We start from the raw sequence: 72,089 nt of genomic DNA on the forward strand, positions 1-72,089 counted from the left end.
GAGGCAAAAAAAGTCAGATATCTCTTCCTCATATCTCCTTGGATACCCCTATGAGTCAATAATAACCAATCCTGTAAGAAATATTAAATGATCATTTTTTCTTGTCAAATACTATAAAACAAATGCTGTTTTTCCTTCAACCCTGAACACTCCTGAGCCTTTTAAACTTTCTTCCTCCATTCCCAATGTCCCATTCTAAAGGCCCACTTCTCTTCAAGTATTAGACATGTTCTTCCAGACAGATGGAACCAATTTCCTTTCCTTTTTTAAAAAAGAAAATGGAATATCTATACATCCAGTGACCTCCTCTTCTCTCTGCCTTCTTCACTGTTCATAATTCTTTTCCAAACTAGGTAACTGTGCATAAACTGTGAAGCTGGACCTCAGTTCATCCAAACAACCACTTTCTTTCCTTTGGTCATGGATAATAGTGTTAACAGGGATAAAAACTACAGCTTACTCTCCAGGTATGCTTGCTCTTCCACTTCTGGGAGCATTTACTTTCCTGATTATAAGTTGCATTGTTAAGATGCTTTAGTGGGAGTGGTGGTGTCTTTCTTTGTGTTCTCAAGACCACTTCCAACAGACTCCAGCTCTTTCTATGAATCTAAATATGCATGAGGTAATATAGGCACCATGCATATCTTTGAGTTGTGGCCTGATAGTGGATCTGGATATTACATTCAAGTCTGGCACAGGTGAGTTTCTCAAGATGACAAGAGAAGCAGTGCAGGATACTCAACCTCCTGGGCCTCGATCCATCTTCACATCTGCAACAGTATTTGTCTACACTGCTGCCTTTGTACACAGCTTCTGTTTACAGTATCTTTTATTCGTTCACATTCAATGATACTAAATGATCATAAAATGCAAATAAAATTGTAGTAGGAGCTGTGGGCTGTGTTCCTGCCACCCTGCTCCCAGCCGCCTGGCTAGCTTATACCCTGAAATAACAACACACAAATTGTATTCTTTTAAACACTGCTTGGCCCATTTCTATTAATGTGTGTAGCACCCCAAGGTGTGCTTACTGGGAAGATTCTAGCCTATGTCCATCCTGGGTCTGAGCTTCATCTCATCTGCCCGGGAGAGGGGAGCATGGCATCTGTCTGAGGCATCTTACCTCACTTCCTCTTCCTCCCAGCATTCTGTTCTGTTTACCGTTGGAGCATCCATCTTTAGCCTTTAGGCCCATAGTATCCAGTAGACATTTTTATGAAGCGGGAAATTTTAAAGACAGTTTAGTCATTTTTTGTTGTGTCCTGTAGAATGTCTCACAGACTCTTTTATGAGTCAGGAACCCCAAAAGACCATCTCATCTTTAGGCAAGTTTAGTAGTCCTCTCTCTGTGGGTTTTTTGTGTCTAGTTTATGTAACAGTCCAGGCAAGAACAGTTTTTTGTCCAAATGACTATTTAGCCCCATAAGTATCTTTTTTGATGTTTATCTTTTTTTTTGAAGTAGCTGGTGTTATATCATATCTCCCTTTAAATGTAAAAGAATATGGGCGCAGTTTTTTTTAAAACTGTTTTTTGTTGAATGGGGGCGCTGTTATTTGGGTCTTTTATGATGTAACCTGTGTGTCAGGTTTATCTCAGTTGGCAGTTGAGTAAAGTAATTTTTTGAGGGTGTTTACAGCAACCTTTTAGGAGGGCGTGGTCTTTCATACCATATTGGGATAGAAGTAATTTATAGAGTTTCATCTTCTGTGAAAACAAAAGAAGACTCTTTCCAAAGTATCATATTCTTAGACCCAAATTTTGAAGTCATACCCTCATGATATTTGTTTTGGTTTTATTTGGCAGCCCATATAATGAAACGTTTCTCTGTATTTAGTTCCTTTATAGTTAAAAATTTTAAAGAAAACACATTGTACATAATCTAGACTCTATGTGAATTTTTTATTCTTATGTGGCTTATTTTTATTTTATCATTTTATTTTGTTTTTTCAAGACTTTATCCTTTTTTTAACATGTACATTTATCCAACATTGTGATTTATAAAGGTCTTTTATGTTTGAAATTTGTTTTATTGTGAATTTGTAATTTTTTTACTATTTAGGAGCATTTTGTTTTGTGCCTTTAAATCATTTTGTGCTTAATAATATAAGCTGTGACATTTTTGGGTCAAAAACAGGTACTGTAGGCTTGCCCGCCCAGTCCAACATGACTGAATCCGTTGTGACTCTGAGCTGCAGGGTGAAGGGCTGTTTTGGATGTTGGCTTTACTTTAATTTTAAAATGGAGGATGTACCACTTTTTACTAGCTTTGGGGCCGCCAGGTAGGAGCCGCATTTAGCACTTTAACTTTGAGACTGAGTGTGTGGCACAGAAACTCTTTTTATCCAAGTTACAGCCAAATCTGACATGCAAAGTACTGTGCAGTCTGAAAACATGTTTCTGTATGGCGGCAGGAATTTGTCATGCTCTTCTGCCTGCCTAAGCCTGATTTTGCCATCTGCCCAGGTGCAGGCGGGGAGCGCTGAGCCATTGACACGGTCTCAGAACACTCTCCTTTTGATCCCAAACGGGAACATAAAATCCAGTCCCATAAAAGCCATTGAAATGTTTTAAAGCCAGAGTTTATGTTGGTAGCACAGCCCCAGGAAGGCACGCTTTAAAATGACGCAGCTTTTTTTGTTGCTGTTGTTGAATCAGGAAATCTCTCTATGGCATGCCACCAACAAAGAGTAAAACTCTGTGTTAAACTCTGTTTTTTTTTTTTTGTTTGTTTAAAATTAAGCTCTCTCAGGTTTTTAAGTGGATTTAGCCCATTACATCTGGACGCCATAAAACAGACATCAAGATTATGATTGATTTACTAATCCAAGTACCTCCCATTGAACCTATTGTTTAAAGGGAATCCCTTGGAGTTGGCATTGTTCTCTTAAATATAGAAATATCAGCCTGTGCATGGTGCATTTTGCTAACAGAAAATGATTCTGGAAAGCTCTATGCCTGAATACACTCCTGTTTCCACATTATCATGTCTCATGTAGTTAATATATAACTAACCCCTAAGCGGGCCCTCGAACCTGCTTCATTTCCTAATTCACGGTCTAGGACCCATCTTGTACCCTGCACCATCTCCTCTTTTTGCAACTCCTGCTTACTGCATCACTGCTGTACCTTCAAGGTCTGTCCCATTTCAGCCTTTCCCTGGTTCTCAGCTATTGGACTGTATCAGCCTTGGGCAAATGTATTCTTCAAGGCCCCTTCTGCGCAAGTTCAGCCCATAACATCTATCAGAGTAGGGTGTCTAATGTCAGAAGATACAACAGGCAGCATTTTGATAAAGTATCTCTTGAACACATTAACACATTTGCCTGAAAACCACACATGACGTCTTAGCGTATTGCCTGGTTCTGCCCTCTGCCTGCCAGCTACAGACCCTGTGTTGGTATTTGATCTGCATTCTAGGCCATGCTGTGTCATCTCCTGTACCATTTATCAAGGGCTGCTTCACTGCATGAACCCCCTTTCACACACAGCATCCTGAACAAGTGCCTCCTCTTCTAAAACAAAGACAGATCTAATCATCCTTGATCCATTAAAGGCAACAGATTGTTCATATTGTCAGACTCATTGTCTCTGTTCAGGGTTTGTCATCCTCAGCTCCTGGTGGGTCCCAAGCTCTCCTGTGTTGACTGCCCATGTGCTGTCCCTGTCCACATTCATCAGGAAATGCATCAGTTATGGCTCCACTAGGACACCTCACCATGCTCCCTGTAGTTTTCCTTTCATGCGTCTGAAATATAAGTGTGAAACCCACAGCAGCACTGATACAGTGAACAACTGTGCAAGTGATGGCTGCTCTGGGACTTACAGGAGTGTGCTGAGTCTCTCTGGAGTTTCTGCAGGACAGGTGCCCATGTGCGGTAACCCTAACATACATGGGGGCCATGGCTGACTGAGTCCTCCAATTTGTGAGGAATCAGCAGCTGCTCGCTCTCCTGTGGATCTGAAAGAGGTCTTTGCACACAGGCCTGAGTGTTTTACCATCTACTTTATATTCCATGGGAGAAAGTAATTCACTTCACCCTGGCTTGCTCTTTCAGGAGCCCACACTGAACCAACCACTAGGAGGAGTTAGTGAGAACTCATTTGCTTGACTAGCACCTCTTCTTCTATGGGGTCCAGATGATGAGATAATGAGACAGCCCATACAGAAGACCCTGGTCTGAGAAGAAAGTGTGCTGTGCCTGCCATTGCTTGGACTCCTCTCATCTTCATTTTTCCATCTCAATGTACAGGTACGGACAGGCCCAAGAGTCATGGGGAGAACTTCTAAACTTAGTCAGTCCCTTCTGGTTCAGATCCCCAAAATGCTATACCTCAACTCTGCTGTTCACTGTGGTTTCTGCTTTCGCAGGTTCCTTTTCTCGGACTATATTGACAGAAACACCCTCCTCCTCTGTGCCTCTTGGATCAACAGCCAGACTCACCTGCGCCCTGAGGAGTGGCATCGGCATTGGCGATAAGAACATTTACTGGTACCAGCAGATGCAGGAGAGCCCTCCCAGGGTTTTCCTGTGCTACTGCAAAGACTCAAACAAGTCACTGGGGCCTAGAATCCCCATTACATTCTCTGGATCCAGAGAAGTCTCAAAAAAATGTTGCAAATTTGCACATCTCTGAACTATAGATGAAGAATGAAGCTCAGCACTGCTGTGTTATCTGGGAAAGTAGTGTTTCCCACAGTGATACAGGCAGATGCGGAAGTAGCCATCAATAGACGCTTCTGCTAAGAAAACAAATCAGTTCTGGTAGAGTGCATGTAACGGCCACAGGGAAGGGAGCAAGGAGGCTCCGCCAACGTCGCCTGCCACAGCACCAGTTCTGAACAGTGCAGAGGCCCATGGTATTGGTTTGGATCACCCAGAAAGATGCCCCCACCACATGGAGGGCAACTGCGTGCAAGCATCCAGAAGGGCAACTATCACGAGGCACACGAGATGTACTGAATGCTCTTCTTCAGATACATGTCCAGAAACAAGCATTCAAAATCCTGAGATCTCAGGTACTCAGGAGTATTTCTATTCTTTGGTCATGGCCAGCAGAGCAGTCCAGGCTGACCTGACCCTGCCGATCCTCAAATCCCTGGGGAAGGTAACAGTGTATATAGTTGATGAACTGTTAGAGAATTGTAGAGTCAGCTACAGTGTTCACTTTGAGGGATCTAAATTCGCAAGAGTAAGTAGTGCTGGTGGCCAGAGCTCTGAAGTGGTCCAGTGGAGGATCTGGGAAACTAGGCCATCCCGGCTTCCACCAGCCCCTCATGCTGTGGGTCTGCAATACTACTGTAAGTCTCAGTATTACTTCCTGCCCTCCACTGAGGGCAAGGGCTGTACCAACATGACGGACAGGTACTCCACTACACAAGGCTTCAGAAGCGGGTGGGTGAGTTCGTGGCCCAGGCTGTGTACAACTGTTTCTCTGTTTGAAAAACAAGAAAGGTACCCAGGTGGTCTTTACAAGGTGCGCACAGAAGGTCCCTTCCATCAAGGGGACCTTCTTTCAATCCTTGCTCAACTTCATCTGATTTCTGCTGCTGGCTGTGGACAAGCTGACTGTGTTCACAGTGAGCACCACCTGCTTCCCTACATGGGGACCCCATGTACAAAGTGTACCTGGACAGGGGAGCTGCCAAAGCAGACCTCCTCCAGAGAGGGCAACCTGGGAACAAGCTGAGCAGCCTTGTGGACTCCTCAGAGCAGGAGGATGGGGACAAGTGCTCGGATGGCAGAAGCCTCATCAGCCTGCACGGAAGCTGCCTGGCAAGAATGGAGATGCCCATGACCACCACCACTGGGATGGACTCAGTGCCAGGACGGCATGAGGCCCCTTACACAGTAGGTTCCTGTTCAGGGGCTGGAGGGGCCTCCTGTGCAGAGTCTGTCCCTATTTATTATGGAGTCCAGGGCTGTGTGGTAAGGACCAAGAACAAAGCCCAGCTTCTGCTGCCCACCGATGTTCCTCATATCTCCCACAATAAAGCACAAGTCCTGCTGCAGCACCCTGTGCCGTCCTTGTCTCTGGTTCCTTGTGGAGGGCTCTAGTGGGACAGGCAGCCTGGTATCAGTAACTTGTATCCCTCCATTCTTGCAGCTTCGGCCCGACGCTCACCCCACAGGACTCCGGAGTAGGCAGCGATGAGGGTCTTCATGCTGAAGTCGGTGCACATCACGGCCATGCAGAAAGCCGCCTCACGCCGAGCCCCTGGCCCATGCCCCGGCCGCCAGGGCCAGAGCTTGGGGAGCTTGGGAGCAGCGCCCAGGCCGAGGCAGGCAGCCGCTACCACCCCAGTTAAGCCTAGAAGTCAGCGAAGCGCGGCCACGGCCTAGCCTTGTGATTTTTAAAAACATGATTTCTTGAGATTATACTTGCATCACTTTCCCTTACCCTTAATTCATCCTCCCATGTACCCTGCCTTGTTCTCTTTCAAACCATGGCCTCTTTTCTCACTCCTGCACACATTCATTTATGTACATATATATTTCTACGTACATAAACACAACCTGCTCAGACTATATAATCTTTCTTGTATGCATGTTTTTAGGTTTGACCATTGGTTTTGGGTCGCCAATAATAAGTGTGTGCTCCTCATGAGGAAGACTATTTCTCCTTCACTCATCATTCTTTGGTTGAGGTGTTTTCCTTTAGGGTTGTGTCTTTGGGTTTTTTGCTAGCCCATACATGTTGTTGAGACATTATGGGGAAATGCTTCTGTTATTACTTGACGGCACAGTCTCACAGCAAACTCCCTGATTCTCTGTACTCCCTGACTCTCTGTCCCTTACAATCTTTCCACCTCTTCTTACTCAGCTTTCACTGGGGTGTGGGAGTGTGGACTACACAACCCTGTGGTTTGATTGATTGTGGTTTTGTGTAGTGGTCTCCATCTGTTGCAAAGGGAAGTTCATTGATGAAGGATGATGACTATACTTATCAGTGAGTATAAATTCATGTTTATAGTTGTTACAGATTATTCTGGTTTAGTGGCTGTACAGTTTCCTATAATAACCATAATTTCTCTAGGATTGAGTAGTTAGGTAGTTTTCCCCTACAAGGTATGGTATTCCTTTTGATGTATGGGTCTTAAAATCAATTGGAAAGCTTGTGGTTAGCACTAAGGTATGTTTGTCAATAGTGAGTTTGTAGGGTTATCATACCCTGCTGGTTATTGTTGAGGGTTCATAGGTATCAAGCTGGGTTAAGATTGTGTAGGTTGTCTCCTCCCTGTGAAGCTTGCATGACCATGGAAGTTAGACTGCAGAAAGGGAATGTTCAAGTCAGTTCAGTTAACAGGTCTCATGGATCTTTTTCTGAAGAGTTTGGTGTCTTCATCAATAGGGAATTACACTCTGGGTGGGAACAAAGGGCAACATCACTAGGCTGTATGTTTTAAGAGTCTCTTGAGAGCTCTGACCAACAACTCAAATACAGCTTCTCATATCTGGCACCGGTGCCTTAGTTAGGTGGCCTTTGGTTCTCAGGGCAGGACTGCCTTTGCATATGATAAAATCTCACTAACACTATCTCTATACATACTGACTAACACATATATTTGTGTGTGTGTGTGTGTGTGTGTGTGTGTGTGTGTGTATGTTTAGGTAAAGAGTTAATAGTATGATTCTTTGTGGATTTTTGAAACGTTCTTATGGTTGATTAACCAACCTCCCTCCTTCTCCACTTCTCCCCTTCTCTAAGAACCCCATGTTTCACATCTCTGCTACTAGATATCTAGTATTCTATTTTCCTTTGCCCTCCTCTCTGTATTTATCTCCCTCTTCCCCTCTAATCAGCAGTCCTTTCCATTTCTCCTTTATGGTCACTCTTACCCTGACATTACCCTCTCTTTGGCTCCCCAACAACCTTCTTGTGAAGGAGACATCCACCCTATCCTGGTAATTAGCTCTATTTTATTTAACAGAACATGTACTCACATGTGAAAGTTTGGACATAGGAGCCTCCAATAAGAGAAAACATGTAATATATTTTTTTCTGTGTCTGGGTTACCACACTCAGGAAGTTTCATCCATTTACCTGCAAAGGGGATGATGTCAGTTTTCATTATAGCTGAGTAGTATTCCATAGAGCACATGGATTACATTTTCATATCCATTTGTCCATTGTAGGACCCTTGGTTGTTGTCATTTTCTAGCTCTATGAATAGGGCAGCAATGAGCATGCCTGAAAAAACATCTGCAGAGTGGATGGTTGAGTTCTTTGGGCATATGCCATGGAGTGGTATAGCTGGGTCATCTGGTGGATATTTTTTTTATTTTTTGAGGATTCTCCTCAGTGATTTCCAAGTGACCAAACCCATTTAGAATCCCAACAGCAGTGGTTATGTATTTAGTTCTTGGCACTACCATCTTTGTTCTCTATCTTAGTTTGGCCCATTAAGCACTACATACAGCATTTGACCACTTTTCAATAGTCCCAAAGTCTTCCACATCAAAAAAGTAAAACAACCAACCAACCAGACCAAACTAAAAGTATTACCAGCTTAGGTCTGTCAGCAACTATTAATACCCCACTCTCTGTTACCAACTTCAGTATTATTTATTTTTCTATTGCTGTGATAAGACCAAGGTAACTCATAGAAGAAAGAATTGGTGGCAGCTGAGGTGACTGAGGAAAGCCTTGGTGGCTAGGCCTGGGCCTGCTCCCTCAGCATTTTAGGACCTGAGGGGGCCACATGGGCCTGAAGATGATGATGGGAGCCGAGGCATGGAGGAGCAGAGAGAGTCTGGCTCCAAATCACTGAATAGAAACTCTTAGGGGTTGGAGCTGTTGGAAAAGCCAAGCCTGCCCTGGTGATACAGCTAATTCAGAAACAATTTGTAGAGAGCAGGCCTGAGGCAGCAAACTCCACAAGAGCAGGACTAAACCAGCAACCTGGGTTGGAGTAGACCTGAGACAGTAAACTCCACAAGAGCAGGTATAGGGGAGCAACCACTGAATGAGTGGAGCAGGGCCAGAGACCTCTGCAAGTTTGAGCATGAATCTGGGACCTTCAAGGGAGTATACCTGATCCAAGACCCTTGCTGATCCAAACATGAGACTAGGACCTCCAAGGAACTAGGCCTGAGCCAGGACCTCCGTGGGTCTGGCCGTGAGTCTAGGACCTCCAAGGGAGGAGGCAGAAACCAGAGACCTCTTCAGGTCCAGGCATAAGTCTGGGACATCTGAGGCAGTGGGCCTGATCCAGGATCTCTACTCCAAGGTAGTAGGCCTGAGCCAGGTCCTCTGTAAGTTCAGGTGCACATGGGTCTGGACCTCTATGGGAATAGATCAGAGCTAGAGACCTTTGCAGGACCAACCCCAAGCCAGGGACTTCTGCAGGAGCAGACCCAGACCAAGGACACTTACAAAAACAGGTCTAAGCCAACAACCTAGGCCAGAGCAGTCCTGAGTGAGTGAACTCCAATGGGCATGACTGAGCCATTGACCTCCACTGGAGTGAACCTGGAAAGGCTGAACTCCACAGGAGCAGGACTGAGCCACAAACCTTGACCAGAGCAGGCCTGAGGCAGTGAATTCTACAGGAACAGGACTGAGCCAGAGACCTAGCTAAGAGCAGGCCTGGGACAGCAAAGAACTCTACAAGAGCAAACTCCACGGGAGTGGTGCAAACCTCGGGAGCACTTAGCAACCTCAAGGAACACAGAGTGACCAATGAGTAACTGGAACTATAGCACTGGCTGCACCATGAGGAACAACCATCTGAGCCTTGGATCCATTGGAACCTGGAAGATTAATCACCAGAGTCACAGACAGCCCCAACAACACCAATTAGAGGAAAAGATGAGTAGACAAGGTAAGAACACAGGCAACACAACAAAGAACAACACGACACCAGTAAAATCTAGTGACCCTACAACAAGACTTGAACAACCAAGTATCAATGAAGCAGAAGAAAATGACCTAAAAAAATAACTTCAGGAGAATATTTATGATGCTTAAAGAGGAAATGAGAAATTCCCTCAAAGAAATGGAGGAAAAGACAAACAAAAAATTGGAAAGCATCAACAAATCCCTTAAAGAAAACCAAGAAAAACATCTGAAAGGAGCTACTCAAGACTTGAAAACTGAAATAGAGATAATAAAATGAAAAAAGAATGAAAAAATAGACTTCAAACTAAAATAAATAACTTATAGAAGCAGAAATCGTGAGAAAACGATCCAGAACCGCAAATGCAAGCATAAACAGCAGAATACAAGAGATGGAAGAATCTCAAGTGCTGAAGATACAATAGAGAAAATAGACTCATCAGTCAAAGAAAACACTAAATCTAACAAAAGCTTAGCCCAATATATCCAGGAAATGTGGGACACCATGAAAAGACCAAACCTAAGAACAATAGGTATAGAAGGAGAAGTTCAACTCAAAAAGCACATAAAATATATTCAACAAAATCATACTAGAAAACTTTTCCAACCTAAAGAAAGGCATGCCTATAAAGATAGAAGAAATTTACAGAAAACCAAATAGACTGAACCAAAAATCTTTCACAGCATAATAGTCAAAACACAAAACATACAGAATGAAGAAAGAATATTAAGAGCTATAGAGGAAAAGGCCAAGTAACATATAAAGGCAAACCCATCAGAATAATACCTAACTCTGAAAACCAGAAGGTTCTGGACAGATATTATGCAGACATTAAGAGACCACAGATGTCAGTAAGACTACTCTACCTAGTGAAACTTTCAATCACCATAGATGAAGAAAACAAATATTCCATAACATAACCAGGTTTAAACAATATGCATCCACACATCAAGTCCTACAAAAAGCTCATGAAGGAAAACTCCAACCCAAGGGAGTTAGCTGCGACCATAAAAACACAGGCAATAGATAATCCCATTCCAACAAATCCCAAAGAAGGGGAACACACACTACCACCAAAATAAGAGGAATTAACAATCACTGGTCATTAATATCTCTTAATATCAGTGGACTCGATTCACTTATAAAAAGACACAGGCTAACGGAATGGGTACGAAAACAGGAGTTGACCTGTGGCATACAAGAAACACACTTCAACTTCAAATACAGATATTACCTCAGAATAAAGGGTTAGGAAAAGATCTTCTAGTCAAATGGACGTAGGAAACAAGTGGACGTAGATATCCTAATATCTAACAAAATAGACTTCAAACTAAAATTTATCAAAATAGATAGGAAAAATATTTCGTATTCATCACAGGAAAACATCAAAGTGAAGTCTCAATTATGAACATATTTGCCCCACATACAAGGGCAGCCACATTTGTAAAAGAAACATCACTAAAGCTTAAATCTCACATCAAACCCCACATACTAATAGTGGGAGACTTCAACACCCACTCTCAACAATGGACAGGTCTGTAGACAGAAAACTAACAGAGAAATAAGGGAACTAACAGATGTCATGACTCAAATGTACTTAACAGACATCTATAGAACCTTCCAACCAAACACAAAAGAATATACCCTCTTCTCGGCACCTTATGGAAATGTCTCTAAAATAGACCACTTACTTGGCCACCAAACAAATCTGAACAGATATATAGAAATTGGAATAACCACCTGTATCTTATCAGATCACCATAATGTAAAGTTAAAATTCAATAAAACAAATTACAAAAAGTCTGTAAACACTTGGAAACTGAATAATGCTCATCTAAAATATCACTAGGTCAAGGAAGAATAAAGAAAGAAACTAAAGACTTCCCAGAATACAATGAAAATTAATGCACAACATACCCAAATTTATGACACAGTATGGAAACAGTACTAAGAGGAAAGCTCATAGCACTAAATACATACATAAAGAATTTGGAGAAATCTCATACCAGTGACATAACATCACACCTGAAACATCTAGAACAAAAAGAAATAAGTGCACCCAGGATGAGTAGATGACAAAAAATAATCAAACTGAGGACTGAAATCAATAAAACAGAAAAGAAACAAAAAGTTGGTTCTTCAAGAAAATACAAACAATGGGCAAATCCTTATCCAAACCAGCCAAAAGGCAGAGGGAGAATATCCAAATGAACAAACTCAGAAATGAAAAGGGAACATGACAAGAGATACTGAGGATATCCGAGAATCATCAGGTCATACTTCAAAAACATGTACACCAAAAATTGGAAAATTTAAAAGAAATTGACATTTTTGTGGATAGGTGCCATATACCAAAATTAAATCAAGATCAAATAAACAATTTAAGCAGACTGATAACTCTTAATGAAGTAGAGGCAGTCATTAAAGTCTCCCAACCAAAAGAGTTCAGGACCAAACGGATTCAGTGTAGAATTCTCCCAGAATTGCAAAGAAAAGCTAGTACCAATACTCCTCAAAATATTCCACACAATAGAAACAGAAGGAACATTGTCAAACTTCTCTTATGAAGCAACAGTTATGGGGATACCCAAACCACAGAAAGGTACAACAAAGAAAGAGAATTACATACTAAATCAAACACCTGATTTTTGACAAAGAAGCAAAAAATATCAAATGGAAAAAAAGAAAGCATATTTAACAAGTGGTGCTGGTGTAACTGGATATCAACATGGAGAAGAATAAAAATACACCCATATCTATCACCATGCACAAAACTCAAGTACAAATGGATCAAAAACCTCAACAAAAAGCTAGCCACACTGAACCTTAGAGAAGAGAAAGTGGGAAGTACACTTTTGCACGCTGGCATAGGAGATCACTTCCTAAATATAACCCCGGTAGCACAGACACTGAGAGAAACGATTAATAAATGGGACCTCCTGAAACTGAAAAGCTTCTGTAAAGCAAAGGACATGATCAACAAGACAAAACGACAACCTACAGAATGGGAAAAGATCTTCACTAACCCCACATCAGACAAAGGTCTGATCTCCAAAATATACAAAGAACTCAGGAAATTGGTCATTAAAGGAACACAGAATCCAACTAAAAAATGGAGTACAGACCTAAACAGAGAACTCTTAACAGAGGAATCTAAAATGGCTGAAAGACACTTCAGGAAATGTTCAACATCCTTAGTCATCAGAGAAATGCAAATGAAAACAACTCTGAGATTCCATCTTATACCTGTAAGAATGGCCAAGATCAAAAAGTTGATGACAACTTATGCTGGAGAGGTTGTGGGGTAAAGAGAACACTCCAGCATTGCCGTTGGGAATGCAAGCTGGTACAGCCCCTTTGGATGTCAGTATGGTGATTTCTCACATAATTATCCCTAAGATAACAGTAATACACTTTTGGGTATATATCCAAAGGATGCCCAGTTGTGCCACAAGGACATGTGCTCAACTACGTTCATAGCAGCATTGTCATAGCCAGAACCAGGAAACAACCTAAATGCCCCTCGATCAAAGAATGGATAAGTAAAATGTGTTACATTTACTCAACAGAAAAAAAATGACATCTTGAATTTTGCAGGAAAATGGATGGAGTTAGGAAAACTCATTTTGAATGACGTAACCAAGACCCAGAAAGACAATTATCATATGTACTCACTCATAAGTGCTTTTTAAACATAAAGCAAAGAAAACCATCCCACAAATCACAATCACAGGGAACCTAGACAACAATGAGGACCCTAAGAGAAACATACATAGATCTAATCTACATGAGAAATAGAAAAATACAAGATCTTCTGAGTAAATTGGGAGCATGGGGACCTTGGAGAAGGTTGAAGGAGAGGTGAGAGGCAGGGAGGGAAGGAGAGAAAAAATACAGAGCTCAACCAACAAAAATCAATTTAAAAAATAGAATTAAAGACCCTGATATTATTTTTATTCTTTCACATTTTCTTCTTTTTCTCTTTATTTTACATTCCAATCACAGTCCGAACTCCCACCCTTCCTCCTGCACCCCCTCGTCTCATCCAGCCCACTCCCCATCCACTCCTACCAATGAGTAAGGGATCCCACGAGGAGCCAACAAAGTCTGGTACATCCAGATGTGGCAGTACCATGCCGCTTCATCCTACATTAAGGCTCACAATGGCACGCACCATAGGGAATGGGCTCCAACAAGCTAACTCATGTGTCAGGAATAGATCATGTGAAGACCCTGATATTAATGCACATACCTATGAAAATCTGATTTTTGACAAAGAAGACAAAATTGTACAATGGAAAAAAGAAAGCATCTTCAACAAATGGTGCTGGCATAACTGGATGTCAACATGTAGAAGAATGCAAATAGAACCATATTTATTGTCATGCACAGTACTCAAGTCCACATGAATCAAAGACCTCAGCATAAATCTAGTTACATGGAACTTAAATGAAGAGAAAGTGGGAAGTAGCCTTGAACACATGGGCACAGGAGACCACTTCTTAGATAAAACACCAGTAGCACAGACACCGAGAGCAAGAATCAATAAATAGGACCTTCTGGAACTGAGAAGCTTCTGTAAGGCAAAGGACATGGTAAGTAAGATAAAATGCAGCCTACAGAATTGGAAAAGGTCTTCACCAACCCCATGTCCAACAGAGGGATGATCTCCAAAATATATAAAGAACTCAAGAAATGAGACATCAAAATACCAAATAATCCAATTAAAAAATGCGGTTCAGATCTAAACAGAGAATTCTCAACAGAAAAATCTCAAATGGTAAAAAGACATTTAAGGAACTGCTCCATCTCCTCAGCCATCATGGAAATGCAAACCTAAATGACTCTGAAATACCATCTTATACCTGTCAGAATGGCTAAGATTCAAAACACTGATGGCAGCTTACGTTGGAAAATATGTGGTGTAAGGGGGACACTCCTTCATTTCCGGTGGGAGTGCAAGTTTATACAATCACTTTGGAAACCATTGTAGTGCTTTCTCAGAAGACGGAGAATCAATCTACATCAAGACCCAGCATGACCACTCCTGGGTATATATATAGCCAAAGGAAACACAATCATACCACAAAGACATTTGCTCAACTATGTTCATAGCAGCAATATTTGTAGTTTTATGATTTTTTATTCTTTTAATTTTTATATTCCAACCACATTTCCCCTTCCCACACCTTCTCCTGTCCCCCTTGACTTCCCTAAGCCCAGTCCATATATATGCACTCTTCCCAAAGTGTAAGGGATCCTGGGGGGAGTCAACAAAGCATGGACCTTTAAGTTCAGGGAGGACCAAGACCCTCCCCCTGCATTAAGGCTGAGCAAGGCATCCCACCATAAAGAATGGGCACCGACAAGCTACCTCATGCACCAGGTATAGATCCTGGTCCTATTTTCAGGGGCTCCTCAGGTAGACCACATTACATAACTGTCTCCCACATGCAGGGACCTAGTTTGGTCCCTTGGAGGCTCCACTGCTGTCAGTCTAGAGCTCACATGTTCCAAAAATCTCAGTTCAGCTGTCTCTGTAGATTTTCTCTCTATGATCCTGACATCCTTTCTCATATATTCCTTCCTCCCTCTCTGGACTGGATTCCCAGAGCTCAGCCTGGTGTTTGGTCGTGAATCTCTGCATCTGACGCTGTCAATCACAGGATGGCAAGTGAATGGAACTAGAAAAAAAAACCTGACTGAGGTAACCCAGGCTCAGAACGACGAACACAGTATTACTCACTCATAATAGGATACTAGCTAAAAAGTAAAGGAGAACCAGACTACAATCCAAAGCTCCAGAGAAGCTAGGTGACAAGGAGGACCCTACCAGGGATGAATGGATCACCCTGGGAAGATGAGATCTTCTGGAGGCATGGGGAGTGGTAAAGGAGAAAGGATGGGGCATGAGAACATGAGGGAATGGGATGGTCAAGTTGGGGAATGGACAAAGTGGGAAAGAAACGAAAGGGATATCTTGGTATAAAGAGACATTGTGGGTTTAGGGAGAAACATGCTGATAGGGAAATTCCCAGGAATCCAAAGGATGATCCCAGCCAAGACTCCTAGCAATAGTGGAGAGGGCGCCACAACTGGCCTTCCCCTGTAATCAGATTGGTGAATACCACAACTGTCAACAAAGACCCATCATGAAGTAACTGATGGAACCAGAATCAGCATTATTCATAATAACCAGAACATGGAAACAACCCAGATGCCCCTCAAAGAATGGATAAAAAAATGTAATACCTTTACATAATGGAGTATTTCTCAGAAGTAAAAAGGAAAACAATGACATCTTAAAATTTGTGCCAAATGGATGAAACTAGAAGAAACAATCCTGAGTGAGGTAACCCAGATCCAGAAAGACAAACTCAGCATGACCTTATTTATAAGTGGATATAGACGTAAAACACAGAATAGTCAGGTTACAATCCACAACCCAGCGAAGGTAGGTAAAGAGGGGGTCCTTAATAGGAACATACATGAAGGGAAACAGTTAAGATCTCCAGGGTAAACTGAGGAAGGGAGTAGAAGAGAAGTGATGGGGGATAGGAACATGAGGGCTCCAGATGGCCAAGTTGGGGAAGAGACAGAGAGGGAGAGCAATTAAAGAGATATATTGATAGAAGGAGACATGACGGGGTTAGGGAGAAACCAGGTGCTAGGGAAATTCCCATGAATCTACAAGCACCCCAGCTAAGACTCCTAGCAATAGTGGAGAGGGTGCCTGAACTGACATTTCCCTATAATCAGATTAGTGACTGCCCCAAATGTCATCATAGAACGTATATCCAGTAACTGATTGAAGCCGATGTAGTGATCCAGAGCCAAGCACTGTGCTGAGCTCCTGGAGCTTAGCTGAAGAGAGGGAGGAGGGATCATGTGAGCCAGGAGGGATCAAGATCATGATTGGAAAAACCACAGAGACAGTTGACTCAAGCTAGTGGGAGATCATGGGCACTAGATTGACAGATGGGGAGCCTTCATGGGATGAAAGTAGGCCCTCTGAAAGTGTGTGACACTTATATGGCTTGACCCGTTTGGGGCCCCTGGTAGCGGGTCCAGGACTTATCATTATGGAAGTCTCTCAGAAAATTGGGAATCAGCCTACCTCAAGACCCAGCATTACCACTCTTGGACATATACCCAAAGGTATGATCAATTATACTACATAGACACTTGCTCAACTATGTTCACAGCAATATTATTCATAATAGCCAGAACCTGGAAACAATCTAGATGCCCCTCAACCAAACAATATATAAAGAAAATATGGTACATTTAACAATGGAGTATTATTCAGATGTAAAAGCAATGACATCTTACAATTTGCAGGCAAATGGACAGATCTAGAAAAAAATCATCTTGTGTAAGGTAACCTAGACCCAGAAAGGCAAATACAATATGAGCTCACACGTAATGGCTTTGTGGGAGCCTAGGCAGTTTGGATGCTCACCTTACTAGGCCTGGAGGGAGGTGAGTGGTTTGGACTTCCCACAGGGCAGGGAACCCTGATTGCTCTTTGGGCTGACGAGGGAGGGGGCCTTGACTGGGGGAGGGGGAGGGAAATGGGAGGCAGTGGCAGGAAGGAGGCAGAAATCATAAATAAATAAATAAATGAAAAAAAATCCAAAAAAAATATGAGCTCACTCATGTAGCAGTGGATACTGCTACATGTAAAGCAGGCAATAAAAAGAACAATTTACAGCTCAAGAGAAGCTAGGTAACAAGCAGGGCCCTAAGAGAGATGCATGGATCACACTGGGAAGGGGAATAGATGACATCTCCTGGGTACACTGGAGGTGGAGGCAGTAGAAGGGAGGTGATGGGCATGAGAACATGAGGTAAAGGGGTAGTTGAGTGGGGAAGGGATGAAGTGGGAGAACAGGGAAGATGCCTTGATGGAGGAGCCACTATGGAGTCAGGGAGAAAACTGCTGCTAGGGAAATTCGGAGGAACCCACAGGATGACCCCAGCTGAGACTCCTCGCAATAGAGGAGAGGGCGAACTGGCCTTTCCCTGTAATCAGTTTGGCGAATACCCAACTGTCATCATAGAACCCTCATCGAGTAACTGATGGAAGCAAATGCAGAGATCCACAGCCAAGCACTGGCAGTCCAGTCAAAGAGAGAGAGGAGGGATTATATGAACAAGGCGAGGTCAAGATCATGATGGGGAACTCCATAGAGACAGCTGACCTGAGCTCATGAGAGCTCACAGACTCTAGACAGACATGGGAAGCCTGCATGGGATGAAACTAGGCCCTGTGCATATGGGCAACAGTTGTCTTTGTCTGTTTGAGGGGTCCCTGGCAGTAGAACATGAATCTAACCCTGGTATATGAGCTGGCTCTTTGGAGCTAATTCTCTATGGTAGGATGCCTTGCTCAGCCTTGATACAAGAGTGAGGGTTTTTGTCCTGACTCAACTTGATGTGCTAGGCATTGCTGACTCCCTATAGGAGGCGTTACTCTTTCTGAGGAGTGAATAGGGGTGGGTCAGAGAAAGGTAAGGGTATTGGGAGGGAGGGAGGAAGGAAGCTAGAACTGTGACTGGTATTGATATAAATCAAAATTTAAAAGAAAAAATCTATTATGCTGAACATTAAACTAAAATAATTATGTAGTAGTTGATGGTATCATCTTAAAATTTATGTTTATTAAAACGACTTCCATATACTTATTTAAACCAGAGAAACGAATTTTGTGTTTCTTGATTAGTTAACTGATTGTTTGGTAATCTATTTTCAAGGAAAAAAAACAGTATTATCGTGTTATAGAGTAACTGTATTTCCAGTACATAAATTACACAATATCATGTATTCTCTTCTGGAAAGTCATTTGTACCACTGGACACACAGTAGCATACGCATTGAGTACAAGTTTCTGAAGACTCAGAAGGACAGGGTCATACCTCCAGTGCAATGTTGAGTAAGATTAAATGATGAGGTTCATCCAGTATGTGACCACAAAGACACTCACCAGAGCCAGGATAGTCCAGGTGGCTCTTTGCTCTGGGGAGTGTCTTACAGAGAGGCTGCTTCTGTGGAGATGCAGTGATCGCCTATGATGCCAGAACAACAGAAACACCATGTATGCACTAGAGAACATCATGAGACCCACAAAAAAGACATCCCTGGAAAATGTCAAAATGAAAAACAGTCCCCTCCTGATGGGGGTACTTGGAGATATTGAGCAGTATTCACTGATCACAAGTAGATTTGTCTGGCTTGTGTTGGAATAAGCTACAGTGACCAAGATGACATTGCTACTAAAAGACAAGTTGAGGAACCAGAACAACAAGAAAATATACATGATGTAATTTGTAAGTGTATGTTTGGTTTTTTCCACCCAGTCAGTGCTTGGGCTGATGATGGTAGCACACTCAGGAAGCAGGTGATACAGATGGAGAGGCCCCTCATCTCCCTGCTCAGGTAAAACAATGCCTTGCATTTGAAGTCATTCTGTAAATTCAGTGACTCAAACATGTTTGGAGACCAAAAATCTAGTGCAGTGAGCAGCATCACAATATGAACAAGGGCCAATTGACATGTGATCAGCTCCGTGGGCTTAAGTCTGCAGTCTTGAAGGACCATGAAGACATGCAGCAAAAGAAGGAAGGTGCTGGCTGAAATTCCGATGCAAATTTGAAAATAATAAATGTTCTTAATGATGACATGAGTGTATATCTTATTCATCTTCATTCTGTATCTAAAAAGAAATGTGGGGAGAGAAAGAAAGGTTAAAAAAAAGACACAATGCTACAATTAAGATGATGTGGGAATCCCCTACATATGCTATGATATGTTTTGTTTCCATTGGTTGATAAAGAAGCTGCTTAGCCTATGGCAGGCAGAATAGAGACAGGTTGGAAAACTAAACTGAATACATAGAGAGAGTAGGAGGTGTCAAAGAGATGGCATGTAGCTGCCAAAGGAGAAAGACTCCAGAATCTTACTGGTAGGCCACAGCCTTGTAGTATACATAGATAAAAAGAAATGGGTTCATTTCAGATATAAGAGCTAGCTAGGAATATATCTAAGTCATTGGCAAAACAACGTTGTAATTAATATAGTTATTGTGTGAGTATTTGGGTCAGGGTGGCCAAGAAACAAAAGTGAAAACTCCACTTACAAAATGGCACCCAGTTCAGGAATGTACATCAACATTAAAGAAAGCTTTTTAAAAAGGGCATCTAGACCTACAAAAACAGAAGTCAATTGGAGCTTGTTGGTCGTTGCATTCTTTTTCAGATTGGCTCTGTCTGCTGGCAGTGAACAGAGGCATGGCTCCTTTAAGAGAAGGCTTCCAGACTCAGCCTTAGCAGAAAAAAATTGCATGGCTTCTTTAAGAAACTGCTTCATGGTCCATGCTCATAGCACAAATGGCTCTGGTTCTTTTGGGAGGTCTGATTGAATGGGGTTTGTGGGCAGCATGATGCAAGTTATTTGGTGGTGGCATGGGCCAACTGCTTCCTAGAGTTGGGGTGGTAAGCATGCCTCCCAGAGCTGGCAGTGAACATCTGTCATGTTGAAAAGCTGAGAAGGGTAAAACAGCAGCCGAAGAGGCTGCTCTGCTCCTAGCCATGCCTGCTTAACAGTTTACAACATCGATCAGAAAATGACTGCAGATATACAATATGATTTAGATGAATAAGATCTCTGAATGGGTCACAGTGTTAGATAAATGTACATGGATTTAGGAGAGTGAGAAGAAAAGTCATAAATTAAAAGAGTAAAGATAATGAAATATATATTAAGGAGTGATAGAATAAAAAAGTCCCAGAAAGAAGGAAAATACATAAAGAGTCTGGATTATGTATATAATTGTGTTTTCTTTTAACTTTTTACTGTTAATGGACTAACTGCAGAGAGACATGTGATTGTGAGGGCTGCTGAGTTAAGCCGACATAAAGGTGTCTTGACTGCAAAATGTGAGTCCAAGGACATGCTACTTTGGAAAAGAGGGTTTGCTTTTGTTTCCACAGAAGATGGGAACCTGTGAATTCCTTCCAGGATAATATGGTTTAATGGAACAAGAGCCCCTGAAAGGTGTCTGGAACCCTAAAAATACTTTGCCCAACAAATAGCAGGAAACACTTTAGAGAAAACTATGCCCAAATTCCCAAAATGATGTTTATAAATTGATGGGGAAAGCTCTCTTAACCAATCACCTTCAAGAAGTGGAGCCTAATTAAGGTATGCCTACCTGGAACCCAGGAAGAAAAATTGGAATGGGCCAGGTGTGTGCTCTTTCTGGGTGATTCCCACTGGACACAGCTGAACTCAGACTTTCCATTCTTGTGGCGTGAGTTTCCCCTTATAACAATTAAAAATATAATTGTTTATCTTTAAGCTGGAACGGTTATTTCCCAAATTGAGCTAGCCTCTAGAATAAATAACTGTTTTATTACAAAAGGTTGGTTATAAATGATTATAAATGATATAGAGATGAATACTTTGCGTTGGTATGGATCTTGGTCTATTGATACAAATTTAGGGTCAATTTTGTTACACTGTGTATAGGAATTTCTGCTCTAGTTTAAGGTATTGTGTTTGTGCAGGTCATTTTAAAATGTATAATTTAAAATTAAAGATTAATAGCTAATTATAATAGTCAAACTGTAGCCATATTAGTTAGGTTTTCTAGATATACAGAGGTACATTTCCATTAGATAACCTTGAACAGTTCAAAAACCTACAGAATATGGCATTTCAAAGGTTTTAAGAACTTTACTTGACAACTAGACATGTCTGCTTCTGGCAGCACCAATTACTTCGAGAGAATGATGGGCATTGAAGAAGCTCCTTATGGAGTTTGCTAGACTTTTGGGCAAGAACCTGCTCTTGCCTGAACTGCTTGATGGTATGATGTATAAACTGGACATGCAGGGCCCACAGAAAAATGACTGCTGAACTTGCCTAAAGAAGGTGAGACAGTACTTTAGGGTCCCTACTTCATGAAAGAATCTGCCAGATATTCTGTAGAACACAGAAGAAAGTGACTGACAAACTGCCAATATATGCAAAACATTCTTTCAAATTTCTTGCTTCATGAAAAAGTCTGTCAGATACTATGGGCCTATAGGCTGAAGATGGATGCCCCAAAGTTACAGAACAGCTTTGGGTGACTGTTTAATTAGGTAATATCTTTCTAGGGTCTCTGATGGAGTTGAAGACAAATAGTTTTCCTTAGCTACAATAAAAGATAAATTATATATAAATCTTTAGCCTCACAAAAAGTATTGAGACTGCAAGTCTTGCTTGATACCTGTTTTGTTATATGTAATTTTAGTATGTAAAAGTTGAAACCTTCCTTTTTATTTAGACAATATGGGGAGATGATGTGAGTTTCCCCTCTGAATGCTGTGAATGTCTTTTATTACCATTGGTTAATAAAGAAGCTGCTTTGGCCTATGGCAGGACAGAATAGAGCTAGGAAGGAAAACTAAACTGAATATATAGAGAGAGTAGGCAGAGACACCATGTAGCTGCCAAAGAAGGAAGATGCTAGAATCTCCCTGTCAGGTCACAGCCTCATGATTATACATAGATTAATAGAAATTGGTTAATTTGAGATGTAAGACCTAACTAGGAATATGCTATTAGCCAAACAGTATTTTAATTAATATAGTTTTTGTGTGATTATTCAGGTCAGGGTGGCTAGGAAGCAAAAGCACAATCTGTGCTTACATTAAGATTTTTTTGAGATAATTACAGTTTTGTACAATTTTCTACAATGTGTTTTGATCATATTCTCCCCCTACAAATCCTCCTTAATCCACCCATCTTCCCTACGCACCCAACTTTGTGTCATCTTTTAAGCACATAAAGTCCAATTTAAATTTTATTTAATTTATAGATATGAATAATTTGCCTGCATTTGTTTCTGTGTAACACTTGTGTGCCTGGTGCCCACAGAATCTAGAAGAGGATACTGGATCCTCTGTAACTGGAGTTACAGGTGACTGTGAGTCTCTATCTGTGTGCTGGGATTTGAACCCAGGTCCTGAGGAAGAGAAGTCAGTGCTCTCAACTGCTGAGCCATCTCTGCAGCTTCCACATCAAGTCCAATTTGTACTGTCCATATACTATTGAACGTTTGTGACTACACTCCTAAGAAAACTGACTCTTCCTTTCTCCACAGCTATCAGTTGCCCTCAACCCCTGTGCTGCGGATGGTCCTTTCTGCCCACCTTCCCTCTCCATTCTGGAATTTGTTTGGTTTAAATTTGAACAGGTGATGTGTCTGCTGTCATAACTTATAACTTTGAATTTAAAATGTGTTGTCTCCTGACTGTGTGCAGACGACACTGTTTCCATTTAAACGTCCACTACATCTGGCTACTATACTCTAGCTGCCTCCTCTCTCATAGGGACCCTTGCATGCACGGAGAGGAGTGTGTGATACAAATGTACCTTTTTAGGGATGAGAATTTCTTATTCCCTCACTCTCAAGACTGACCTCTTGTGCGAGTCTCTGTGTTAATCTCTGTATACTGCAAATAGAACAGTTGAGAGATGCATTAACCCATGGGTATAATAACAAGTCAACAGAAAATCTGTTTAACACTAGCAGTATAGCATTTATCAGAATAACAGCAGTAGAGCCCCATGAACTATCCAGCCTGAAACGGTGTCAGGTGTAACTTCTGTCCCATCATAGTTTCCTCAGAGATTAAAAGTTTCCATCTTTGAGGGAGGCTCCTTAAAACACTGGATGAAACAACTGGATATTTTAAGTCAGGATTTTTACAGAGAGGAGAAACACCAGAATATTCTAAGGGGAGCTGAAGCATTCCTTCTTGCAAGCAAACTCAAGATCAGAAAGTAAATATCTCAAAATAGCCTCAGGAACTTTCTAAAACTGGCCAAACTCTCCAGGCCCTTCCCTCCCCCAGGCTGTAGAAGCAGTAAGGACTGCTGAAACACACACTCAGAAAAGGTGATCTTCCTGAAAGAGGGTGGAGCTACCCAAACAGCCTGGAAAGAACACTTTTCTACACATGAGGTTCCCAGCTTTTGTGAGTTGTCACCCATGTTTTGGGTCATTGGTTTATTATCTAGAGTGATTAGACAGTTGTTCCTGTCTCCTTAGCAATAATGTTACACAACAACTCTATTTTGTAGATCGGGCTTTAAATCCAACCATAAACTGATTAATTACTCCAAAATCCAACATGGTGAACCAATAAATTTCATTGTGTTTACTTACAAGCATACCTGTAAGGGGTTGCTTGCAGGAGTAGACATTACTCAAAGACAATTGCATCATCAAAAGAACAATTGTATTACCTACTTTCTCTTCTGTCAGATTAAGAGTATCAAGTGTTATGCTGAGATCCAACTCATCGTCATATGTGCAATTTATGACTGTCATGAGTACACATCAAAGTGATTTCCTAGAGGCCTTTCCTGAGGTTCTGCTTAATACAGCCATCCCTTCTATTGCCTTTGAAACACCTCAGGCCTCAGTAAGTAAAGATGATGCCCCTCATGTTTTAGCAGTATATTTCAAATGTCTAAGTGCCTTGGACAATGTTGCTGAAAAATGGCAGCTGCTAGGATTCAAGGCAAATTATTTTCTAAAATTATTCTGATTAATTTTTAAAGCAAACAAAATGGAAAACTAATTATAAATGATCATACATAGGCACAGTCAGATAACATATTACAAGCCTCCACTAAACTGAGATAAAATAATTATAACTACATAAAGAACAAATATAACGTTTCTTTGTCATTCTAAAATCTTCACTCATCTCTTTCAACCATGCATCTTTCTGTAAATGGTGTTGGAAAGGCTTGAACTGCTGGATCCTCAAATGACATCGTCTATAATGTTCACATTGTGTTTTTGCTGAAACTGGGCAAGAAAAGATGATGCTTACCATGGAGCAGAGGCAGCAGCTACCATGCAATCATCTTATGGTTCCTCTTGGAAATTTATCTACAACTGCAGGGTCTAATAACTGATCCTTGTAAACAGTATGCACGTTCATCTAAAGGCATTGTGTGCTGATTATCTGAATTTTAAAGTTCACTTTGTGTTCTGCTCTCAACACTGAAGCATCTTGTAATTTAGAATAATAAGGCTATGACCTGTGAGCAATGGGTTAAAGGCAATTTCAGAGAAGTCACCTATAGGTTTGTCATAAAGAAAAGAAAATTAAGTATCTTTTAATATGCTAGATAAACCAAATATGACACACCAATAGGCATTTACTGTTGAAAGAAACAAGCAAAGATTGCTGATCTCAGGATGAAACACCACGACTCTCAGGAGATGGGTAAGGCAGATCAATTGAACCTTCCTAATTCTGTATTTCCCATAAAATGTGTGTAAATTTAATTTAAACGTAACATATATGTATATGCATATGTGCACACTGATGCATATGCATGTATATATATATATATATATATATATATATATATATATATACATATTATTCATAGGATAAAGCAGGAAGTATACCTACTAAATAGACTAGCAAAACCATCTGTACCCGCAAGGTTTTATGTCAATATCATCCAGGAAAAAGAAATTTTAATCGAGAAAATGCCTCCATAGAATTAGCCTGAAGACAAGTCTACAAGGCACAGAGCTGCTGAAAACAGTGTTTGTTCTGAAAAAACAAGTAGGTGGCAGAAGTGCCAGTGTAAAGACAGAACACAGAAACCCGGCATAGGATCCTGAATGCAGCTGTGAAGTAGGAGTCTCTCGAAAAAGCACTCTCTCACCATCAATGCAAGCCCAGACTACTATACCCAGGCAAGCTTTCTTTCACTATAAATGAAGAAAACAAAATTTTCCAGGATAAAAACAAATTTAAACAATACATAGCCACAAATCCAGCTTTACAGAAAGTAATAGAAGGAAAATCACAAACCAAGGAGTCCAACAATGACCATAATAAATCAAACATCTAGAGACCCTTCACCAGCACAACTCAAAGAAGGGAAACACACAAACTATACTACTAAAAAAGTGACCGGAGTTAACAACCACTGGTCATTAATATCACTTAATGTCAATGAACTCAACTCACCTATAAAAAGGCACAGGCTAAGAGATTGGATACGAAAACAGGATCCAACATTCTGCTGTTTACAAGAAACACACCTTAACCACAAAGACGGGCACCTACTCAGAGTAAAGGGCTGGGAAAAGGTTTATCAAGCAAATGAACCTAAGAAACAAGCAGGTGTGGCCGTACTAATTTCTAACAAAGTTGACTTCAAACTTAAATCAATAAGAAGAGATAGAGAGGGACATTTCATACTCATAACAGGAACAATTCATCAGGATGAAGTCTCAATCCTGAATATCTAGGTATTTTAATATTTTCATTTTCTTTTTTCTTACTTTTTCCTTTTCTTTTTCCCCTTTTTTATTTACTAAAAAAATCTTTTATCATTACATATGACAATCCATGTCCCCACTCCCTCTCCTCCTCTCATTCCCTCCATATACCCTCCCACCTTACCTTCATCCAATACTCAGAGAGGGTAAGGCACATTGTTTTGTAGATGGCCCATGGCCCTCCCTACTATAGTTAGGCAAAGCAAGGTATCCATCTGTTGTAAGGAGAGGAGAGGCTGCATGTTTGTCCCAGCTGCCCGGCTAGCTTAGCCCTAAAATAACCACACAGAAATTGTATTAATTAAAATATTGCTTGGCCCATTTGTTCTAGCCGCTTATTTGCTAACTCTCACATCTTGATTTAACCCATTTCTATTAATCTGTACATCACCACATAGCAGTGGCTTACCGGGAAAGATTCAGCATGTCGGAGTCTGGTGGCTACATGGCAGCTCTCTCTACCTTCATCTTTCTTCCTCAAGCATTCAGTTCTGTCTTCTCCACCTGTAGGGATAAGTCCCGCCCCTTAGGGGGTGTGTTCTCCTTTTCCCCTCCTCTTCCACTGTTATTTATCCCCCCACCCCCATGTTCCCAGTTTTGTCAGGTGATCTCTATTTCAACTTTCCAGGTGGATCTATATATGTTTTTCTCAACGTTCGCCTTACCACTTAGCTTCTCTAGGATCATGAAATATAGGCTCAATGTGCTTTGTTTATAACTAGTATCCAATTATGAATGAGTACATACCATATTCATCTTTTTGGGTCTGGGTTACCTCACTCAGGATAGTGTTTTCTAATTCCATCCATTTGAATACAAAATTCAAGATGTCATTTTTTACCACTGAGTAGTATTCTAATGTGTAAATGTGCCACATTTTCTTTATCCATTCTTTGGTTGAGGGGCATTTAGGTTGTTTCCAAGTTATGGCTATTACAAATAATGCTGCTTTGAACATAGCTGAATAAATGACTTTGTAGTATGATTGAGCATCTTTTGGGTATATTCCTAAGAGTGGTATTGCTGGATCCTGAGGTAGGTTGATTCTCAATTTTTTAAGAAACTGCCATACTGATTTCCAAAGTGGTTGTACAAGTTTGCATTCCCACCAGCAATGGATGAGTATTCCCCTTACTTCACATCCTCTCCAGAATAATCTATCATTGGTATTTATGATCTTAGCCATGCTGACTGGTGTAAGATAGTATCTCAGAGTTGTTTTGATTTGCATTTTCCTGATGGCTAAGGATGTTGAACATTTCCTTAAGTATCTTTTGGTCATTTGAGATTATTTTGTTGAGAATTCATTTAGTTTTGTGCCCCATTTTTTAATTGAATTATTTAGGATTTTGATGCCTATTTTCTTGAGTTCTTTATATATTTTGGAGATCAGTCTTTTGTCTGATGTGGTGTTGGTATAAATCTTTTCCCATTCAGTAGGCTGCCTTTTTATCTTATTAGCTATGTCCTTTGCTTTATAGAAGCTTCTCAGTTTCAGGAGGTGCCATTTATTTATTGTTGTTCTCAGTGTTTGTGTTACTGGGGTTATATTTAGGAAGTGGTCTCCTGTGCTTATACATTGAAAACTACTTCCCACTTTCTCTTCTATCAGGTTCAGTGTGGTCAGATTTATATTGAAGTCTTTAATCCATTTAAACTTGAGTATTGTACATGGGGATAGATATAGGTTTAACATTTCAGACTAATTTATTGCAATACATAAGTATAACAATATGTCTGCATTATAGCTTTATATATGAGTAAATGGTTTTTAAAGTAATATCTTGACTTTAGCAGATTAGAATTACCAAACTCTAGTTAGCTCATATCTCAGACAGAAAACAAAATCTCTAGGTGATATTTTATGTTTCTAGAGCTCCTCCTTGTTATTGGCAATTAAAAGGAAATAATTAATTCCAGAAGGTTAATTGTGATTTAGAGAGCAGTGAACCTTCTTAATAGTTAACTTCTTGATAAATATTTAATATTTAATAAATTAGAATGTTCTAATATGATCATGTATTGGGGTGACAACACATATGTGACAGAATCAATAACAAAGTATGATGTGTTTACGTTAAATAGGCCATCTTCTCTCCATTCCACTTGCGGATAACTGTGCCCAGTGATATTCCATACTTGAATTCTGTCACAAGGCCAGTTCCAAAATACTCACTGCTTTTAATTACATCACCACCCAGATCAACTACCTAGTAGAGATATACGGAATATGGTCATTTGAATAAAGAAATATTAAAATGTTCACTGTCAAAAGAATATCTTTTAAATTCTTTATGCTGCTGATGCTCAAATTGGTTTTTCCTATTTATAAAGTATATGAATCACTATTGAGAGAAATTTACTGACAATGTCCCTTTTTTCCAATAAAGATGTTTAAATTTAATATATAATTTAAAATACAGAAATTCATGCCTTCAAAGTACTCACTGACAGATAATTTCAGCAATTAGAATTCATTTAGTTTTCCAAATAAATCAAATACAAAACAGTACTAACCTCTTCACATGACCAATGTGCACAGAAATATTAATCAGTTTACCCAAACTTTACACATTGATTAATACCTCACACAGGAGTCAATTTAGAAAGACAGGCTGGAGTCAATGACTGTTTTATTTTACAAAATGTTTATAAAAAGATTTTATAAAATATTTATAAAATACACTGTAATATTCAATCTTGACTCATTTGTTTTTCATTTTACATAATGAGATATGGATATTTACTCTTCTTGAGTTCATCTACATTACAATGTTACGGGGGCAATGTGAATGGAACGCAAATAAACTTCCTATACAGAAAATCATGGGATATGTAGGCAATTACATATGTGTATAGACACATACCTGGAAGAAATTGTTTCCTGTGGTATAAACTTTTATTTATAAAATCAACAGTTAAATGAAAATAGATTATAGAAAGTGGTATGGATAGGATAAACTAAATGTATTGTAAAATAATCATATATGCAAATTTTTTAAAAATAGGAACTGGGGCGAAGGTTGGGGTCTCATACCTTCTGATAGAGCCCTGGTCTTTGTGGACAACCATGATAATCTGCGAGGTCATGGAGTCGGAGGATCAACCATCCTGACCTTCTGGGATGCTAGGTAAATAAAACCATTCGTTGAAGATTTGTTACTTGCCCTTTAGTGATTGCACATTTTTTATTGTTCTATCATAATATTATTTTGTATATTACAGACTCTATAAAATGGCAGTTGGATTTATGTTGGCTCATCCTTATGGATTCACACGAGTCATGTCAAGTTATTACTGGCCAAGATATTTTGAGAATGGAAATGTAAGTTTAAATATATTTTTTCTAAGGAAAGGGAAGCAGTCCTGTTTTAATTTAATATAAAAATATTTATGTAAAATATATGCCATCAAATATTTATTTACTGTAATGTGAGCAATAAAAGTATATTGCACAAGTATTCACTGATTTGTCACTATAAAAAATCTTGATAATTGTAGAACAAGGTACACAAAGCAAAACGCAGGCATCTAATCATACTTACCTTGTCAATTTGATATGGAGATTGTGCATAATAACATCTGTAAAGAAGGGAAACACATTTGCTTAATTCTATACTGGAGTCCTGCCTCATCTTGGGCATTGCACCAGCCAGGAATGAAAGAGGATAGTTTAAGGAAAGCTCATTTATTAGGAGTAAGCAGCGGATTGTTAGAGCCCAGGAAGAAAGGCCAATTGGATTCACGTGTTGGTATGTCGTTGGGGCCAGGGGAAGGAAGCTTATAGGTCATGTAGAAAAGAAAGGATGTTTTAGTGGTCAGATAAATGGCAACCAGTCCTCATGGCCTTGGAGATGCATGAACTTATCAGTTGCTATATGCACCAGGGCAATATACCCGGGGATGTCTATCTGCTGAGGTATGTTGGCACCTGAGCAAGGCAGGAGATGGGTGTGTAGTCAAAGGAAGAAGTAGCCAAGTATTACCTCTCCGCATGAGAACATCTAGGTTTCAGGTATACTTCAACACCTTCTTAGCTGCAGGCCAGCCCTGCAGTTTAAAACTTGAGCAAGAAAAGTACTTTCTAAGTACTTATAAATTTTTCTGTGGAAGGGAAAAAATTATTCAGTTTAACTGAGATTATCTAAGAAAGTATGTTAAATAAAGCAAACAACTTTGAAGACACATTCCGGAATACTAAGCATTATAAAATATTATGCAACACATTCCTATGAACAATTTTAAAAAGCAGTAACAGTCTAGGAGATGATTTAGAGGGTAAAACTCTTGCAGGAGGGACAAGTATTCAGTTCCTTGACATCTTGCAATGCTGTGCAGTTTGTCTTCTCACTTTTAACAAATTGCCCAATAGGTGGAGATCACAGATTTCTGGACCACCATATTCGGTAGTCTGGGTTTAGGTGAGAAAAGCTTCCTCTATTGACAATAAAGGGAATGCTTGTTCAATTGTTTCAGGAAAATGTGTAAATGTGTTGACAATCATGATATTTTGGAAAATTTATTAGAGAATATTAGAATATATTTATTAGTACTTTTATCTAAAAGATAGTATGGAACCTAAACTAATATTAATTTGGAAATTAAATATACTTTCTAAAGAAGTTCTATAAGTACTGATATTTTTATAGTAAATAAATAATTTTGGCTTTTATAGATGATGAAATTCAGGGACAGAGGACTTATGTATCTTGAATGAGCTTTCTAAAGCCATCGGTACTGGATTCTGTCCTTCTTTAATCTTTCTGATACAAATGCTCTTACCACTTTAGTGACTCTAAAGAAGTTAGAGAGATATTAAAAAGTTATTGCTTGAAAAGGCTCTGAGTGAATAAAAGTGTGTATAAATAAAAGTGTGTAGAGAAATAAAGACTTAATAAAGTTCTGTATAAATACCAAAGTAAGACATGGAGTAGATACTATAGAGAGTCAGGTAGCAGAATTTTTTAATTTAGTGCAATGAAAATGGAATATGAATTTTAAAATCGCGCATTTTTTCTGTAATAAAGGATATCAACAATTGGTTTGGACCACCAAATGACAATGGAGCAACCAAAGAAGTTACGATTAATGCAGACACCACTTGTGGCAATGGCTGGGTCTGTGAACATCGATGGCGCCAGATCAGGTTGGGAGTGTCCCCTACAGATCATGTCTAATAAGAGAATTGTTTAACTTTTTGTTTTAAATTGTTCAATACAAAGTGTATAAAGATTTTATGTGATATTGTGCTTTTAGGAACATGGTTGCCTTCAGAAACATAGTCAATGGTCAGCCTTTCTCAAACTGGTGGGATAATGGCAGCAATCAAGTAGCTTTTGGCAGAGGAAACAAAGGCTTCATTGTCTTTAACAATGATGACTGGTAAGTGGAAATCAATTAAAGTAGAATTGCATACTTTTCTACTTTTACATCCTTCCTTTTGTTTCCTGTTCTTTTGTAGCTGAAAAATAAATTTCGTTAATAAATTTAAGATTTGTTAATGGATTTCTGGAGAGATGGCTCAGAGGGTAAGAGCATTGCCTGCTCTTCCAAAGGTCCTGAGTTCAATTCGCAGCAACCACATGGTGGCTCACAACCATCTGTAATGACGTCTGGTGCCCTCTTCTGGCCTGCAGGCATACAGGCACAAAGAATAATGTATACATAATAAATAAATAAATAGATAAATGAATGAATGAATGAATGAATGAATGAATAAATAAATGAAGATTTGTTAATGGATTTCAGACACCTGAAAAGTATAGAAAAAAAGATGCTTGCTCTTCATTTCTTTCTCAATTTTTAAAGCAGATTTTGTTTCAAGTAGAATTTTGTTTTGCTGTTGTTTTTGGTGTATTCCTACACTGTCATATTCATATATTCTCATTCATATACTCATGTGATATATGTACAAAGCATATAAACATTCAGCATGTCTTAAAATCAGTGATAGTATGGGCATTATTAGATTCAAAATACTTTCCCCCATCTCCTAGCTCTGTATCATGACTATTTATTTTTCTGTTTCCTTGTTATATAATCATAAATTATCTGTCTCTGTGTGACAAATTTCATTATCTCTGGATGATGTTTTTTCTCAGGAGGCAATTGAGTTTGCTTCTACAGTCTAGATTACAGGCCTTCTGCTTTTGATGCACGCATATGTTTCCATCTCCTTGAACATTTTCCTATTTGTATACAACTGTACTTAGAGAATCTTTGTGCAAGTAGATGACAATCTCAGTGTCAAGTCCTATTTTTGCTCATTTGGATTTTGTATTAGCTTCCTTTTAACAGCATAAGCAAGTCAACTTATAGAAGAAAGATTTTATTTGAGCTTGCAATCCCAAGGGGTTAGAAGGGGAAAACATGGTATGAGGGCAGGAGTAGGAAGCTGATGAATCACACTTTGAACCACAGTACAATGCAGAAAACTTTAACTAAAGAAGGTCAGAGTCTTTCCCTATCAAGGCCTGCCTTCAGTGACACAGTTCCTCCACATCTACATTACCTAACCTCCCCAAACATTGCCACCACATGAAAACCAAATTTTAACTTAACAAGTGCTCTTTTAAAACATCTACCTATATATCACAATCTATATCTATTCATGTATCTATCTATCCATCTATATCCATCTATCTAACTTTATGGCTAGTAAATTACAACTTATATTTACATACCACACAGTTTAAGAAATTACTCAATTTTGGAGGTTTGAATCTGACTTCTTTCCTTTTCAGGTCATTGTCAACAACTTTACAAACCGGTCTCCCTGAAGGCACGTACTGTGATGTCATTTCAGGAGATAAAATTGATGGCAATTGCACCGGGATTAAAGTCTATGTTTCTGGTGATGGTAATGCACAATTTTTTATTAGTACCACTGCTGGAGACCCATTTATTGCAATCCATGTAGAATCAAAACTCTAAAATTTAAAATAAATTCATACTGAGAGTATCAATCATTTGTATTGCTTTTTCTTTGCACAGTTTAATTTTTATACTTCATTCACCCTTATATAATCGGTTACAGCAATGAACTTCAATTGGTAAAAATTGCTTAATGAAATCAATGTAATTTTGTGAAAATTATATAGAGGGATTTTAATATATTTTAGAAGATTCTCCTTAAATGATTTGTCAATGGCAATTCTCAGATCTATGACAACATCCTGACAAATATATTGTTTTATCTCAAGTGCCATTTGTTTTATAGTACCATAATTTATCTTCTTTATTAAATATATTTTCTTGTATTCAAATGTATATATAATTACTTTTTATCTTATTCACTTCTTTGTCTTCCATTTTCTCTCCCATTTTTATATCTTTTTTTGACCAACTCTATTAGATATGGTTGCCTGCATGAGCATGGGTAGAAAGTTATTACTTGAACATTAGTCATTGACAAAAGTAACTTGCTAGTATATTAAACACTGAGGATCATAGTCTACCCCTTGTTAAAAAAATGTAAATTTCTTATAGCTCCCTAGGAAGTGATGGGAGCCAAGCCATAGTGGAAACTTTGTGTTTCAAGTATCAAGCAGTACCTGTGAGGTTAGTCAATACTCATTGAGTTTATGAAAGCAAGAGTCCTTTCATGTACCAATGACATCATCCCACAACACTCCCTTCAATCCTGTTCTTTTGTTTTCTTTCCACCACCTATTCTATGATAATCCAAGAACTTGGAATGAGGTTTATAGATGTCCCATTCTAGGATGAGTGCTCATAAGTCTCTTAATGTTATCACTTATACCAGTATGAGTTTCTGCTGTGTCTGTCACGCACAGAAAAGGAAACCTCACTGTAAAAGTGTTAGAACAATACAAATCAATGGATATGAACATAACTGTGTAGAAAATAAATGGACACCATGGTGTCTCCTTAGGTAAACAGCCATAGTATTTTTCTTGAAGGTCCATTGCCATACTGAACTATCAGCTTTTCATTAGGTTTAGAGTACCGGGAAAGAGTTTCTCTTGTGAAGTGAGTATGCAATCCAGTCATTGTGGATTTGATTATCTCTATATCAATTATGCTACCACTATACTAGTGGGGACATCTTGCCTGGCATTTTGGTTTTGTAGCTGACAGAATTTACATTAGATATGTCCTTTGATAAATTTTAACCTTCATAGTATGCATAGAAATTCTGAACAGAAAAGAAACTAGCAACCTAGAAGGAAACATCCAGCTCAGTTATGGTTTGATTTCTCCATGTCCTGTCTCCAAACTTCCCTAAGTAATAGTTCTTACTGTTTAGTTCTAGTGGAAACCAAGAACAACTCCAATAACCACTATTCGTCCTGTTGGCTTTTGTGTGGACTCTCTATTTTACTCCATTTATTTATGTGGTTGTTTCTGAGCTTATGCCAATGATAGTTTTAGCACTATGGTTACACATCACAACTTCAACTCGGTTATGCGATCCTTCTAGTATTATTATTTCTCATTCCTTATAATTCTTTTAGGTATCTGTGATCTCTTTTGTTTCCAGAATTTTAAGATCATTTTTTTCATGTCTGTGATAATAGTGGTGAAATTTTTATGAGAATTCAATTGAATATGTAAATTGTAGGCATTCTAACTCTAAACTACTATCCTAAGACTATTTTATAATTTTAAAAATCCTTAAGTTATTTCACATTTTCTTGTATGACTACATTAGAGGTATATAATATTTCCTACATATAGGACAATGCAGGAGTGACTGACAACAGACCATCTATATTCAAAATTTTTACTGCATCTTTATGGAATAATTTTTCAGAAAAGTTATTCCAGAACACAAATGGAAATCTACTAAAATTCCTTTTGCTGTTGTTTCATGGTGAATAGCACATACCTCAATGATTTATTTTCTGATTTTTCTTATAAAAGTAATATGTTTTAACTCTTTAAAGGTTTAAGCTGTGAAGTTTGAGCTCTTCAGAGCTGGTTATCACGTTGATCTTGAAGAAATCCTGCTTCAGAAAGTTCCTTTCTAAGTCCAGGGAATTACTTCAGTGACTTTGTCTTTTAAATTGAATGTTTATTTCCATGAAGTGAAGCCTATGATGTGTGGAACAATCCCTTTAGGACAGTTTGTTATTTGTCTCAGTGATTAGAAATAGGTTTTTTTTCTTAAGTATTACAATTGCTTTCCAAGAACAAGCTTTTCCTATAGTTTGTGAACCATTTATTTGCCAAAACTGAACATTTTTAATATTATATTCCTACTGTATTTATTGCTCTCTACTATTTGGATCTGGATTAGACTTGTGAGCACCATCATCCACAGTCTAATTGTTCTCTCCTTTGCAATTTCCTCTGCCGAGCTCATTATTCCACCATGTTAAAATTCAGTCTCAGTCTACATGTCAAAAAAATACAGCAGATTCTTTGTCAGACTATCATGTGAAAAACTTCACGGTCAGTCGCTTCCAGAGTCCATGTTTTTCTGTGAACCCTCTTGAACTTGACCTCCACTTTGAGTAATTCTCTTTGTTTTCTGGTGTTCCCTATCAAGCAAGCAAAAAAATGAAAATAAAAAACAAACAAACAAAAAACAAACAAAAAAACCCCCAAAAACAAAAAAGACAAAAAAAAAACCACACAAAAAACAAAAAATAAAAAAAACCCTCAATACCCAGTACTATTTAATTTCAGCATTTAATGACTTTCTATTCCCCAATACCAAACTCTTACTCATTTGTCCATCAAACTTGTTTCAAAGCCTACAGATTGTGTTCATTTTAAAAGTTACTTCTTGTTATTAATTGCTAATAAGTCTGGTCATCAGAAACGACATGGCAAGAAACAAGTTAATGTTGCACAGAATACAAACCAGAGGAAGCAGCCTCCAGGTGATTTTCATACTGCCCTGCAGAATCAAGCAGAGAGGAAAAAGGAAATGGGGCAATGGTATAAAACGTTGAATCTTCCTCCAGTGAGTACACTGTCCTAGCAAGGCTCCATCTCCTAGAGCTTCCATAGCTTCTCTAAACTTACCACAACTTTGAGATACCATCTTACACCTGTCAGAATGGCGAAAATCAAAGCACCAACGATAACCTATGCTGGAGAGAATGTGGAGTAAGGGCTGGTTGGAATGCAAACTTGTGCAACCACTTTGGAAATTAGTGTGGTGGTTTCTCAGTAAACTGGGAGTCAACCTACTTCAGGATCCAGCAATACTATTCTTGGTAATATAGTCAAGAGATGCCCAATCATACTACAAAAGCATTTGTTCAACAATGTTCAAAGCAGTACTATTTATAATAGCCAGAACCTAGGAAAAACAAGATGTGATACCAATTAAATAATATTTGACCTTAAAAAATACTAAGGTTATTCTCCATGGGAGTTTCTGAGGATTCTTCATCTGCTCACATCATAGTTGCTAATCTCTTTCAGATTACAGCTTGTACTCTAAATATTTATTCATGAACATTTACTTTGTAAAATGTCCCTCTTTCAGCATATAAAGAGGTGCTAGAGAGAACACTGACAACTTCAAAGCAAAATGAAGTTCTTCCTATTGCTTTCCCTTATTGGGTTCTGCTGGGCTCAGTATAACCCACACACTCAATCCGGACGGACTTCTATCGTCCACCTGTTTGAGTGGCGCTGGGTTGATATAGCTAAGGAATGTGAGAGATACTTAGCTCCTAAGGGATTCGGAGGTGTGCAGGTAAGATTTGTTTAAAATTCAAATGTAGAGTTCACTGTGCTCACATCAAAATGTATTCTAATCAAGATGAGTAAGTTTGAAGGATAACTTCTTTTCACACACAACTTTCCTGTGGAAGGAAACGTTTTGGTAGGAGTGGCTTCTTTATACTTTGTTGTATGATACTTACATGGGAACACTGCAATATCCTTCCATATTTTCATGTGGTTGTTAATAAACAACACCCTGCATGTGCACAGGGTGAGAAATAACATTGGATCACTGATAGCTTTTTATCAAGATTTAATTATGTAAGGTAAGCTTTAATCCAGCACTAATTATAATAGTTCTATTTGTAGGTCTCTCCACCCAATGAAAATATTGTGGTTTCTAATCCGTCAAGGCCATGGTGGGAAAGATACCAACCAATTAGCTACAAAATATGTACAAGGTCTGGAAATGAAGATGAATTCAAAGACATGGTGAAGAGGTGCAACAATGTTGGTGTAAGTGAAGTCACATTTTTTTTACAGTTATTATATATACAATATTTCCTCTTTGTTTCAAGTTCTTTCTCCTTGAGTAGAAGATTTTACATTTCTGAAATCTTACATTGTATTTTTTCTATTAATAAAAATATACTTATGCCTTATTGTCACCTTTTAAATTCTTTAATACTGCAAAATGTTTACTTTTAAAATTAATAGCTACAAACACTTAACATATTTTTGTTAGGTATTAGGCCATATGTGAGTATTAAGTTATTTTATATAATTGCTATTTCTCCCAACAATTCTTAGATTTTCTTTCTCTTTATTGTGTTTAGTTATAAGTACCCACTTTCTCCTATAATGAAGAGATATCTATCTACCTTCTGGTCTTCAGATTCACAACATATATTGCAATCACAGTTCTTCTAGTGATCCTGAAAAATTTGAAACACAATACTCTCATATTTAAACTATGTTTTGCTTCCTCAAAAATAGATTTTTTTGTTTATAATTGTAATAGTTTTTGTTTAGCTCCATTGAAAATTTATAACCTTTTCTTAATATTAGGATACTGTTCATCTAATTTCACATTGTTTTCCTTTCCCACTTGACTCTCTTTTCTAACATAAATCTATCAAGAATCAGAAGATATATTTTGGAGATTTCCTAGCATGTTACAATTTTGCTACTGAAACTTTAGATTCCTGACTTCAGCTGAAGCAAGCACTTTTCTTCTCCAGGTCCGTATTTATGTGGATGCAGTTATTAACCACATGTGTGGCGCAGGCGGTGGTGCAGGGACTAGCAGTACCTGTGGAACTTACTACAATGCCAATAACAGGGATTTCCCTGGAGTTTCATATTCTGCTAGCCATTTTAATGACGGAAAATGCAATGGAGAAATTTCTAACTACAATGATGCTAATCAGGTAATGATAGAAATATTAATCAGAATAAAGAAGCATTAAGGTATCTAGAAATGTGCGGCGAGCCCTGACCAGCAGGGAATAACACCACGACTCGAGGATCCTTCTTCAATCACGGTTTATTGAAGCGCTGCTTGGTTGAGGGAGAGCTGAAGGTGAGGGGCCCCGACCACAGCAGGAGGTGTGCTTATATGCAGGGTGTAGGCGTGCCTAGCTGGCCTACTACACAAGGCTATACAGGATTGGACGGCTGGTGTTGCTAGGCAGATTAGCAGGCAAAAGAATGCAAAACAGCACAGAAGCGCTGATGAAAAAAACAACTTAGGGCATCGCCCTGAGTGGGAGCCGGCGCCATCTTGTAATGGCGGACGGTCGTCACAGTTCCCCCTTTTTGTTTTTATAAAAAGAAGCAAAAAAGGACTTACTCCCGTTCTGGTCTCCGCCTCATGATGCGTGGACCGATCAAAGGAGGCCTTAGCCAGCCAACACTCCTTCTCCAGTGCAATGGGTGCAAACCCCTGAAGGTGCAAAGGCAGTGTAAGACTGACAGAGCAATAGCATGGTCCCTCTGGGTGCAATGGCGTTAACGCCTCCAGGTGCAAGGGCACCACACTATGCATCCTTAAGTACCGCTATCCAAGCTTGAGGGGAACTGCCTGCATCCAGCGCTGCTAGTGCCTTAGCAATTGCCATCTTTTCCACCTGTCGCCTTCGAGAGATCCGGCACAGCAAAAACAACGCCAGAACAACGCCTGCAGCAAGCAGAACACCAAACATGCCAACTCCCACCCACTCTTTGAAGTAGGAAATAGTCTGTAGCAACCAATCAGTGTATCCTTCCAGGGTAATCATCTCGGCTCGAGTTTGATTAAGGTCAAGGATGCTTAGAATAAGATTTTTCTGCAAACTTTTAAGCTGTCTAGACCAATTTCCTGCAAGCAATTGTCCTAATGCTTTTGACTCATTAGCTTTAGCTAAATATGGTGTAACACATACTGCGGGAGTCTTATCCACGCAACTCATACTGATAACATTAAACAAAGTATACAGATTATTTTCTAGCAAATCTACTCGCTTATTCAAAAGCAAAACGCCAGAGGCCAGATGTTTGTTAATTGTTACCTGTACCGTTAAAGCAGAGGACGTTCGTTGAACCACCTCGTTAATAGTTAGAACAGTTTGAACTTGATTGGCCATAGCAATACCAGCTGTAACAGCAGCTGCTGCAGAAGCTACAATTGCAGTCACTATTGCTGCAGTAATACCAAAATCACGCTTCTCTCTTAGCAAGGTTACGATAGGAAACTTATTAGGATCAGCAACTACTGGCACAGGTACAAAAATAGGAATTCTCATTATTAAGGCCTTCTGGGATCCTCCATCCCAACATCAGAATGCTGTATGTCATTAGAACATTCATCATTCTCGCCGTGGGTCTTTGGCACGTCTTTCACCTTTCTTGTGAGTCTTTCTGACACCCAGATGGGATCCGGACGTTCCTGCGGGAAAACACAAATAGCTCCCCTGGATCTCATTATAACTGGATCCGGTCCATACCATTTGTTATCAAGCACATCACGCCACATCACTTGTTGCTGTTCAATAGAGGCCACAAAAGAATGACGGTCAGCGGCCGTCCTATTGTCTGCATCTCTAATTAAAAAATTTAAAGTAAATAAGGCATAAGCAATCCTTTCTTTAGGGGTTGCATGTTCTGCTATTCCCCCTTTTTGTTTTTGAAGCAATTCCTTGAGTGTGCGATTAGCACGCTCAATAATTCCTTGGCCCTGAGGGTTATAAGGCAATCCCGTTTTATGGGTGACTTGCAAACGAGTGCAGAAGTCTTGGAATCCCCGGGACGTATACGTTGGGCCATTGTCAGTTTTTAGAAGTTGTGGTTTTCCCCAAGCTGCCCAAGCGTCCAGGCAATGGGTTTTTACATGAATCACCTTTTCTCCAGCCAGCGGTGAGGCAAAAATGACCCCAGAATAAGTATCAATGGAAACATGTACATACTTGAGTTTTCCAAATTCAGGAATATGGGTTACATCCATTTGCCAGAGGGCAAGAGGTTTAAGACCTCTGGGATTAACCCCCACATGGGGGGGGTGCAGAAACTGAACACACTCAGTGCATTGCGCAACAATTGCACACGCTTGTTCACGTGAAATTGAAAATTTTAAGCGCAGGGTGTTAGCAGGAACATGATAAAGACGATGAAACTCTGATGCCTGAGAAACAGAATCATTTAAACATAGAAAGGTAAGGCGTGTCGCCTTATCAACTAAGTCATTCATTGCCGCCATAGGTCCAGGCAACAAGGAATGTGCTCTTATGTGGCCAATATAGAAGGAATAATTACGTTGCAAAATAACATTTCTAATCTGATTTAATATAGGAGCTGCCAAGCTATGCATTTGAACAATCGCAGCTGTTTCCAAATAAGCAACGGCATTAACTACATAATGCGAATCAGAAAAAATATTTATAGCACAGTTCGAAAAATCCTTGAAAACTTGTAGAACCACTAAACATTCCACCACTTGAGGTGTATCAGGTGCAAATTGGAATACTTTTGGATATTCATTAGTCAATTTTAATTGTATCTGTTGTTGAATATCTCTGTCCCATAGATTAATGGGAATCTGAACTACAAATGGTTAAAAGGTACCCTTCTGTTCTGGAGTCTGCCAATGTAGTGTTTTTGCACTAATTTCAGGCGTCTCTTAGTAACCCAGGCCCTGCAAAGATTGAGATGCCTCCTGGAGAGGCCAATACTTTGGCCATTCCTCCCGGCGCATAACACTCCTATCCGCACCTGTGTCAACAAGGCCTGAGAACTCTTTTCCTTCAATCTTCAAGGTTAGCATTGGCCTATTGCCCAGGTCCAAGGACAAACAGGCCAAGTCAACACCCGTTGAGCCAAAGCCTTGAAGTCCTCGTTGTTTAGACTTAGCTGGAAAGTTTCCATGCATGGAAGGGACTATCAACAATTGTGCAATGCGATCTCCAGGGGCAATCGATATGATTCCAAAAGGAGAGTGACACATGACCTTGATTACCCCTTGATAGTCTGGATCTATCATTCCTGGCAAGATTATCAAACCTCTCATAGTATTAGAAGATCTCCCTAAAACTATTCCTACGGTGTTATTTTGAAGGGGTCCTGTGTCCCGTAGAAAGACATGCTTTAGCTATTTCCATCCAATCTGATGGAGTCATGGCCTGAGCAGTTAATCTCTTCAGCAACGTTAATTTATAATTTGCTGAATGGCCATATGTTTGGGCTGCTTGCACCAAATCTTTAAGCTGTTTATAGGAGATTGGTTCATGCCATCTATTATTTGTCTGAGGGTCTTCGAATACAGGGAAAGCAGAGGCCAGTCTTGACCAAGTAGATCCCTGAATGAAATGACATCCGGATCTCGATTCCTCATATGATGGCGATTTCCGCCATCATATTAGATATCATATTAGATATCATATTAGATATCACATTAGATATATATGATATTATATTAATATGGTACACATCATGATATATATGATACTATATCAATACAACAATATATATTAATATAATAATATGATACATATTATGATATATATGATATTATATTAATATGATACATATTACGATATATCTATCATATTAGATATCATATTAGAGCAAACTCATCTAATAGTGGGTAGAGCGGTGCACTCGGTTCTACCCTGGGTGTGTCGACATCTCTTTTCTCTTTGGACTTGTCCTTTTGTGTTTGTTTTCCTCCTTTTTTCTTTTTCCTTTGTTCCCCTTTTTCCTCATCATCCTTGCTGTCCGTCCCTGAGAGACTGTCCTGATATGCCGTTAATGCCCTTCGGCCTGCCTTGAGTGCTTCCACATTCTGATCATCCTTCAAACAAGACCGCATCAGCTTCCAAAATGGAAAAGTTCCTGCTTTGAGTGTACCTTCTTCTCTAGCTCTCATGAGGTCTTTCCCTAGCTTGTCCCAACTGGGGACGTTTAAGTCTCCTGAGACCAAAAACCACGGAGCCGTGCGATCAATGTCCTGTAGGACTTTCTTAAGAGTACCCTCACTGATCTTTAAGTCTCTCTGGCGTAAAATGGCTTGAGCTGAGTGTACAAAAGCCTCACAATGTGAGCTGTGCTTGTTACCCATGACACTTAATTATCTACACAAGATTTATTCACAAGCACGCGCTGCGGTTTTATCTATAGCGGACTTATCTTCGCTTTAAGCACAGCAACAAAGGCACTCCCGCCCAGGCATATGGCAACGAAGCCAAAAACAACACATCATAACAAAAATCACCATCAGAAGAAACAGCACAGCAAAGATAATAGGGTTGATTCCTGCAATCAACATACCTGGGGACTTACCGATATCGTCCGCTTCCCGTGTGAAGTTCTGAATCCTCTTTGACCCCTCACCGTGATGCCGCCACAGAGGTTCCCGGGGTTCGGCACCAGCTGCGGCGAGCCCTGACCAGCAGGGAATAACACCACGACTCGAGGATCCTTCTTCAATCAGGGTTTATTGAAGCGCTGCTTGGTTGAGGGAGAGCTGAAGGTGAGGGGCCCCGACCACGGCAGGAGGTGTGCTTATATGCAGGGTGTAGGCGTGCCTAGCTGGCCTACTACACAAGGCTATACAGGATTGGACGGCTGGTGTTGCTAGGCAGATTAGCAGGCAAAAGAATGCAAAACAGCACAGAAGCGCTGATGAAAAAAACAACTTAGGGCATCGCCCTGAGTGGGAGCCGGCGCCATCTTGTAATGGCGGACGGTCGTCACAGAAATGCACCAGAAATTTATGGATAACCATTAGACATATTCAGATTCCATAGGAAAAGAGGTCCCATGAAAGAAATCTTGAAAAATAGAGATGGAAAAAATTTACTGGATTTTTGTTGCATGATTTTTAGGGATACACGAAAAATCAATTATGAAATTAAGATATAATATTGTGACCTTGGGTGAAAATTTTAAAAGCATGGTTTCATCAATTATACAAACATTGCAGTATGGAGAAATTATTAGAAATAGCAATAAGTATTTTAAAACCATTTCAATTATTGGCTATAATTCCACATTTGAAGTAGTACACTTACTTAACTTGTAAAATTTTCTGGAATAGAATCTGTAAACTATGAAAAATAAAGGAAGATTAAATATAAATAAAATAATTGAAATAAAGAGAGAAAGGGAGGAAGAGGAGACCAGGAGTTTTGAGAGAATAGGGAGAAGGGATGGAGAAGAGAAAGAAAAAAAATAGAGATAAAGATGGAGAAAAATGAATTAGCCAGGTTAATTCTTACTAATTTTCGCTGATATTTCTGTATCTACCACAAAAATCCAGGTTAATTCTTACTAATTTTAGCTGATATTTCTGTATCTACCACAAAAATATTTTAAAATCTGTGTTCCAATTAAATCACCAGTACTCCTCATGTTCTAAGGAAAGACAATGTTCTATGATCTAAGTAAATGCAATAAGAAAATATCCATTTGTTAATGAATGAAGGACTGAATGCAGAAATGAATTCATAGGCCATACATGATATTTTATACAATAATCATCTTTTTAAAATAGGTCAGAAATTGTCGTCTGTCTGGCCTTCTGGATCTTGCACTTGATAAAAGTTATGTTCGTGGCAAGGTAGCTGACTACATGAACCGTCTCATTGACATGGGTGTAGCAGGGTTCAGACTTGATGCTGCTAAGCACATGTGGCCTGGAGACATAAAGGCGATTTTGGACAAACTGCATAATTTAAATACAAAATGGTTCTCTGCAGGAAGCAAGCCATTTATTTTTCAAGAGGTAAAACAATATACATGTTTTTTTTATAATTTAATACTATAATTTCTTTGCAATGTTCTCTTGTCCCTTTCCTCCCTCTAAACTCTTCCATATATGCCTTCATATTCTCTTTAAAGTTTGTGGGATTTCTTTTGACTCTTTGTTTATTGAACACACACATATATGTACATATTTGTACATATTTGTGTTCATATAGTATATGTATATACATTTAAGAGCATATTTTATATACTAATATACACGTGTTCTTAAATTACATAAATTTATATACTTGTTTCTAAATATTTTCAAAATTGTTAAACATATTGTATTTAGGAATATATTTGTATATGTATGTTTAAATATATATGCTCTTAATTATTACTGATATAGTCTATATTGCTAAAATATATTTATATATTTGTACTAGGCAACCAATTGATATAGTCTTCCTTGATGTTTATTTCCCAATTTCCACAGTTGCCTATAATTCTTTCTATATTACCTTGTATAATTTTGAGGCCTTGAGGGCTATTTCTTAAATGTCATCAGTTTGTAAATTAGGTAGTTGATTTTACTAAGCATAAAATTCATAATGTAGGTTAATATTTCTGTCAGTTACACATTGTAGAATTCAATTACTTAATAATAGATTGTGGTTATTTGTAGGTAGCACAGTTAATTCTTTACCAAAGCAGATTGCAACTTTGTGCAAATTTCATTAATTCATTTTCTAAATCCCCAGATATCATTATAAAAGATAGAGCACTCATATTGGTATTTATCTCAAGCCAATCTTTCAGAGTTTGATATTTATCTCACAGTATCAGTTTGAAAGTGATGAAGATTTCTGTGTGGCAAAAATATCATTTGAAGTGTACTGGGGATAATGCATTTGAAGCTCTGTTTCCCTGGAAACACTAATGAGTTTATAAACAGTTCTGATGCTCACTTGACAGCTAGCATTATATCAATGTGCACTAATGAATTTTCCCATATGTTAACCACTCTGGAGGATAAGAAGTGACCCTATCATTTGGATTTGTTAAATATTGTGACATACAATTTATGAAAATATCAGAATCTTAGTAGAAAGAAAACCATTAGGATCATTTCAAATAACAAAAATATTATAAAGATTTCGGAATGACATTATATTTAGATAATATGCTTTTACTTTATATTAAAAATTACAGCTGACTCAATGTATCTCCTAGGTCATTGATCTGGGTGGTGAGGCAATTAAAAGTAGTGAGTACTTTGGAAACGGTCGTGTGACAGAATTCAAGTATGGAGCAAAACTTGGCACAGTTATCCGCAAGTGGAGTGGAGAGAAGATGGCCTATTTAAAGTAAATATATACCATTTCTTCATTTGCTCTGTCGTCCATTTTATGTCATTTGATATCAGCATGTTATAGTACTATTCTCATTTAAACAACTATGATTAATTATTAGGCTCAATGTTTTTAAACTCCACCAAATTATATTTCTGTTTGGGATGTCATTCACCAGGTAGCCCTAGAAATCCAAAGTTTCACTTAGTGATTTTTGTCTGTTTGTAATAAATCCATTATTTTTCAGGAATGTTTATTTATGGTCTATTAAAGCTACATTATTATTATAAGAATAGGTATATTCATAAATGATACTTATAATGTCAAGTATGAAGTTTACCTATTTTATATCATAGAATTAATTTGAACATTTTAATGTTTTTATAATAATAGCACTGCAGATTTCTACTTTACATATCATCAAATGGATTTTTTTGCTTTTCAAGTCCATAAAATTACAGTTCATGAAAAATTTAAAGAAAATAAACATTTTAAGAACAAAAGATTATACCATAACAACCAAAAGGGATATATATTATCATAGAAACTAATATTCTATGTTCACATATATATGGATATATATATATATATATATATATATATATATATATATATGTTCATATGTTCCTATAAGAGAGATTTAATATGGAATTGTCATTTATTTAGATAACGCAGGATGCCATATGTAAAGTTAGTCTAAGCATTGTGAAATAATAATTGCTTTTTTTAAAATGTAGGAACTGGGGAGAAGGTTGGGGTTTTGTGCCTTCTGATAGAGCGCTTGTGTTTGTGGACAACCATGATAATCAGCGAGGACATGGTGCTGGAGGATCATCCATCCTGACCTTCTGGGATGCTAGGTGGGAGAACATTCTTTGCTGTTGTGTAATCTCCTTTTAACAATGACGTTACTTTATATACTTCTGCTTTAATACCATTTTTAAACTTTCAGAATGTATAAAATGGCAGTTGGATTTATGTTGGCTCATCCTTATGGATTTACGCGAGTAATGTCAAGTTACCGTTGGACAAGAAAGTTCCAGAATGGAAAAGTAAGTCTTGAAATTCTTCAGCGAACATTGTAATCTAGAAAAGGAAGAGGTTTCAATTTAATTTTACATGAAATTATAGCATATGAAACTTATTATTACGTGTTTATTCACCAATTTTTGTACAGTAAGGACAATGAAAATGTACCTGATAGAAAAGTCAGTAATTTAAATAGGAGAAAGGACAGAATAAAAATAGGTATTCCTGATAAAGTCCACCATAAAAGTTAACAGGGGATAGTGTCTGTTAACATTGAATAGAGTTTCAATTTTTTTTCTAATTCAATGATAGTGTATTAAGATACTTTTATTTTTTCCTGTGGAAAAAGAAGGCATCTGATTTGAAGGAAAATAGGGAGTATAATAGACAGAAATTTCTGAAAATTACACAACAATGATTTGCTAGAAGTCTATAAACAATATGTGTTTACAGAATTATAAACAAGATAAGCTGTTGATTAGGTGCCTAAGCAGAAACAATTTTAAAATTAATCTAAGAATTATAAACATTATGTATTGTTTGTTAAGTGCAAAAGTTTAAACAATTTCAAAATTAATCTAGGAAATAAAACCTTTAGATATGTGACAGACTATGTGAAGTTTTTCTTCCAATGCAAGAATCTAGCTTCAGAGAGAAACATCAAATATAAAATAGAAATGTTTCTTCTTTAGACAACTGAAAACCAATTTTTCCTAATTCCTTTTCAAAATGAGTTTCCTTCTGTTTTTATTGAAATTTGCTCTATTCCTGAAGTGCTTTGAGACTAGAATGAGCTTTTCTATTTTTCAGAAATGTATTTACCATTCAACCATCATCAAATGTACATTTATACTTTGTTAAGCTCTATAAGGAAAGTCAGGATATTTTATAAACACATTTAACGAGCAAGTAGTAAGAAATCAACTAATATTAGCTTATAAATTGTTATATTAAAAGCATTTTCATATATGGGCTTGAAATTTCTGAGTAGCTTAGAACTATGCCTCATTTTTATGGATAAACTGAGGCACATGCATATTATATATGAAGATGGAGACTTCTCAGGTAGTGACTGAAGTCTGTTCTCTAATGCTAGTGTTCCTGTCTCTAGTTGTACTGATATTAGATGACATTGAGAGATTTCAGTTGTATGGAGAATTGTTATTAGTGATACTTCTTTGATAGAAAGTGAAAAGTTTAAGAATTGCTGCTGTCGGTTTGAATTGAGTAGTAGATAATATGAATTTGCACAGAGGTGAAGGTCCATAAAACAGGACTTAGATTAAAATTAGACACTCCAAAGAAAGACGTAGCATAAAAGGTTTGCACCAGTGGAAAGAATTGGGCAGACATAAGCACTCAAATGACCTGATTCTTTCAATAATTAAGGATGTGAATGACTGGGTTGGACCACCTAATAAAAATGGAGTAACGAAAGAAGTGACCATTAATGCAGACACGACTTGTGGCAATGACTGGGTCTGTGAACATCGATGGCGTCAAATAAGGTGGGACTTTCCCCACGGACCTTGTCTAATAAGAAAGTGATTTAATTTCTGTTTAAAATTGTTGAAGTTTACGGGTATCAACATTTAACATGATGTTGTGCTTTTAGGAACATGGTTGCCTTCAGAAACGTAGTCAATGGTCAGCCTTTCTCAAACTGGTGGGATAATGGCAGCAACCAAGTAGCTTTTGGCAGAGGAAACAAAGGATTCATTGTCTTTAACAATGACGACAAGTAAGTCAATATCAGTTAAGGTGGGATCATATACTATTATATGCTAAGCTCTTTTTTTCCTGTTCATTTATATCTTTCATATGTGAAAAATCTTTAAATAATGAATTTATGCCCCCAAATAATTGTTCAGGATACAGAAGTAAAACAATATTTGCTTATATATCATTTCTTTTAACATAGCTTAAAATGGCAGTAGTATGTATTCATATTTGCAAGCTCTTTTGACACATTTCACAAAGCATATAAATAGTAAATATAAATCTTAACATCATTAAACAATGTATCATAATAGGACTGGAGTACTTTCTTACTACCTTTGAATATCACCTACTTGTTATCCATTATACTTCAATTTCTATCTCTTTGTTTTTAAATATTTAAAAATATATGAATATTTGAATCTGGTCTATGAGTGTCTTCAATAAGCTTCTGAGTTTTGATTTTAAAACTTTCACTATTGTCCTTCCACTGTGGTTCTTTCATCTGAGTGGTCTAGCTTAGATACCAGGAGTGGAGGCTAAAGTCTTTAATGCCAGCAGGCAGAGACACCCATATTGCCATGGGTTTGAGGCCAAGAATGTGTAACGAGATCCTGTCTCTTGAAAAACAAAGCAAACCGTCAAAAAATAATGCTTACTCAGAGAATCTCTTTGAGAGGCAGTGAGCCATCTCATACTAAATCAGCTGTCTTTTTGTTCCACAAGTCATATTTTATTGGTTTAGAACAAAATAATTTAAGGTACATAATTTTTTGAACGAACACATGTTTGCTGGTTTAGGAATACTAGAACTACTTTATACAGACAGTTTCCTAAAACAAACTTGTATGTATCCATACAAATGCTAGATAATGTTTAATTATAGAAAAAGTCCTTTGTGGTGTCTTGTAATCTAATAACATAGGGAAAAAATGATGCTGCTAACATTTTTAGAAGACATCAGTTTAAATCCATCAGAGCATGAACTTGAAAGAATGATGGCCCTCCCAGGAAGCCTTTACTATTGAGCTTCACTGGATTCTCTAGCTTTCTTTACCTGGTGGCAGTCACCAGAGCCCATGAAACTAACAGACATTTCTAATAATGTCCACAGTCTGGAGAATTTTCTTACTCCTCCTCTTACCGTATTTTCTTTGGGATTCACTGATTTTTTAAGGATCTATATCAAAAGTTTGAGATATTTATAATTTTATTGATAACAGATCTTCCTGCACTTGAGTGGTTTAAATTTATGTGAAATACTCCTTTTTTTCAGGGCTTTGTCAAAAACTTTACAGACTGGTCTTCCTGCTGGAACATACTGTGATGTCATTTCTGGAGACAAGATAAATGGCAAATGCACTGGAACTCAAGTCAGTGTTGGCAGTGATGGCAAAGCTCACTTTTCTATTAGTAACTCTGCTGAAGACCCATTTATTGCAATCCATGCTGAAGCAAAATTGTAAGAACCAAATTAAATACATGTAAAACATCAGTTGAGTGTGTTTCTCTTTTTCATGTGTGCCTTATTATTTTTTATTTTTCTCTTCTTTTTATGATGTATGCATGTGTGTTGTTTATTTTGAGCCCTGAAATATATGTAGGATGTTGGAACAACCTGTGTCATGGCTTTGCCTAACTCCTTTTGCCCATCGGCTGTGAGGTCACACTTAAGTCATGAGACTTCCCAGGAAAGCACTTTTACATGCTGAGCAATGTTGCTAACTCATAAGTAACTTAATTTCAGAGTTTCTTTCTTTTAATTAAAAGCCATAAGCAATCAACTTAAATATGCAGAAATTATAAACCTCACCTATATTATCAGATAACAATATCTAAGATTTACTATGTATTAGCAGAAAATCCATATTTTTCCCAAGAAAAACTCTGATTGCATCCTTACAAATACATTGCTTTACCATCAATGTAATTTCTATCAGTATTTCTAGACATTGCATAAAAATTATTTTTAATAAAAATTCACTCACCATCTAATCACTAAGTAAACATACCTTTGGCCACCTGGAAATACATCATTGTTTAATTTTATCTAGCTATCACTTTATTCAAATTTCTCTTATAAATAGTGATTCAAGAAAAATTATTTTTCCTAATTCCACACTACACACACACATATACACACATCATAAATCAACATTCCATAATATTCACATATCATCTTTTATATTTTTTCCATTTCCATCTTTTCCATTTCCCATTCACTTTAAAGCACCCATACCCATGCACACACATGTTCAAGTTTTCTTAGTTGATATTTGGCACTTAAGACAATGGCTTCATGAATGAGAGTGGAAAGCTATTTTCTTGATAAAAACAAATTGTCAGTGGTTACACCACTGAAGAATATGAGTCCATACACCAAAGCAATGACTAACAGTCAACAAACCATCCATGAAGTCTTGGGACCTGTCAGTTTTGCCTGATCCACAGTGGAATGGTGATGTCTCCAGAGTTCTGTGGGACTTATGCAGACAATCTCTGACATTGTGTGTGCATGGGTGCAACAGTTACATCCTGAACAGATGATTCATCTTCCCAGTATTCCTTCCATCCTGTGACTCTTACATGATCACTTCCTTAGTCATCCATTTTTGCCTGGAAATGGTTATAGAAAAGTTCTTTTAGGGAGGAAATCGCAGTAGGCAGTCATTTTTTTTGTGATTGGATGAATTATGACTCTCAGCACTAGCTACCACTCACTGCAAAGACAAACTGAACTGGTCAAAGTTGTGTAAAACATCAGCCAGACCCTTTATTTCCCACTTATCGAGTCCTTTTTATGCCTCTCACTTAATTTTTTGAGAGCTGGTGTTCCATGAAAGCATAGTAGACTTTCTGGCACAAAACTGATGAAGAAACCCGGCTCTTCTAGCAGTTCTTTTCTGAAAATTCCTCTTGGTTAGATATGTAAAAATTCTTCAGGTAACTGGAGAAGATGCACAACAATAGTAGTACCTTGGTCCCTAGTTCTGTTAACTTTAATAATCATGTACTTACTGTCACAATCAAATATCCTACTATGAATCATGTTGAAAATCTACCCACAAAGATAATAGTTAAGTTGTAGCTGTTAGGCCAATATTGGACCAGGTGGCATAAATTTATTTTTTTTCTCATTGATACATGAGCCAAATTGAACTAGCCATAGTTTAGTGAATACTTTTGTGTATCGGTAGCAAAGTGATTTGATGGGATTATGTCATGCCTGCCACTTACCTTTGTTTAATACTATGATTGTTTTTGTGGCTGTATTATCCAATTAAGCCGAGTAGTTCTCTTCGGATTCTGTTTATTTCTTGTTTTTTTTTAATTAAAAAGCTAGCAAATAGCGGATTTTCATATGGCTCTTTCATCTATACATAGTTTGGTTGATCCACCTCCATCAGTTTAATTCGTCATCGACTGATCTTTATACTCAGCCCACACTCTTCCTGTCTTTCGTATCACGTGTATTCTAACCGCAAACTCATGTCCCATTGTGTGACATTTAAATGTCCTCCTCCCTAGCTCTTTTCATCCTTTTACAGACTCAGTTTCTCACAGAAAAATCTAAAATGTTTCAAAACAAGTTTTGCACTAGAGATTTCATACATCATTTGTCTCTCTAAGCCTGAGATACTTCAATCCTTACTCTGTTTTCTAGTTTTAGCAATCTGAGACAATTTTTCAAATTCATGTTTTTTAAGTTTAACATAATACATGGTACATTTGGAACAGATTCTCATTATTTCTTTTTTCATTGGTGGATATCTAGTATTGATTCTAGTTCCTAGGCATTTAGAAGAGAGCAAAATGGAATTTGGTTGTTCAAATACTTTTCTTTACTAGCATAGGGTGTTTGTTAGGTTTATGTCTTAAAATATTAGAGGTAAGATATGCAGTCACTCAGATTTTATTTTTAAGAACCTGTCACACCAGTTTCCATAGTAATTGTTCTTTTTTAAGTTCTTCCCAAGGGTGAGGACCTTATGGGTTCCTCCTTACTAGGGCAGCAATAGCTATAAGTTGGTTCATTGGTGATAGCCATTCTGTAGTAGTGAGATAGAACCTAAAGGTTCTTTTATTTTGTATTTCCTTATAGGTAAGGGGGTTGAACATATTTAATATATATTTATTTGTCATTTTATCTCTTATTTTCACAACATAATATTTATCTCCATATTTTATTTTATCCAATAAATGTTTAAATATAAATAAATGTAATCGTTTCCTTCAATTTTTCTTCTTTCTCTAATCTCTACTCTGATCTATCTTTTCAGTTGCTTCCATTCAACCACTTTTTGCAAATTTTGGATCATTTATCTCTCATTATTATCTTTATCATCTTCATCATCATTATTATCATATTAACAATGGGCTTGGAAGATTTGAACTGTATTTTATATGAAAGCCTCATTTCTGAAGGTTCAATGCATACTGAAAAGTGATAGATACAATCAAAAGTCCTACTCAGCTTTGATGTCTATGATTCACAACAATGGCAACAATACCAAGATTGCCTTACGGTGTAATATGTCACTCATGTTTTGGCAGTAATCAACAACTATCTTTTTTTTTGCTTTCAACATCTTTTATTATACAGTAAATTTGTACCAAACAGCACCATCCCAACATACAAAGAAGTCCTTTGGCAAGCAAGTAACTCCATTGCATGTCCTCCAGTGTCTCCTAATGTTAGGTGATACCTTTTTCTTTAACAAATATTGCTAAAAATTTTCAAAATGTCAGGTAATATGTTCATAGATTAGAATATATATAATCAGTGTTGGGAAACAAGGGCCGCACAGGCTGCTGGCTTCAGTAAAGTGTATTTAGGACAATGGCTCGGATATACAATGAGATTACCAAAGATTAGAGGCAAGAATGGCTTAGAGGTTGGTCTAGAACTCATAAAGATCAGTTTGCCTCTGCCCCCACCCCCAGCCCTGGGATTAAACACATGTGGTACCACACCTGGCACCGTTTACTATCGTAAGAGAAATAGCCAGGTGGTGGTGGTGCAGGTCTTTAATCCCAGAATTTGGGAGGCAGAGGCAGGTGGATCTCCTTAAGGAGAGTCTAATCAAAAAGAGCTAGTTTCAGGACAGGCACCATAGCTATTCAGAGAAACTGTTTCAAAAAACATACATACATACATACATGCGTGTGTGTATGCATGTATGTATGTATGCAAAATCCCTGAGTTCTAGGCCAGCCTGGTTCTAGGACAGAGTTAGTTCCAGGACAACCAGAAACCCTTGTCTCAAAAAAACAAATAGAGAATAAACAGTGTCATAATAAACCAAAAGGTGATGTTTTGAATGAATAATTAAAAAGCTGAAAAATCCATGTAAATTCAAAAATTAGTAAACAAAATTAGTGTTACCGCTAAACTAAATTTACTCCACAGTGAGGAAATACTAATGTATCTATGATAAATGATTAGAAACAAGAAGTAAAAACCATCTAGAAAACATGAAAAAAATGCCTTAGAGGGTCAGGAAGACTTCCAAGAAATGTGGCCCTAAAACGTACTTAGAAAGATAAGTGTTTTTTTTTTTGTTTTTTGTTTTGTTTTGTTTTGTTTTTTGTTTTTGTTGGTTTTTCGAGACAGGGTTTCTCTGTAGCTTTGGAGCCTGTCCTGGAACTCCCTTTGTAGACCAGGCTGGCCTCGAACTCACACAGATCTGCCTGCCTCTGCCTCCCGAGTGCTGGGATTACAGGCATGCGCCACCACCGCCTGGCTCTTTTTTCTTTTTTATTTATTATTATTAAAAATTTTCACCTCCTCCCCTCCTCCCATTTCCCTCCCCCATATACCCACGTCCCCTCCCCCACCCTCTCCAGTCCAAAGAGCAGTCAGGGTTCCCTGCCCTGTGGGAAGTCCAAGGTCCTCCTCCTTTGTCCTTGTCTAGGAAGGTGAGCATCCAAACAGACTAGGCTCCCACAAAGCCAGTACATGCAGTAGGATCAAAACCCAGTGCCATTTTCCTTGACTTCTCAGTCAGCACTCATTGTCTACCACGTTCAGAGAGTCCGGTTTGATCACATGCTCCATCACTTCGAGTTCAGCTGGCCTTGGTGAGCTCCCATTGGATCAGCCCCACCGTCTCAGTGGGTGGGTGCGCCCCTCGCGGTCCTGACTTCATTGCTCATGTTCTCCCTCATTCTGCTCCTCATTTGGACCTTGGGAGCTCAGTCCAGCGCTCCAATGTGGGTCTCTGTCTCTATCTCCATCCATTGCCAGATGAAGGTTCTATGGTGATATGCAAGATATTCATCAGTATGGCAATATGATAAGGCCATTTCAGCCTCCCTCTCCTCAGCTGCCCAAGGAACTAGTTAAGGACACCTGGGAACTCGTATAGAGTCAAGTCTCTTGCCAAGCCTAAAATGGCTCCATAATTAAGATATATACTTCCCCGCTCCCATATCTACCCTTCATCCTAACCCTCCCATTCCCCCAAGCTCTCCCCATCGTCCCCTTCTCACCTTTCTCTCCCCATCTCCCCTTACCTCCACCCCAAGTTCCCAATTTTTGCCTAGCCATCTTGTCTACTTCCTATATCCAGGAGGATAACTAGATGTTTTTCTTTGGGTTCACCTTCTTATTTAGCTTCTCTAGAATCACGACTTATAGGATCTGGACTTAAGGCTACTCTACCGGAGGAAAATCATATCTGTTTTTTTTTTAAATCCTAGCCAACTATTCAGGGCCCTTGAGGCTATGAATGTTAGAGAACACACCACCACTATCCTACTAGATCAGCATAATTCCAAAATGCTTATACTTAATCTTATACACACAGGTGTGTGTAATTTATACTGCTCATAAAAAACTTCTGTTTTTCATAGGCTGTTAATGACCAAAGCACAGAGATCAACTGATATTTGCAGCTCCCCTTTGATAGATCCACAACCTTAGCCCCAGTATAGTGGGTTCTGGGAAGATCACAGGAGAGGAGGCAGAAAGATTTTCAAGATCCACAGGACCAGAATGTCTGGTGTAAGATGCTGTCTCCTAGAAATAACATGGAAACTTTACCTGTGATACCTCGAATACAGCACTGCCTAATCAAGATCTCAACAGGTACATTACAAATAGACATGCTAAAGTAGGAGGGGCAAATCTCACAGGGTCCTTACGACCATACAAATCACTAGAAGAGGCTAAAGACTATTGAGAGAGGAAGAACTAGTTTTTCCCATGGATCAGCCCATTTTGCTTCATATAATATGAAGTGGTCAGTCCTGAAATCATATACATATAAACCATATTCAATGGATTCATCAAGCTTTATTTATAGATTTATGCATCCATTATCTATTGTTGAAAATTATTTTATTGTTTGGAGCTGAGTTTGCTGCTACATTCTTATAGTTCCATCATTTGGGAGCAGATGCAGAGGCTAGCAAGAATTTATACATAGCATACCATATATTCAAAGTACCAGCCTAGCTATGCATACACAGTAGGATCATGCCTCAAGAAATCAATAAACTAAAATATGGTATTTTGATGTATATACTTAATAGTTGGGCTTTTGATCTTTTCTGTGGTGTATAGCATTTTCTACCTAAGTCCAAAAGTGAGGCAAAGCAGATAGATAAATAGAAATCTCTGTAGTAGCATGAACGTTTTCTTTTATGTATGTGCCCGAGAGCGGCTTGGAAAAGTCATGTAGTCCATCTACTGCTTGTGGAAACCTTCCACACTGATTACACAGAGGATGCACCAATTTGCTTTTCCATCGGCAGTGAATAGGTGCTCCCAGCCTTCAGATGTGCAGCAGCATTAGGCATTATTATTGCTCTTTTTCTTAGTCCTTTTGATTGGAGTGAGATGAAATATCAATGTCATTTTAATTTGTAAAATGATAATAAGCCATGAATACAGAGGAGTTGTTTAAAATTTTTCTCAACCATTTGTCTTTCATCTTTTTGAGTATTTTGTTTGGTTCTGAGAACAATTTGTTCACTTCAATTCCTCGTCTGTTTAAATATTTGTGTTCTTTGCAAATTCTTGCTTTTAACACTGCATTAAATTTATACCTTGTATTTCACTTAGGGTTATTATTACTGTGATGATATACTATGGCAAAAATCAACTTGGGAAGGAAAGGGAAAGGGTTTATTCTACTGCCAGTTCCATATAACAGTTTTTGTGTATATGTGTGTGTCTATATTTTTCCAAACATGGGTCCTGTTCTTACCTGTGCTTTGAATACCCAATAAGACTTTATTGGAGAAAGCTACATTTTCTTTTCAGGGCAGTAGATGTCAGTTAGAGATAGTGTCTGGGTTAGGGATAAGGAACTGTTTTTACTTCCATTCTTAGACTAAGACTAATCTGGATTAGACCTGTTCAGGCTCTGTGCATGTTGCCACAGGCCAGAAACGCATCTGTCCCATTGTGTGTAGAAAGTCTCGCTTTCTTGGTGTCCTCCTTCTCCATTGGGAGTACAAGATTCCATAAACAGAAGTCTTCTTAAAATAGTAGCTAGCTTGTGTAGTATTGCCAATTTTGGGAACCTATTACTAAAAGGAAAATCATTTCCTTGGCTTTTTCACCCTGCTATTTTGCTGATACACTTGGGAGTTTCTTTCTAAATTGTGTGGCGTCTCCATTAATTTCCTGATTACTGTTTTGCAGCTCATTTCAGATTCTTCCTGAAGCTTCTGGTCAACCCAGCTTGAGTATCATCAGCCTTCTGGGCAATCTGTACTGTCAAGTTTCAGTTTGTTTGCAATCATTGCATAAAGATAGATCAGTCTTGAATAAGTTTAATTACCATACAAGAATCAATTCATTTGTACTTTTCTCATTATTGTCTTTCCTCTTATCACACAGACATATGTGATGGGAACAGCAAAAGTCATAAAGTCAGCACTGCTGCTTGACAAAGATCCAGCAAGGCTGATCTGCATGATGGTCACTGTGAAACTTTTGGTTTCGATCTCCATGTGTTGCATGCTTGAGAGGTTTCTAGTATTTGTTCAGGTTCAGGATATTTTATTAATGGACTACTCCCTATGAGTCAATGCCTTCTTTCAGGAATACTGCTTCTCATCTTCCACAGAAAAGTCTTGAGCAATGTGCCCCTCCCTCCATTTCCTTATCAACTTGAAGGTCTTCCTTATGTCGTGTAGATTGTGACACACATAAAGAAGCCAAAGTTCTCCTGTGAGGCTCTGAGATATTCTTGAAACATCTGTCCCTCTACTTATTAAGGGACAAGACAATAAAAACAAAATAAACTAAAAATATAAATAAGACTTGATGGGCTAGAGGCGCTGGCCGCAGATCAGGTTGCAAACTGTTTCAGACACTCAGACGATAATGTGGCACATGCAGCAACAGAGTTAGACCAGCTGAAGTTATCTCAGTACTATGCAGGGACTTAAAGAGATGAACAAAGAATGGTGTAGAATGATGATAAAAGAATGTGCTGTCAGGACCTCCCTTTGTAGAAAAGTTAGTTTGTGCAGAGTCGTTGTGATGTAATATGACAAAGAACAAAAGCATGCTAGGATTAGACATAGAAACAATTTCTATTAGGATAAAATATAAACATTATGTTATACCAGAAATTGAATAATAACTGTAGAAGCTTTGGCCTGAGGGATTTTCTTGGGCACTCTGACCATAAGTATCAATAACACATTGGAACATGGCATTCTGTCTGAACTTGATTGAGATTTTCATTCTTTTAGCATTTTGAAGCCACAGAAGCTGTCAGCCTGGGAATGAGTGTTGGAGTAGGGCCACTTCTTTGTCCCCGGCTGCCAAGAACACAGAAACTGTATTAATTCAATCACAGCATTGCTCATTAGCTCTAGCTTATTTGCTAACTCTTTTTTCTTTTCTTATTTTTTTATTAATTTTTATTGAGCTCTACATTTATATTTTCCATTCCCAGGTGAATCTATGTATGTTTTTCCTAGCTTCTCTGGGGTTGTGAACTACAGTTTTGTTATCCTTTGCTTTACAGCAAGTGTCCACTTATGAATGAGTACACATCATGTTCTTCTTTCTGGATCTGGGTTACCTCACTCAGGCTGTGTTTTTCTAGTTCAGTCCTTTTGCATGCAAATTTCAAAGTGTCTTTGCTTTTTACTGCTGAGTAGTACTCTGTTGTTTAAATGTACCACATTTTCTTTCTTTATTTTTCAGTTGAGGGGCATGTAGGCTTTTTCCAGGTCTTGGCTATTAGAAATAATGCTACTATGAACATAGTTGAACAGATGCTGGACACTCTTATAATTCTTCTTCTTTCTATTGCCTAAACAGTTGTTTGTTGTTGTTGCGAAATTCTTAATATTTTTCTCTACACTGATGTTTGTTGGGAACAAAAAGGTCCATTCTGGTTTCCTTTTCATTTTTTTCTCTGTTCTTTCTTCTTCTTCTTTACTTCATAGCTGGAAATTCCTGTGGCCCTCAACTAAATTGTTGAAATGTTATGATGTATATAATTATTAAATCATAAATTGAAAATACTGGCTTGAAAAATTTCTACATTATTTTAGTCTACCAATCTTGTGCTGATTAATTACTCTGAAATAACTGTTTCATCATGCTGCATTTTGGACTAAATTTTCTATTATTTTCCTGAGTGCTAGGAAACACAGCTTTTAAGCACACAAGTAATTTTTTGAACCAGTTTAATTACTTAGATAAGGACATCTAAGAAAACAACAGCCTACCATTCCTATGAGTCGGCTTCAGAAAGATCAAGGAACCTGCCTATGGAGGACTGTATACCACCAGTTCTTGTCCTTCTTTATTTAGAGCACAGAGAACCAGAAAGAAGTCTACTCTCAATGTATAAACATAAAACAGTTAATTCATGGAAAAATTTTTGCAAGCACTTGGAAGGACAAAAACTACAGCTGTTTGGATTGCTTGACTCCAGTAGAGACTAAAAATGAGAAAATAAATGAGAGTACTTGGATTTACATTTCTTGTATTAATACCCTGCAGTCATTAAAATATACCAATTTTCTATGAGAAGAGTCTCAAAGTTAATTGTCAAGGCACTGAAGGCAGGTGTATATAACATCAGTATGTCTGTGATAGAAATCTTTAAAAAGAAAAGTTAAAGTGATAGTTTGGTCAAAGGAAGTAACAAAATAAAGAAAAAATGTGTGGGAACACGTGCAGCACAGTTGTGGGTAAAATGATTTCTTATCATTGTTTGTTCTCCTGGAACACATAAAATATTCTGAGAAACCAAGAACTTTTAGATATTAAAATGATAACTATAATGGAAGAATGTCAAGCTTTTACTCTGAGGGTGAGAACAGAGCAAGTGTTTACATCAGTATGACCAGAGCCAGTAAAAAAGATAATAATGCAGTGATGACAATAATGTTATTCCGAATAAATACACTGATATTTCACTGAACTCACTAAGATAATTGCATTATTTGCAGGAACTGGTTTAATCATGGTAATGACCTTGGAAGTAAAATTTACTTTTTTAGTTCATCTTGTTTATAATTGCAACAGTTTCTGTTTAGCCCCATTTAACAGTTCCATATCCTTTTCTTTACATTAGAATATTGTTGACCTAATTTCACATTTTTTTTTCCTTTCCCACTTGACTCTCTTTTCTAAAATAAATCTACCAAGAACCAGAAGATATATTTTGGAGACATGGAATTAGCAAAAACAACCCTCCCCCCCCCCCTAAAAAAAAAACCAAAACGAAGACAAATTTTGAAAATTGATTCTAAATCCTGGTCTCTTCTTTTCTTTATTTTCCCTAATATTGAGAAGTCTCAGACACTTAGTTATCTAGTTGGCTATCTGTTAATGAATTCATCTGTGGGTGAGGGTGCCTGCAGCAAGTCAGTAATAGATTCCCAAGCTTTTGTGTGAAACAAATGTAGAAAGAGCCATTGATAAATGATGGGGGATCCTGTTTTCATTGCAACCTTTGATGTGGCAATTTCAATCTTTGAAAAGTTTTGTCAGAAAAAAAAAATCAGTAATCATTCTGTGATTTTATTTCCCTGGAGAAAATATGTGACTTGCTGTCATCTGCTCTTACATGGGGGACTGACAATGTGAAAAAAAACTACCTTTTCACCTAATCTGAGGGAAAAAGAAGTTTGGAAAGAGTGGCCCTTAGTTTGAAGAACCTGAAGTCCATGATTAAAGTGGTAGCACCCTAAAGCCAAAGTGGTACTCCTCGCTATATTTCACATGTCGCAAATAGAAGCTTAAAACCAATTTATTGATAAAGTAACAGAAAAATAACTATTTAGGTAAAACATTTTATTATCAAGATAAAAATGTAGGAACATATGTTTTAAATATTCTTCCAAAAATGCTAAGTTAACTCTTGATAAAAAATGTAATTTCACAGAATATGAAAGTTGTATTTTGTAAATTGCTAGGAATGTTTTTTTTTTGTACACAGTGAATTTGTGTTGCTCTCATTGGTTGATAATAAATCTCTTTTGGCCTATGACAATGCAGGATAAGGTTGTACTTAAGACTCAAACTAGGGACTCAGAGAAAGGGGTGGAGTTGGAGAACATGCCACAAGCTATCTAAGAAGGAGGACACTAGAGCATGAGTAAGCCATGGATCACATTTCAAAAGTAGATGAATAGGAATGGATTAATTTAAATGTAAGAGCTAGTTAATAATTTGGAGCTGTACTCCATAGCCATGGTAATAAAAGCAGAATGACATTTGCATAAAGACAGACACTTAGAACAGTGGCGTCGAGTCGGGACCCAATCCACAGCATCCTGATATTTTATGACAGGCTTCAAGAAATAAATAGAGAATGAAGACAGCTTCATAACCAAATAATACTAAAAAATGAGATGTCCATATGGAGAAGAATGGAACTGTATACCTCTCTCAGATTGGAAAAAAATAAACTCAAAATGAATCAAGGATTTCAGCATAAAACCCAAAGCACTACAATAGTTATAGACAAAAGAAGAGAGTACACTACAAGATACAGTAATAGGCAATGACTTTGAAAATAAGGGCTTTAATTGCTTCAGAAATAAAGATAGCAATTTACAAATGAATCAGCTTATAGAATGGAAAAATCATGCTAGCTAAATATGTGATAGAGGAAAAAATGTATCTAAAAAATTCAAAGATCTCAAGAAATTAAACACCTAGAAGGAAAACACCCAATCAAAAATTTGTCCATGAAATTAAACAGAGAATTCCACCAAAGAGAGTGAAATACAAACATTTCAAAAATTGTGAAACGTCATGAGGCCCCAGATGAATGTGTATTAAAAGTACTTTATGATTCTATATTATCCCAGTCAGAATGGATATATGAAAATTACAGCAGATTCTGAGAGGTAGTGGGAATGTAGGATTCTTACTCATCATTGGTAGGATAGTAGACTCATGCCACCTCTATGGAAATCAGTGTGGGGGTTTTGTGAAAAGCTAAAAGTGTAATTTCTTTATGGTCCAGCTACATGAAACCTGGGCATGTACCTAAAGAATTTTAAGACAAATTCATAGATCTATTTACAATATCTCAGTAATATAATCAGACCAGAAGTAATCTAACTGTTGAATGGAAAATAAAATCTATCTATCTATCTATCTATCTATCTATCTATCTATCTATCTATGTGTATATATATCTAATGGTGTAGTCACTGGGGTTATAGGTAGGAAGAATAAGGGAATAAGAAAGGAAAGAAAGTGGATATAAGGGAGTAATAGGGAAATAAATACAGTCACAATACTTTATACATATGAGAAACCATCTAAGAATTTAAAGAGTCAACACATGCAAAAAATGAGAATTAATAAAGCAAGATTACCCCTTACTAACTATAGACAGACAGCTCATGCTATATGAAATAGCACTGAAAATGCGTGTAGAATACTTTAATCTGCCATCTCCATTCATTCCAATACTGATTGTTAAAATCAGTAAGAGTTGACATGCTTATTCACATAGAAATATGATATGCCAGTTACCAAAGAGCCAAAAAATTGATTGAAGTTGCAGAGTATGTAGGGTTAATAATGAAAGCAAAAATACAAGGTAGATACTTTTGCAGAAAGGTGACCCATGTACAGATAAGGGATTAAGAAACACAGATATAGGACTACCAAGGAATAGAACTCTCAAGTGCAAATCTACATGGCAGGACGTTTTGAGTGTCAGTTTGGAATATCATCTTGAAGTGGACCTTGTCTCCTGGTCAGGAGAAAGTATGCTTGACCTGAGATCCAGGGACAGTCGGAAGTTTGTCCTCAGGTGATCTCCCTGAAAGAGTTCCTTAACAAAGGACTGCTAAGTCACTTGCTATGAAGTGTGTTGGGGCCAGTTCTTTTGTTACAGTCTAGGTTGAGTGAATTACGCTAGGGTATTGATCAGGTCAAAATATGACATTTCAGAGATGACTTTAAATGTTCAGAGGCAGAAGTTTTATTGACATGACTGAATTACTCTTGAGTCATACTGGCAGATTTTTTATACAAAATGTAGTAGAATCAATAGATGAGATTACATCTGATTTAAAAAGTTTATGTAAAGCAAACAAAACAAAGCAAAACAGAGGGGAAAACCTACTAACAGATTAAAAAAGCTCACAGAGTGGGAGAAAAATATTTATCAGCTATAATTCATAAAGGGGTCTAATACTCACAATTTTGAAAATTATTAATAATTAATCAACAAGGAAACAAAATGAACAACTGGGCTAATAGGATAAATAGTTCTCACAGGAAGAAACCCAAATGGCCAAACTATTTTAAAAGATTTTCAGTGTTCAAACAAATTAAACGTATTACAAAATGCCATTTCACTTTACTCAGAATGGCTATCATCAAGAAATCCATCAACAAATGTAGCAGGGGGTGAAGAGAAAGAAAAACATTTATTAAGTGCTGGAAAGATTGCAAATTAATGTAGCTATTATGGACAATAACTTGGAAAGTCTTCACAAAATAAAAATCAATCTAGTATAGGATACACCTGTGCCACTCATGGGCAGATAGTGCAATCGCCACAACCTTACCTATTGTAGTCGTAGAAAACCAGCTCCAAGTCTGCACACAGGGCTTGCAAGGAATCTATACTATAGTGAAAATAAGACTTAATCTATCTGAGAGGTTATTAAAGGAACACACACTTTCTGATGATAACTCTCTTTATTTTCTCATATTGCTGAATTCTGTATTTTCTCATGTAGGCTCAGCTTTTATTTGTTCTTAACACACACACACACACACACACACACACACACACACACACACACCCATTCACTTCTCCAATAGACAATTTCATGCTGAATATAGGAGTAACATTTTAAGGTCACATTTCAGTAAATTGTAAGAGACAGAGCCACCCCGATAGCATACAAGCAATAAATTTCAACTTCTTAATTGGCTGTAAAGTGCAACTGCAGTGACAAAGAATCAGTTATTGCGTTATCTATCTAAAGATATAATCTTATAAGGTGGTAAAAGAGTTAGAAAGGTAGACTATTGAGGAGTCTAAGAAAAAGAAGGAATTTGTGCATATATCCTATATTCTTGATTTTAATAAACATTTATTTTATTTTTTAAATCAGTCTTTTTTTCAGATACCAATCTGAGTTATACCACTTTTCTCTCCTCCTGCTCTCCCCATCTTCCCCCATGCCATCCCTCATCCTCTCTTCAGAGAGGGTAAGGCCTCCCATGGGGAGTCAACAGTTTGTCAAATCACAATGAGTAAAGATAGAGGCCCTCCTGGCTGTATCTAGCTGAGCAAGGTATCCCTCCCTAGGAAATGAGCCCCCAAAAGCCAGTACAAGCAGTAGGGTTGAATCTGGTCCCACTGCCCAGAGATTGCCCAAGCCACACAACTGTTACCCACATTCAGAGACCCTAGTTCCATCCTATGGAGGTTCCCCAGCTGTCAATATGGATTCAATGGGCTCTCACCAGTTCGGGCCTTCTGGTTTCTTTGGGGGGGGGTCCCCATAGTGATCTTGACCCCTGTGTTCATATTATCACTCCTCTACTAACATTTTTGTGATTAGCAGAAATATGGGGCTTTCTCTAGACTTTCTGGAGAAAAGCTTTTGTCTGGACTCAGGTATACTTTAAATCTCCTAGTATAAGCGCATTTGGCATTTTCCAAGGCACAGTGATATTAAAAGCATATTAAAATCTTGAAACATATTTTCCTATTCTGTGTGTAACTTTAGACCGTAAAAATGGAAACTTGCACCCTTTTTGGGAGGCTATGAAGTCAGATTAGTCTCTGTAGCCTTGTGCAGAGAGTTAATTGCTGTTCTAGATAATTAGCCAGACTAATTAAAACTACCATGGCAATTAACTCACTTTGTGCCTAACCTTGATTCAACAAATCAGGCAGCTGGCAATTTTGTGTTTGTGAACTAGACTGACTTTCTGAGGATGTTTGCCTCAACACCCAATAGCGGGGAAGCTTTCAAGGCAGGGTCTGGTCTAATCTAAACTTACTTTGACCCTCAAAAATCAACTAATAGTAAGAAAGGCTGTCTTATTAGTTCCAAATGCAATCATTATCCTATGTCAGCCTGAACTATGATATAAAGCAACTTTTGAGGATTATATAACTCCTGTTTTGTGCAGTATCTCTTTGTATAGCCTACACATTAATCTCTGGGTAGCTAATATTATAGATATCAAATAAACAATACAACTTAAGAAGAAGTCATCTTCTAGAAAGTCTCTCTATATAAATGCTCATAAGTTTGAGATAGATACATTACAATATGATAGTGGGGAAATATGCAGACTATATTCATAATATCAGATACCAAAGATACAGCAGGAGCAAAAGACAGTTTGGATTCTGTATTCTCATAGGCCTAGACTGAATGAGACATATCCATCAGAGCTATTCTTCTGGTAAAGCAACACCTGGTCTTCAATTACCATTTGCTGCACCTCGGATACGAGCAATGGCAACCAGCACTTACTACAGAGATAGTTGTACATCCGTGTTTGTTACTGTGCCACTCACAACAAGGAAATGGCCTATATGAGAATCAAAAGTTGATAGATAATGAAAATTTGGTATACATACACAATGGAATATTCTACAAAAATAAAGAAAAATAATCAAAATTGCAGAAAAATGCCTGGGCATAGAGAGTATAATATTAAGTGAGATGACCCAAACTTAGAAGGAGAAAAAGAAAAGGAAAAAATACCTAGCATGATTTTTGTCATATCTTTTACCTAACCTATAATATGTACATACATACATATGTAAATGAGCATACACATAGGTAACGTCTGAAAATTTAGAAAGGAGTCATAGATAGAATAATGTTAGGTGATGAGAGAAGACAAAATATACGAAAAAAGACACAAAAATCATAAGGCTATGTAGAGATTTTTCCCCCTAATTTCAATTCCACTATAGTCACCACACAATACTTGATGTGTGATTTCATCTTTCTGTGTATTGAAGAAGAAATACTATTTTCATATTCCAAAGAATCCAAAATTGATTATTGTTTTGAGGAAATGATTGTGAAAGTTTATTTTTCTTTTAATTCTACTGATCATTAATGCCATAGGAATTAGACACTGAGTATATTTGTCACATTGACCTATTTAGAACAAGGTATTTTTAAAAATCTTTCAAAGTGAGGGTTTTCAACTGAAATTTCCCATTTTTCTTCTGTTCAAAATCATATCAAATCATTCTCTTACTATGCTTTTTAATATGTAAGTTGTATTGCTATATGTGCATTTCAAGTAATATTTTAACATGTCACAATTTGCTTTATTGTATTTAAGATGTATACAAAGAAACTTCTGGTTCATGCAATAGAAAATAAAATAAGACAACATACAAAGTGAAAGACTTTCTTCTACATCACAGAGTACTTCAATGCATGATTGTATACACTGGCACTCTTAAAAGCAGGAGACCAAAGCCTCCCCAGTGACAAACACACGCATATTATGCTTTTTAAGTGATGCAATGCAGAATTTTGTGGCACACATCTTAAGGATATAGAATCCAAATTAAATTTTCAGTAACAAAAGTACACTAGTAATTTTCCATCACTGTGAAAAAATATCCCAGAAAAAAAAGGAAGGAAGGATTTACTTGGTTTCATTCATGGTTTGAGAGATTACATTACATATCCACTTCCTTTATTACATGTAAACTAGTCTGTGAGGCAGAACATCAATACAGGGATCATGAGCTGGAACAATGCTTGTCATTTCGTGGTCATTAACTGGAGAACGACAGGAAGGAGCCAGGGATAAAACATTCCTTCAAAGCTATGCCCTCAGGGACTTTCTTCTTTAACCATGAAATTCCTTCTGCTATCTCAGTCAATAATAATACATGATGAGATTAATTCGCCAATGTAGTAATCACCCTACTTATCTTATTACTTTTTAATGTGTTCATAAGTTGGGGATGAAACTTATTTTTGCCATATGTTCAAACTGCAACCTTCCTTTTCTGGCCCCCACAGATTCAGGTGTATTTCAAAATTCATAGTACATTTAGCCAGATTTCAAGCGTAAAACACGTCTTCGTAATCCTGTATATCTTGAATTTTAAGATATATCCTTTGATCACTAATGAAAGCATCTGTTCTGTGATACTCTGTAAGAAAATTTTACAGTATGTGCTTTCAGTGTAAGGTGCATGGTGTGAAAGATTCATTGTGGAGAGGAGGAATAGAAAATAGTGAAAGTAAAACCCAATAAGTAAACGCTAAATCCTGTGTCTCCACACACTGACTAAATAGCCCTGTGATGTGGTCTGTAAACCTTAGGAATTCACATCTCCATCATCTTGCTGGATACAGCAGACAAAATCTCTGGCTCATCCTTGCTCTGTTCATAGCTGGAATTTTTCTCAACAGATATTCCACATTCAAAATATATGTAACTCTTACATAACATCTTAGCATTAGCTTCATTTTTTTAATGTTTCGTAAATTATAGATTGGAGGGCTACTTGCATGAATTTGGATTCACCTAGCATCCCACATCTTCCTTTAAAAGTATGATCGAAGCTTGCATGACTCCATAGCTTTCCATCACAACACCTGGAACAACTCCATCATCATATTGATGGCATGAGCGTCTACTAATAACTTGAGCAATATATTGTGTTAAAGTAACTCTTTTTTTTAATTTATTTATTTATTAAAGATTTCTGTCTCTTCCCCGCCACCGCCTCCCATTTCCCTCCCCTTCCCCCAATTAAGTCCCCCCCCAGCCCGAAAAGCAACCAGCTTTCCCTGTCCTCTGGGAAGTCCAAGGAACCCCCACCTCCATCCAGGTCTAGTAAGTTGAGCATCCAAACTGCCTAGGCTCCCACAAAGCCAGTGCATGCAGTAGGATCAGAAACCCATTGCCATTGTTCTTGAGTTGTCAGTAGTCCTCATTGTCCGCTATGTTCAGTGAGTCCAGTTTTATCCCAGGCTTTTCCAGACCCAGGCCAGCTGGTCTTGGTGAGTTCCCAGCAGAACATCCCCATTGTCTCAGTGTGTGGCTGCACCCCTCGCGGTCCTGAGTTCCTTGCTCGTACTCTCTCTCCTTCTGCTCCTGATTTGGACCTTGAGATTTCAGTCCTGTGCTCCAATGTGGGTCTCTGTCTCTGTCTCCTTTCATTGCTTGCTGAAGGTTAATATTCAGGAGGATGCCTATATGTTTTTCTTTGGGTTCTCCTTATTTAGCTTCTCTAGGATCACTAATTATGGGCTCAATGTCCTTGGTTTATGGCTAGAAACCAAATCACTGCTGCAGTAGCCATTGAGAACCAGATCTAAGTGTGGGAATGTGAAATTGTTTGAAACCGGCAATCTGATGATAATTTTTTTATAAATCAGTGGCTTTCCAATGATTCTACACTTTTTCTTGGTGTAGCTTGTAGTGGATATGGTCTGACCAATTCCTGAGACACCTTCATTGCACTTCAACTATACCTTAAAGGTGGCAAAAGTTATATTTATTAGCACATAAATCTATTGTTCCTGATAGCACTTGGAAAAGTCACAATTAGGAAGAAATGATAAGTCTGTCTTTTGATGTGCTTCTAGGCAGTTGGTGGCTGTTTATTGGTCTAAGATGATAGAGAGTCGTTCTACTCCAACCATTGTTTTCAGAAGAGCTAGTGCCTCATGAAGTAGAAAAATCAATGTAGTATACAACCCAAAAGCTGCTATCCTATTCAGTATTGAACAGTTCAGTTCAAAGCACAGCCTGTTCTCTACAATTTACCCCATTAGTCTGACAACAGAATTGCAATGACTCTGTGGCCAGAGGAAACACACATTGTTCTTTCTACATGGTGCATTATGGAGATTACCGGTGAACGTTTTATGGAAGCAGAATCCAAAAAGAACAGCCAAAAATAAGAACAATGTTTTTCCTAGCTGGTAATAAATTCTGCTGCTCAGATTAGGTCAACAATTCTTGACCCAAAGTAGAAGATTCCAACTGCACTGGAAGGCTGCACATGGTATGTGTTCTTTAAAGGCTATGCTATTTTGTTTGAGTACAAATTTCATGTTAGTATCTTAATGTTATTTTGTCACTGCAAATGAGTTTGTATTTTGTGTTATGGCTGCATGTTTGTTGAAACCAACTGACTTCTTTGCTTATTGCTAGTGGAAGGCATTGGGCGCTATTTTAGTGGAATAAATGATATTCAGTAATTATTCAACTCTACATGAAAATACCTAAACGTATGCTCATATATGGGTTTACATACAATTTCATAATATAATTAGTTAAAGAATACTTAACATGAACAGTCACATAAGATAAAATTAAAAATTCTAAATTCTCCCTCAACAATCAATCAATATATATATATATATATCATTGGTTTTTTTTCTTTCTTTTTTTAATTAAAAATTTCCACCTCCTTCCCGCCTCCCTTTTCCCTCCTCCTTCCCCCACTCCCCACCCCTCCATATATATCACTCTTAAACCAGAAAACTGCAATATGATTAGAACTGTGTCAAAAGGTCTGGAGAGATGGATCAGGATTTAAGAGCACGGGTTGCTTATCCAAATGTCTCAGGTCCAATTCTGAGCACCCATGTAGCAGTTCATAATTGTCTGTAGTTCCAGTTCTACATCTGACCCCCTCACACAGACATGCATGCAGGCAAACACCAATGTACATCAAATAAACATACCTTTAAAAAGAGAGTGTCATAAATTAATAAAAACAGACACAAGAATTTTCATAAATAATGTTAGGTGCATGATTGGATGTTTCCTTCTCTTCTTTATGATGCTTTGTGCATTTACTTTACTAGCCAGCTCCACATCAGAATAAGGTCCTTCTCTTTGTTAGTGGTATGACTTTCAATCTCATTAATCATGTCGTTTTCATCTGTGTTGACTGGAATTATAGCTATTTCCAGCCCTGTGCTCTAGCATGACAAAGAAAGATGTAACTTTATGTTACAGTACGAAACTAGCCTTGGCTTACCAGAGTTAATGTTCAGTTTCTTATCACAAGTCTCCATAGGGATTTGTTTGTATCACTACATGGTTTAATTTGTTTGAAAAATTATATTACTTCAAATATTTTTTGATAGTAATTTTATTTGTTGAATTTCAGTGGAAGCATGATAAGTTCTCCAATTCTTATTAGGAAAATAAGTCAGGAGTGTAATCATATATATCTGACCTTCTATCCTTGTTAGAATTTGAAAGTTTATTTCTTTCATCAGCTTTAAGTCACAAAAGGACTTTTGAATTAACTTTATAAACCTGACAGTGACAATCATAGTTCTATAGTCCCGTAAGTTTTGATTGCCATTCATTATATTTCACAGGATGATATACGAATTACAGGGCAACAAGTAAATGTATGCAGAGATGATGGGTGTAAAGAGTCAGTATTGAAAGTAAACTTGAGAGCAAATACTGGTGTAGAAGGTTGATACTGCTGGCTAAATAAATGGTTAAGAGACACGTCCCAATGCTGCCAAGACAGAGAAATTAAGCATTGGCTTACATGCCAGGCAGCTCTGAGTGTCTTGTTGACGGGCCATCCTGAAGTGGACCATGTGGAATTGGAAGGAGAAACCATGTTTAAATAAACTATGAGGACAGCTGGACATTCTCTTGTTGTTCCACCTCAGTAATTTTCTGACAAATGACTCAGTGATCGATGGGCAGGTGTGTCCTTATCTTGGAGTGCCTTTGTTTATAGTCCTTAGTATGGGAGACAGAACTGGAGTCATAGATGGAGTTCATGTGTCTGATAGTTCTCTTATTTTTGAAATATCCATGAGAGGAAATGTTTATTGGCACCAATAAATAATTTACCAGTGGTGGCCTGTGCTGTGCTGGCAGGTGGGTGTTTACTTGTATAAACAGGACATTCCACTTTGGCACTTACTCTCAAGATGTAGTAACTTGTGGGAAACTTCTTATTAAATCAATTCACACAGGCAAAGCATAGCCTGAATGTTACTATTCTGTCCAACAGAGTGGACCAAGACAGGGCACAGGCTTTTTTTGATATGTATTTAAAGAGATTCTACAAAACTCAACTTTGATAGTAAAAAATTACAAATAGACCATATGGAAGTAGGATTAATAGAAATGTTAATTTCAGTGATACCATTTATATACTTTTTCTAAGTTACAAAAAAGTGATAAGACACTACCCCAAACAAACCCCTAAGAAGTCAAACATAGTTTACAGTTGCATCTTTTATGACTTGCATTTCTGATAAATATATCACATTTACACTAAATAATAAACATGTTAAAATTTTTTTTATATTTTTTATTTATTTAAACATTACAAAATTAAAATTTTACTGTTAGAAGTGAAAAACATACACTTTTCTAAATAGGAACAAATATAATGTAAATATCAACCACATATTATGAAGGGAAAAAACTTAATAGTTAAAAGAGAAAACAATTACCTAGGAACTACATAGAAATCTCCTTCATAGGCTCCCTGTACAGAGGAAAGGGAAACAGGACATGGATGTATGTCTGTCAATGTAGTACCGAGAACTTAAGCAGTCCAAACAGATGCTAGCATGTTGTGAAAGCATAGTAAATCTTATCTCTTCATATTGTATCTTCTTCTAATATATTTTAAGAACTCTCAACTATTAGTCAGGGTTTTCCCCGTAGCTTATTTTCTTTTTTGTTCCCCTTCTTCTTCTTTCTTTTTGGTTATTAGTACTTAAGTGTTTTTTATCTCCAGTGTATGAACTGGCTTTATGGAAACCATACCCTATGGTAGGATACCTTGCTCAGCCTAGATACAGGGGGCAGAGCCTTGGTCTTCCTCAGTGTGATATGCTGGACTTTGTTGACAGCCCATAGGAGTTCTTACACTCTAGAAGTAGATAATGGGGGTGGAGCGGGTGAGGGAGGTGGAATAGGGGGATGGGAATGAAGGAGAACTGGAATTGGTATGCAAAATAAAGAAGAAGGTTTTAAAAATAAAATTAATTTATTTTTTATAAATGTGTATAAATAAATTATATAAATAAGTATGCCTGTATATATGTGTGTACATGATGTAGGTGTTAGAGTCCATTTGTTCAGAAAATGGTATTGGACGTCCTGAAAGTGGAGTTACTGGTGAGTGTGAACTTTCATGTATGTACAAGAAACTTAATCTGGGTCCTCTGCAAGAGTAATAAATGCTTTTTTTCCCTCCAGCTTCAAGAAACATACAAATAAAAATACAAGCATTTGACACTTATAAAGGCTTCTGGTCATACACAAAATATTTTAAAGTTGTAACTGCAGACAAAAGTTTCTGTCCTGTCCAGTCTCGTAACTGTTCAATCGCAAAGAAACACACAGACTTATAATAGGTGTAAACTTTTTGAACTATGAGCTCAAACTTATTATTAACTATCTCTACAACTTAAATTAACGCATAACTCTGGTCTATA

The 72,089-nt window shown here is 37.8% G+C and overlaps 2 protein-coding genes and 1 pseudogene across 2 annotated transcripts; all 3 read left to right on the forward strand.

The window, feature by feature from the left end:
• The first annotated feature begins 4,980 nt into the window (after positions 1-4,980).
• On the forward strand, positions 4,981-5,837 carry LOC142854035 (Golgi to ER traffic protein 4 homolog pseudogene; annotated as a pseudogene).
• Positions 5,838-18,934: 13,097 nt separating this feature from the next.
• Positions 18,935-33,141, forward strand: LOC142854036 (alpha-amylase 1-like). The gene is made up of 7 exons (XM_075979171.1): positions 18,935-19,058; positions 19,199-19,277; positions 29,217-29,339; positions 29,434-29,533; positions 31,236-31,354; positions 31,465-31,590; positions 32,952-33,141. The coding sequence occupies exons 1-7, from the start codon at positions 18,935-18,937 to the stop codon at positions 33,139-33,141; spliced, it is 861 nt and encodes a 286-aa protein (XP_075835286.1).
• Positions 33,142-36,697: 3,556 nt separating this feature from the next.
• On the forward strand, positions 36,698-49,652 carry LOC142855010 (pancreatic alpha-amylase). Its single transcript, XM_075981562.1, has 10 exons — positions 36,698-36,886; positions 37,225-37,371; positions 38,097-38,285; positions 43,880-44,110; positions 45,307-45,440; positions 46,163-46,285; positions 46,378-46,477; positions 47,844-47,962; positions 48,070-48,195; positions 49,450-49,652. The coding sequence occupies exons 1-10, from the start codon at positions 36,719-36,721 to the stop codon at positions 49,637-49,639; spliced, it is 1,527 nt and encodes a 508-aa protein (XP_075837677.1). The 5' UTR covers positions 36,698-36,718; the 3' UTR covers positions 49,640-49,652.
• Positions 49,653-72,089: the final 22,437 nt, after the last annotated feature.

Source organism: Microtus pennsylvanicus, chromosome 7 (assembly GCF_037038515.1).
Source record: "Microtus pennsylvanicus isolate mMicPen1 chromosome 7, mMicPen1.hap1, whole genome shotgun sequence".
NCBI lineage: Eukaryota > Metazoa > Chordata > Mammalia > Rodentia > Cricetidae > Microtus > Microtus pennsylvanicus.

Coding starts and splice junctions, on each gene's coding strand:
- LOC142854036 (XM_075979171.1), top strand. CDS start 18,935: ATGTATGCACTAGAGAACATCATGAGACCCACAAAAAAGACATCCCTG. Junction 19,059..19,198: donor GCAGTATTCACTGATCACAA/GTAGATTTGTCT, acceptor TTTTCCACCCAG/TCAGTGCTTGGGCTGATGAT. Junction 19,278..29,216: donor CCCCTCATCTCCCTGCTCAG/GTAAAACAATGC, acceptor TTTTAAAAATAG/GAACTGGGGCGAAGGTTGGG.
- LOC142855010 (XM_075981562.1), top strand. CDS start 36,719: ATGAAGTTCTTCCTATTGCTTTCCCTTATTGGGTTCTGCTGGGCTCAG. Junction 44,111..45,306: donor AGCCATTTATTTTTCAAGAG/GTAAAACAATAT, acceptor TGTATCTCCTAG/GTCATTGATCTGGGTGGTGA. Junction 47,963..48,069: donor CATCGATGGCGTCAAATAAG/GTGGGACTTTCC, acceptor TTGTGCTTTTAG/GAACATGGTTGCCTTCAGAA.